The sequence below is a fragment of the Rhinoderma darwinii genome, chromosome 3 (genome assembly GCF_050947455.1).
Source record: "Rhinoderma darwinii isolate aRhiDar2 chromosome 3, aRhiDar2.hap1, whole genome shotgun sequence".
NCBI classification, from domain to species: Eukaryota; Metazoa; Chordata; class Amphibia; order Anura; family Rhinodermatidae; genus Rhinoderma; species Rhinoderma darwinii.
In genome coordinates, this window is record NC_134689.1 from 423,272,765 (window position 1) to 423,344,853 (window position 72,089).

At 41.4% G+C, this 72,089-nt stretch overlaps 3 pseudogenes; 2 read left to right on the forward strand and 1 right to left on the reverse strand.

The window, feature by feature from the left end:
* The first annotated feature begins 14,250 nt into the window (after positions 1-14,250).
* On the forward strand, positions 14,251-15,208 carry LOC142750636 (olfactory receptor 11L1-like; annotated as a pseudogene).
* Positions 15,209-21,335: 6,127 nt separating this feature from the next.
* LOC142750637 (NXPE family member 3-like) lies at positions 21,336-49,697 on the reverse strand (annotated as a pseudogene).
* A 3,162-nt stretch (positions 49,698-52,859) lies between these two features.
* Positions 52,860-58,227, forward strand: LOC142750638 (olfactory receptor 11L1-like; annotated as a pseudogene).
* The last annotated feature ends 13,862 nt before the right edge of the window (positions 58,228-72,089 follow it).

Genomic DNA, 72,089 nt, shown 5'->3' on the forward strand with positions numbered 1-72,089 from the left:
CGCCTCTCTTGACATCTGGCCCCACCTCCCTGGATGACGCTGCAGTCCATGTGACCGCTGCAGCCTGTGCTTGGCCTGTGATTGGCGGCAGCTGTCACTTGGACTGAATTGTCATCCCGGGAGGTCAGACTGGAGGAAGAAGCTAGAAGTTATCGGTAAGTCAGAACTTTTTTTTTTTAACTCGTTCATGTATATTGGGATCGGAAGTCACTGTCCAAGGTGCTGAAACAGTTTAACTCTTTCTGCACCCTGGACAGTGACTATATCCGGACGTCGCGTACCGGAAATTTTTTTGCCGGGTTCGGCCAAAACGAGTTCGGCCGAACCCGGTGAAGTTCGGTTCAGTTGTCAGGGTTCGCTCTTCTCAAAGACACTCCGTTTGGATGTTTGTAAATAGAAAAGCACGTGGTGCTTTTCTGTTTACATTCATCCTTTTGACAGCTCTTGCGCGAATCACGCAGTTCGCACGGAAGGGCTTCTGTGCGGCATGCACGGTTTTCACGCACCCATTGACTTCAATGGGTGCGTGATGCGTGCAAAACGCCCAAAGAACGGACATGTCGTGACTTTTTTTCAGCGGACTCACGCTGAGGAAAAACCACGGACATGTCTGCACGGCCCCATAGACACATATAGGTCCGTGCAACGCACGTGCAAATCACGCGCGTTGCACGAACCTTTTTCACGTTCATCTGAATAAAGCCTAAGACAATTTTAAATTACTGCATTTGTATTATTTTTTCATTGTGCATTGTCTTCAAATTTAGCAATCCCGCTGTTAAGAAACGACAACTCCCAGTATGTCTTGACAGCCTTAAGTTGGGGCTACGGCTTTTTTTTTAAATGTAAGTAGAAAAGTATTTCAAGTTATGTCATATAGGGCTCATGTAATGCCAATAAAGGTGAGTCAAATATTTTGGTAGTAGCGATAATAAGCAGAATGTTTATGAGGGAATTCTGGAAAAATATCAGCTTAAATTAGACTTGAGAATTTATGGAAACCCTGATCAGGAATAGAGTAGATTTATCAATGAAAATAAATGGAATAAAAATAATAAGGCTAATTGATGAGTATAGGCTGAGGAGAGGGCAGAGATGGAGGAGAGATTATTCATTTATATATTTATTCACTTTTTTGTTTTTTTTAGTTATATACAAAGAATAGAGAGGAAACAAGTACATTATACATAGTGTGCAGAATAAAACTGATCCATTAAGAAAAAAAGTTTGATCTATTTCCTGCATTTTTTTTTAAATGTTGATTGTTATGGTAACAGTTAATGAAAACCCAAAATATAGTGTCTATAAAATAAGCTCAATTTCAAAAATTATTTTTAATACCGAAATGTTGGAGTACTGTACCGAAATCTTGGCCTACTATATCAAATCCTGCAGCCGTCTAGCAGGACATTTTAGAGCACTTCATGCTTCCCTCTGCTGACAAGCTTTATGGAGATGCTGATTTCATCTTCCAGCAGGACTTGGCCCCTGCCCACACTGCCAAATGTACCAATACCTGGTGTAATAACCACCGTATCACTGCGCTTGATTGGCCAGCAAACTCGCCCGATCTAAACCCCATAGAGAATCTATAGGTTATTGTCAAGAGGAAGATGAGAGACACCAGACCCAACACTGCAGATGAGCTGAAGGCCGATATCAAAGCAACCTGGGCTTCCATAACAACTCAGCAGTGCCACAGACTGATCACCCCCATGCCACGCTACATTGATAACACCTCAGCAGTGCCACAGGCTGATAGCCTCTATGCCACGCCACATTGATAACACCTCAGCAGTGCCACAGGCTGATCCCCCCCATGCCACGCCGCATTGATAACACCTCAGCAGTGCCACAGGCTGATCACCTCCATGCCACACCGCATTGATGACACCTCAGCAGCGCCACAAGCTGATCGCCTCCATGCAACACTGCATTGATAACACCTCAGCAGTGCCACAGGCTGATCGCCTCCATGCCACACCGCATTGATAACACCTCAGCAATGCCACAGGCTGATCGCCTCTATGCCACGCCGCATTGATGCAGCAATTCATTCAAAAGGAGCCCTGACCAAATATTGAGGTCATATACTGGACATACTTTTCAGTAGGCCAACATTTCCGCATTAAAAATCATTTTTGAAATTGGGCTTATATAATATTCAAATTTTCTGAGACACTACATTTTGGATTTTCATTAACTGTTACCATAATCATCAACATTAAAAGAAAAAAATGCTGGAAATAGATCACTCTGTGTGTAATGAATCTATACAATATATATTTTCAATCGTGTATACACCGCATTCCAAATTATTATGCAAATGTTATTTTTTGCTGATTTTCCTAAATAGTCGATGCAAATGACAGTCAGTTGTTAGGGATCTGCCAGGTACTTCATCTAGCTACACTCCTGGGATTAATCAATCCACACCTGAGGCCAGACCTGTTCGACTGACACCTTCTCCCACCAACCAGGGTGGCAGGCTCAGGAGTGGGAGAGCCTATCGCGGCCTGGTCTCTCGGAGTTAGCTCCGCCCCCTGCCCTTTATTACCTGCCCTGTGCTCTCCCTCAGTGCTTGTAATTCTTTTGGATTCCTGGCCCCACTGCTGCTTGCTCCAGCCTGCTTCTGCCGTGCTTCTGCCTTGCTGCAGTTCTGCTTGACCTGCTTTGCTTGCCCTGGCTTGCTTCTGTCTCCGTGCCCGCTGGAGTGTACTCACTTCGTCCTGGTCCTGACTGTTCGTTCGCCGCCCCGTTTCCTCGTGGCGTTCCGTGGCTACTGCCCCTTCCCTTGCGTGTTCCCTGTTTGTCTTCCTGTGCACTTAGCCAGCGTAGGGACCGCCGCCCAGTTGTACCTCGTCGCCTAGGGCGGGTCGTTGCAAGTAGGCAGGGACAGGGCGGTGGGTAGATTAGGGCTCACTTTCCCTTCACCTCCTTCCTGCCGTTACATAATTACAAGCCCTTACCTAGTCTACCATTTCTCCTACGCTGACGCTATCATGGACCCCCTTGAGACCCTGACCCAGCAGATGCAGGGCCTCTCCCTACAGGTCCAGGCCCTGGCCCAAAGGGTCAATCAGGGTGACGCTGCTTTAGTAGTACCCCTCACCTCACCTCTAGAACCCGACCTCAAGCTACCTGACCGGTTTTCAGGGGACCGTAAGACGTTTCTCTCCTTCCGGGAGAGTTGCAGACTGTATTTCCGCCTAAAGCCCCACTCCTCAGGTTCCGAGAACCAGCGGGTGGGTATCATCATATCCCGACTCCAGGAAGGGCCCCAAGAGTGGGCCTTCTCCTTGGCTCCTGACGCCCCTGAACTTTCCTCTGTTGATCGTTTTTTCTCTGCCCTCTGACTCATTTACGACGAGACTGACAGGACTGCTTTAGCCGAGAGTCAGCTGGTGACCTTACGTCAGGGTAGAAGACCGGTTGAGGAATACTGTTCTGATTTTAGGAAGTGGTGCGTAGCTTCTCAGTGGAACGATCCGGCCCTAAGGTGCCAGTTTAGGTTAGGATTATCTGACGCCCTGAAGGATCTGCTGGTTAGCTACCCCTCGCCTGACTCCCTTGACCAGGTTATGGCCCTAGCAGTACGACTTGACCGACGTCTCAGGGAACGTCAGCTAGAACGCTTCAGTGTGCTCCCCTCTGACTTTTCTGCGATTCCCCCCGAGGTCCCGTCTCCTCGCCCCTCCACGGAGGACTCGGAGGTACCTATGCAACTCGGGGCCTCCATGTCCCCTCGACAACGTAGGGAGTTTCGCAGAATGAATGGTCTCTGCTTCTACTGTGGGGACGACAAGCATCTACTGAACACCTGTCCCAGGCGCAAGAATAAGAAGCCGGAAAACTTCCGCGCCTAAGTGATCATCGGGGAGGTCACTTGGGCGCACAGGTATTTCCCGTTAATGTGAAACGCAATAAAATTTTGCTTCCCTTTCAGGTCTCGTTTGCTGGCCGGTCTGCCACGGGCAGTGCTTTCGTGGATTCTGGCTCATCTGCTAATATCATGTCTGTGGAATTTGCTATGTCTCTAAAGATGCCTTGTATTGATTTACCTTATCCTATCCCTGTAGTAGGAATCGACTCAACACCCCTTGCTAATGGTTATTTTACTCAGCATACTCCTGTTTTTGAACTCCTGGTTGGCTCCATGCATTTGGAGCAGTGCTCTGTACTGGTGATGCAGGGATTATCGTCTGATCTGGTTTTAGGCCTTCCCTGGTTGCAGTTGCATAATCCCACATTTGATTGGAATACTGGGGATCTCACCAAATGGGGTAATGAATGTCTTATGTCATGTCTTTCTGTTAACTCTATTTCTCCCCGGGAGGAGGTAAACACACTTCCTGAGTTTGTTCAGGACTTCGCCGATGTGTTTTCTAAGGAGGCCTCCGAGGTGTTGCCCCCCCATAGAGATTACGATTGCGCTATCGATTTGGTGCCTGGTGCAAAGCTTCCTAAGGGTAGGATATTTAATCTTTCATGTCCTGAACGTGAAGCGATGAGGGTGTATATCCAAGAATGCCTGGCCAAGGGTTTCATTCGCCCCTCGACTTCTCCTGTAGGTGCTGGCTTCTTCTTCGTGGGGAAGAAGGATGGTGGTCTTAGGCCGTGCATTGATTATCGTAACCTGAATAAGGTCACCGTAAGGAACCAGTACCCACTTCCTTTGATTCCGGATCTTTTTAATCAGGTTCAGGGAGCCCAATGGTTTTCTAAGTTCGATCTACGGGGGGCATATAACCTTATCCGCATCAAAGAGGGGGATGAGTGGAAAACTGCGTTCAACACACCCGAGGGTCATTTCGAATACCTGGTCATGCCCTTTGGGTTGTGTAATGCCCCTGCTGTCTTCCAGAATTTTATTAATGAAATCCTGAGAGAGTACCTGGGTAATTTTCTTGTTGTGTACCTTGATGACATACTGGTGTTTTCCAAGGACTGGTCCTCCCACGTGGAGCATGTCAGGAAGGTGCTCCAGGTCCTTCGGGAGAATAATCTGTTTGCTAAGACTGAAAAATGTGTCTTTGGGGTACAGGAGATACCATTTTTAGGGCAAATCCTCACTCCTCATGAATTCCGCATGGACCCTGCCAAGGTTCAAGCTGTGGCGGAATGGGTCCAACCTGCCTCCCTTAAGGCGTTACAGTGTTTTTTAGGGTTCGCCAACTATTACAGGAGATTTATTGCCAACTTCTCGGTCGTCGCTAAGCCTCTTACGGACCTTACCCGCAAGGGTGCCGATGTCCTCCATTGGCCCCCTGAGGCCGTCCAGGCCTTTGAGACTCTCAAGAAGTGCTTTATCTCGGCCCCCGTGCTGATTCAGCCCAACCAAGAGGAGCCATTTATTGTGGAGGTTGACGCTTCCGAGGTGGGAGTGGGGGCCGTCCTGTCCCAGGGTACCAGCTCCCTCACCCATCTCCGCCCCTGTGCTTACTTCTCTAGGAAGTTTTCGCCCACGGAGAGTAACTATGATATTGGCAACCGCGAACTTCTAGCCATTAAATGGGCTTTTGAGGAGTGGCGGCACTTCCTGGAGGGGGCCAGACACCAGGTAACGGTCCTTACTGATCACAAGAATCTGGTTTTCCTAGAATCGGCCCGGAGGCTTAATCCTAGACAAGCTCGGTGGGCACTGTTCTTTACCAGATTTAATTTCTTGGTTACCTATAGGGCTGGGTCCAAGAATATTAAGGCTGACGCTCTGTCACGTAGTTTCATGGCCAATCCTCCTTCCGAGAAGGATCCCGCTTGTATTTTACCCCCTGGTATAATCGTCTCTGCCACGGATTCTGATTTAGCTTCTGATATCGCGGCTGATCAGGGTGCAGCTCCCGGGAACGTCCCTGGGGACAAACTGTTTGTTCCCCTGCAATACCGGCTGAGGGTACTCAGGGAAAACCATGACTCCGCTCTATCCGGTCATCCTGGCATCTTGGGCACCAAACACCTCATTACCAGAAACTATTGGTGGCCTGGGTTGCCTAAAGATGTTAGGGCTTACGTCGCCGCTTGTGAGGTTTGCGCTAGGTCCAAAACCCCTAGGTCCCGACCTGCGGGCCTACTACATTCCTTGCCCATTCCCCAGAGACCTTGGACCCATATCTCCATGGATTTTATCACCGATTTGCCTCCATCTCAGGGCAAGTCGGTGGTGTGGGTGGTAGTCGACCGCTTCAGCAAGATGTGCCACTTTGTGCCCCTTAAGAAGCTACCTAACGCCAAGACGTTAGCTTCTTTGTTTGTGAAACACATCCTGCGTCTCCATGGGGCCCCAGTCAATATCGTTTCTGACAGAGGGGTACAATTTGTTTCCTTATTTTGGAGAGCTTTTTGTAAAAAGTTGGAGATTGATCTGTCCTTCTCCTCCGCCTTCCATCCCGAAACCAATGGCCAAACGGAAAGGACCAACCAATCCCTGGAACAATATTTAAGGTGTTTCATCTCTGACTGTCAATTCGATTGGGTCTCATTCCTTCCCCTTGCTGAATTTTCCCTGAATAACCGGGTCAGTAACTCGTCAGGGGTCTCCCCGTTTTTCTGTAATTTCGGGTTTAACCCTAGGTTCTCCTCCGTCTCCCCTGGTTGTTCCAATAATCCTGAGGTAGAGGAGGTTCATCGGGAACTGTGCACTGTCTGGGCCCAGGTTCAGAAGAACCTAGAGGCGTCCCAGAGCGCACAAAAGATTCAGGCGGATAGTAGACGTTCTGCTAACCCCCGGTTTGTCGTCGGGGATTTGGTCTGGTTGTCGTCCAGGAACTTGCGCCTTAAGGTCCCGTCCAGGAAGTTTGCTCCCCGATTTATTGGACCTTATAAGATCATTGAAGTCCTCAACCCTGTATCCTTCCGTCTGGAGCTCCCCCCATCCTTTCGCATACATGACGTCTTCCATGCCTCCCTCCTTAAACGCTGCTCCCCGTCCTGGTCCCCCTCGAGGATACCTCCTGTTCCCGTTCTCACCCCTGAGGGGGTGGAATTCGAGGTGGCCAAGATTATGGACAGTAGGATGGTCCAGGGCTCCCTCCAGTACCTGGTCCATTGGAGAGGATACGGGCCGGAGGAGAGGACTTGGGTACCTGCCCGTGATGTTCACGCTGGGGTATTGATCAGGAGGTTCCACCTCCTCTTCCCCACTAAACCGGGTCCCCTTAGTAAGGGTCCGGTGGCCCCTCATAAAAGGGGGAGTACTGTTAGGGATCTGCCAGGTACTTCATCTAGCTACACTCCTGGGATTAATCAATCCACACCTGAGGCCAGACCTGTTCGACTGACACCTTCTCCCACCAACCAGGGTGGCAGGCTCAGGAGTGGGAGAGCCTATCGCGGCCTGGTCTCTCGGAGTTAGCTCCGCCCCCTGCCCTTTATTACCTGCCCTGTGCTCTCCCTCAGTGCTTGTAATTCTTTTGGATTCCTGGCCCCACTGCTGCTTGCTCCAGCCTGCTTCTGCCGTGCTTCTGCCTTGCTGCAGTTCTGCTTGACCTGCTTTGCTTGCCCTGGCTTGCTTCTGTCTCCGTGCCCGCTCGGGTGTACTCACTTCGTCCTGGTCCTGACTGTTCGTTCGCCGCCCCGTTTCCTCGTGGCGTTCCGTGGCTACTGCCCCTTCCCTTGCGTGTTCCCTGTTTGTCTTCCTGTGCACTTAGCCAGCGTAGGGACCGCCGCCCAGTTGTACCTCGTCGCCTAGGGCGGGTCGTTGCAAGTAGGCAGGGACAGGGCGGTGGGTAGATTAGGGCTCACTTTCCCTTCACCTCCTTCCTGCCGTTACAGTCAGTATAATCTTCAAGCCATCAACTATTGGAGTATAATGCAAATTTTATTGAACAAATCTCCTAATGATAACAGATTTTTTTTTAGAAGTAAAAAACTCAAAATGCACTGTTTCACATTATTCTGCACAACAGAGATCAAAACATTTTAAAGGTTGTAAAGAGAACTAAAATGGTAATTTGCTGAATTTGCAGCATCAGGAGGTCACATTTACAGAAATCAAAAGCTCTTCAATAAAAAAAAAACGTAACAAGCCAAGTTATCTGATATCTTCTTCACAATTCTTGCATCCATTGAATTTGTGAGTATTTGGACAGTTTCTGCTTGAATATCTTTGCAGGATTTCAGAATAGGCTCTCAGAGCTTCTGTTTTGATGTGAACTGCCTCCCACCCTCATAGATAGTTTGCTTGAGGATGCTCCAAAGGTTCTCAATAGGGTTGAGGTCAGGGGAACATGGGGGCCACACCATGAGTTTCTCTCCTTTTATGCCCATAGCAGCCAATGTCACAGAGGTATTCTTTGCAGCATGAGATGGTGCATTGTCATGCATGAAGATAATTTTGCTACGGAAGGCACAGTTCTTGTTTTTGTACCATGGAAGAAAGTGGTCAGTCATAAACTCTACGTACTTTGCAGAGGTCATTTTCACACTGTCATGGACCCTAAAGGGGCCTACCAGCTCTCTCCCCATGATTCCAGCCAAAAACATCACTCCACTACCTCCTTGCTTACGTCGCAGCCTTGTTGGGACATGGTGGCCATTCACCAACCATCCACTACTCCATCCATCTGGACCATCCAGGATTGCACGGCACTCATCAGTAAACAACACGGTTTGAAAATTAGTCTTCATGTATTTCTGAGCCCACTGCAACCGTTTCTGCTTGTGAGCATTGTTTATGGGTGGCTGAATAATAGCTTTATGCACACTTGCAAACTTCTGGAGGATCCTACACCTTGAGGTTTGCGGGACTCCAGAGGCACCAGCGACTTCAAATACCTGTTTGCTGCTTTGCAATGGCATTTTAGCAGCTGCTCTCCTAATCCTATTAATTTGTCTGGCAGAAACCTTCCTCATTATGCCTTTATCTGAACGAACCCGTCTGTGCTCTGAATCAGCCACAAATCTTTTCACAGTACGATGATCACGCTTAAGTTTTCTTGAAATATCCAATGTTTTCATACCTTGTCCAAGGTAATGCACTATTTCACACTTTTCGGCACCAGAGAGATCTTTTTTCTTTCACATATTGCTTGAAACCTAATGCCTGCTTAATAATGTGGAATGTCCTTCTTAAGTAGTTTTCCTTTGATTGGGCACACCTGGCAAACTAATTATCACAGGTGTCTGAGATTGATTGCAACAATCCAAAGAGCCCTAAGACACTATACCATCAATGAGTTTAATTGAAAAATGAATAATTAAATGTTTATGACACTTAAATCCAATGTGCATAATAATTTGGAGCACAGTGTGTATATATATATATATATATATATATATATATATACATACATACAGTATTGTGCAAAAGTTTAAGGCAGTTGTGGAAAAATGCTGAAAAGTAAGAATGCTTTCAAAACTAGAAATAATGATAGTTTTTTTTATCAATTAACAAAATGCAAGGTGAATAAACCGAAGATAAATATAAGTAAAATCAATATTTGGTGTAACCAACTTTTGCCTTCACATCAGCATCAATTCTCCTATGAACACTTGCACAAAATCATCGATTTTGTATGATTATAGTCAGGTATATGGTTAACTAATCGTACTAAATAGGTGATAATGATCATAATTTTTATACGTAGGTTGAAACACAGTCATTAACTGTAGCAGAAACAGCTGCGTAGGCGGCTTAAAACTGGGTGAGGAATAGCCAAACTCTGCTACAAAGGTGAGGTTGTGGAAAACATTCTCATGTTACAGGTCCACCATGGCAAGACTGAGCATAGCAATAAGACACAAGGTAGTTATAGCAGTCATCGGCAAGGAGTCTCCCAGGCAAAAACGTTAAAGCAGGCTGGGGTTTCAAGATGTGCTGTTCAAGTTCTTTTAAATAAGCACAAAGAATTGGCAACGTTGAGGACTGTAGACGCAGTGGTCAGCCAAGGAAACAGTGCAACAGATCAAAGACACAAAATTCTTACTTCAAAATTGATAAAAACAAGGGGACATATATACAAAAACACAGAAAAAGGCCATACTTACAAATGGACACAGCCATGTTTAGAAACGCTAATGAAGGAGAGTGAGCAGGTGCTTTAAATAATAATATTCACTCCCACTAGTCTTGAGGGGAGTGGTGTGTGGTCCGTGGGATGTGTAGTAAAAAATAATAAATGAATAGTTTATGTGCAAGTGTAATGATATAAGTGAAATATTGGGGGCAGTAATGAATAAAGTGCCTCAATAAAAATAAATGAATAATGGGGTGCATGTGTGTGAAACATGGAGGAATAGTGTGTAAGTCATGAGGCACAACGTGTATAGCCAGGTAGAAGCCTATTTGTGACGCCTCGATAATTCATAGAGCGGGCTACCCTGCTTGCTATACCAAACAATGACACATATATACTGATAAGATACCAACAGAAAGGATACCAACACAGAGTAATGTTCAAAAGAAGAGATATAAAGCAATGTTGCTGCACTATGTAGAATCTACTGTGTTAGATCCTGGGTAGTAACCAAGATGAACTTGGTGCATCGATCAACAATTGACACAAGATGAATCCAAAAAATATGATCGACTAAAGCACATGAAGTTTATAGAGAAATATACAAAATTGTTATTGAAATAAAAACATAAGACAATTGAACAATTAAAACTGGAACAGGGAATGAGTCACTCAATAAAAAGAGACATCAAATCGGTCAGGAACCGGATATGGAAATTACATAAGTATAATCAATATATATGTTTTGACGCAGTAAAAGAGAATTGTGTGTGTTCTCATGCAAGGCTGTATCTAATGGAGCCAAAGTAGGTCATGACATAGAGGTATCCAATGAAATCCAGCAGATACATGCATACCAACACACCTATGTAAAGGTGTATGAAAACAAATACAAATAGGCGTATAGGCGTGGTAGTTATCTGGGTGAACATAGAGGGTTAGCAAGAGTAGCAACCCATAAGGTGGATGATACAAGATAAACACTGGAATATCAAAAAATGTGTAATATGCATGGGCTCACAAAACGGCAGAGAAAAGACTGGATAGACTCAAAACAACTCAATTGCAGCTATCTAGCAAGGAAGGAATGTGAGACATACCGGTAGACATAGTGGAGGCGTGGAGATGATGTCAGTACCCGACGCGCGTTTCGGCTATTGCCTTCGTCCGGGGTTAGGGTCAAACTGCCAATGTCCGCCCATATATAGTATATAGCCCAGGTGTTAACAAGATTGTAAAGTTTAGAGGAGAACGAGGAGGAGGCAGGACCGGATGCAGGGAATCGGCGTCTGATTTGGGGTACAGAGATGGCGCTGCCCCACTTCCGGTGACGCGTCATCAGAGAGGGTGTGAGGCGGCGGGAGTACACCACGCCCCCCACACATCCTACTCCGAGAATAGACAGCGGTCGGAAGGGGTCAGGGCCACTCCCCCCCGGGAGAACATCTGATCAGGATGTCTTAAACATCAGCGCACAACCCGACAACAGTATATGCCAAAGAGGAAGCCAGAAGCAGAATAATGATAAAAGTGGTTTCGGGACGATGTGTGTAACGGAGAAGAGAGCGATATTTATAATGTAGTGAAGTGGGATATCTCAGTATTTGAGTGCATGATATGTTAGACTGAAAAAAAATGGTATGATGTGAAGGACTGCTAAATGGGAGGAACGGCGTGGTGAAGAGTGTAGTGATGTGTTGTATAGTGAAGTGTGAGACAAAACAATGTTGATGTGAAAGAATCATGGAGGTGGGATGCAGTGAGTTGAAGGTGTGAATGAAATGACGAATCTAATAGGATGCGTGCACGTGATGTTGGAACAGTAGTGAAACTAATAATAAGAATAAATGAAGGGAAAGAATAAATGATTGGCGTGTGCAGAAAGAGTACATAATAAATTACTGCATATGTAAATATTGAAAGTAAAAGGACACAATAAAGAATATGTGTAATATATCAAGTGTTGAACAAAAACAAGTGAAGAAAAGATATATATATAGAGAGTTATTATGTATAGATATACATGTATAGTGGCTTGTAAATATTTATGTAAATACCAAAATATAGTGAACATACAAATATAAATATAAATTTAAAACACATATTATATTTGGACCACATACAAACGCAAAACACATTGATAGAAAATTATTGCATGCTGCAAGCAATACATATGGACAGCAAACATGTATAGATATATTACAAAATAAATAATGTTTATACCGGATATGATGAAGAACAAGAACAATACAGAGTTACATTATGTATCTATAATATCTACTGTGAAAGTGATGAGACAGCACTATGCCTTCTGTACATATAAAATTGTATAAAGTAAATTGATAAATAGATAAACAAAATAATAATGTATAGGTAAATGTAAATAAAAAAAGAATAATAAATACAAAAATAATAAAATAAAATATATATAATGACAAATACAAATATTATGCAGAACATCGGTTCTGTTTCTTATTTCCTCCTGGGAGAGATTGAAGATGGTCCAACGGATAGCCTCCTCAGGTGAACTCGATAGATAATATCATGGTTCTATGTATATAAAGATGGAAAGAAAAAGGGGCAGTTAGTACTAAAAAAGTAACAACAGAGATGTGGGGAGGATAAAAGCCAAGACCCACAATGACACACCATACTCTCCCAGCATCAAAGACCCGGCTATGTCCAAAAGAAGCAAATAAAAGTAAGAATGAAAAATACCTGGGGTATTGGTAATCATTTTGGCCAAAAGGACGCAAGCTCGCAATCCACGACAAGGATCCCCAGACTTGCGAGTTCCTAACTGGAACTAAATGTTCCTGATGCACAGACAAAACAGATAAAAACAAGGGGACATATATACAAAAACACAGAAAAAGGCCATACTTACAAATGGACACAGCCAGGTCAGAAACGCTGATGAAGGAGAGTGAGCAGGTGCTTTAAATAATAATAGCCACTCCCACTAGTCAAGTGGGAGTGACTATTATTATTTAAAGCACCTGATCACTCTCCTTCATAAGCGTTTCTGACCTGGCTGTGTCCATTTGTAAGTATGGCCTTTTTCTGTGTTTTTACTTCAAAATTGGAAGATGTTCAGCAATGCCATCAGCTAAGAAACCAGTGGGACCCAGGTACACCCATCTACTGTTCGGAGAAGTCTGGCCTTCATGGAAAAATTGCGAACAGAAAGCCATACCTTTGATGTGGAAAGAAGGCCAAGCGACTCAACTATGCATGAAAATATAGGAACTGGGGGGCAGAAAAATGGCAGCAGGTGCTCTGGACTGATGAGTCAAAATGTAAAATATTTGCTGTAGCAGAGGGAAGTTTGTTCTCCAAAGGGCTAGAGAGCGGTACAATAATGAGTGTCTGAAGGCAGTAGTGATGCATGGTGGAGGTTCCTTGCTAGTTTGGGGCTGCATTTCAGCAAATGTTTGGTCCAGATTAATGGTGTCCTCGAAGCCGAGAAATACAAGGCAGCTAGTTATACATCATGCAATACCATCAGGGAGGCGTCTGATTGGCTGCAAATTTATTCTGCAGTAGGACAACGACCCCAAACATACAGATAATGTCATTAAGGATTATCTTCAGCGTAAAGAAGAACAATGAGCCCTGGAAGTGATGTAGCCCTCACAGAGCCCTGATCTCAACATCATCCAGTCTGTCTGGGATTACATGAAGAGACAGAAGGATTTGAGAAAGTGACATCCACAGAGGATCAGGGATTAGTTCTCAAAGATGTTTGGAACAACCTCCGTGCTGAGTTCTTTCAAAAACTGTGTAAGTGTACCTTGAAGAAACAATGCTGTTTTAAATGCAAAGGGTGGTCACACCAAATATTGACTTAAATTAAGATTTATCTTTTGTTCATTCACTTTGTAATTTGTTAATTGATAAAACAAAAACCTGCTAACACTTCTAAGTTTTGAAAGCTTTGCTACTTTGAAGCATTTTTCCAGAACTGCCTAAAAATTTTGCACATTACTGTGTATACCAAGCGAGGAAAGCTTATCTCCTGGCAGAACTTGAGTGATCCTTATTTTCCCCAATATCTCCCATCTAGGGACAGTGGGGAAACCCCATACATATTAGTTTGTTGTGGGATTTGACAACATTAATCCAATGGGCCACTTTGCTTGTATTTTGCGTTGAAGGTCATAATGAAGAGGAACAGACATGAACTCAAGTTGTGAATTTATTATATAAGGAATTATGTCTTTTAGTTTATTATAAATAAAGGGATGTTATATTCTGAATATCTTGACTTAACATGAGATCTATGTTATTGCTCTAAATGTAGGAATAGAATCTGACGGAGGTGACAGAGATTTTTTTCTTAGGATTTCAAGGCAGTCAATGTTTACGATTATTTCTCTTTGGTCTTTTCATTGTTATTTACTTTTTTAAGATATGTGGGAACCTCCTTATCATCACCCTGGTGGCCATCAGCAAGAACCTCCACACTCCAATGTACTTCTTCCTCACACAACTGTCCATCAGTGACATCTTGTTGACCTCAGATATTGTCCCCGAAATGCTCCACATTCTTCTGAATAAAGAGGGGGGGGGGGGAGACCATCACTTTTACTAGTTGCATCACTCAGTTCTATTTTTTCTGTACTTCGGAAGTATTTGAGTGTTTTCTTCTCACAGTGATGTCCTATGACAGATATGTGGCCATCTGTAACCCCCTCCGTTACACCTCTATCATGACAAATGCATCATGGGAGAAACTGGTCGTCATCTGCTGGTTGTTGGGTTTTTTCTGTGCATTTGTTAATACTCTAAATATACTGACATTAACCTTTTGTGGACAAAATATCATTGACCATTTTTTCTGTGACCTTGTCCCCTTGATGGAAATTGCTTGTTTTGATACATTCATGGTCCATCTTGAAGTCTCCTTACTAGGTATACCTGCAGTCATCATGCCGACCATATTAATAATTGCATCTTATGTTAAAATTGTGTCCGTCATCTTAAGGATTCCATACAGTACCGGTAGACAGAAAGCCTTCTCCACCTGTAGCTCCCACCTCACTGTGGTCTCCATATTTTACCGTTGTCTATTTGCTGTTTATGTTGTTCCAACAAGAGGTCAATCATCGACCATCAGTAAGATCCAATCCCTGTTCTACACTGTGCTTACCCCTTTGATCAACCCCATTATATACAGTCTGAGAAATACAGACATTAAGAATGCCGTACAGGAATCATTTCATAAAAATATCATATGTAGAAATCGTCCTTAAATTAATGTGTTTAGGTTCCACTTAAAAACATAGCAGGTACAATCGCCGACTGCAAGACTATGGGTATTTATGATGAAATAACAGTTCATTATTATTTTATCCAGTAAAGAAAGACACAGAAAATATACTATAAGTTTCCTATTGTCAAAAAGTTTCATCATTATCATATAGGATGCTGCACTGTTATGGTCTCTATCGTGAATTAAAATACTCATGATGAGGCTGCATGGCCAGTACCAGCGCCGAACAAGACACACTATCCACTTTATCTGCAACATCTTGGCCTAATCCAGTGCAAGCTGCGCCTGTGAAGCAATTCAATAAAAAAAAAAAAGTACTCCCCGCATCTGTACTCACCTTGGGGAAGCAGCGAAGGTCATGTATGTTCACCGTTTGTTAATGGTCGGCATTACAACATTTCACAAGTGAGAGGCCGCTACTAAATAATCTTCTGCCACGAGAATGGGTCCTGGCAGCCATCTTCACCTTCGGACAAATATATATATTGCGTCTAAGAGGCCACAGCTGACATCCCTGAGGATGCGTTTTTTGTGAGACTGAGGAATAATTGGGCACATGGGCTGAATTTTCTGCTCATCCAAGCCCTGCATTGCCGGGCACACTTTTGGAGACTTCTGGGTCTACACAATATTGCTGCATACTGACTTGGCGTCTGAAGAGATAAAGGACATTTGTACTGTCCCTGTTGCTTTCAAACCCATAATCCACCAGTTGGAACTCTGGCAATGCATGTCAGCCATAGTGGGCACCTACATACATTGTCTTGAAAATTACCTTTAGGTACCAGTATTTTGGGAGCACTGCTCCAATTTTTCAAGACTGCCTATCCACCTGAGTCTCGTTGAACACCAGCTCACTTACAGGAATAGTCATTTAAATTCACCAACTAACAGAGAGATAATTCAGAGGGTCTGCGGTCTGAATTTTTCTTGGACTATTTCACAGTGCTCAGATACTTCTGTTATTGAGACCGAAACCCTGGTGTCCTCAATCTATGTAGTCCTCCTGCTATTATTGTTCATGATGTCCTCATACGCTCGTATTATCCTCACCATCCTTCGAATTCCTTCAACCCAAGGTAGGCAGAAGACGTTCTCCACTGGTCGTGTGCACCTACTTCTTGACTATTATTACTGTTTATAGTAATCCAAAATAATTCTCATCACACGTTAACAAAATAAGATCCTTGCCGTACATTGTAGTCACCCCGATGTTCAACTCAATGATATATGCTCTTCGGAATAAGGAGATAAAAGACGCTTTTCACAAACTTTTAAGCAACATTAGGAAGAAAACAGTTTAGATATCATTCTGGCAGTGTCAGCTTTCTTCTACCACTAACAATTCAATTGAAACTTTAGATACTGATTTCTATTAATGTCTTAATTTTTTTCAACAAAACCAAATGAGATCTTGATTTTTGCAGTACAAGTTGTAGTTTTTTATGGAACAATTGATTAGACATAAAGCCTTCTCCACCTGTAGTTCCCACCTTATTGTGGTTTCCTTATTTTATGGGACATTAAACATTGTGTATATGCTTCCAACAAGAGGACAATCCCTGATCCTGAGTAAGGTCTTGTCTCTGATGTATACTGTGGTGACCCCACTGGTTAAACCTATTATATACACTCTGAGGAACAAAGAATTTACAGAAGCTTTACATAAGTTATTTTGTAATTTAAAGTAAAACAATTAACAATTCCCTCATCGACTCATCGAGATCTTGGTGCAACAATTCGTCAAAAAGAGGTCTACTTGTTTTCTAATTAAAAATGAAATGATTGCACAGTCTTCATCCTGAGATGGTTAATTCAATGGTTGTGAATATAGACACTTAAAGAAGCACTCCACTTTTTACTTATTGCACCCTCCATTTGTACATTGGTGTTTCAGTGGGGCGCTGTGTGCAGAAATACTTACCGATCCACGCATCTTGTTGTTTTCCGGGTCCAACGCCGCTCACGTGACCTTCATTCTGACCTGGTCTCACATACAGACATACATCACCACCTTCATATCACTTCTTTTGCAATTTTTCACTAAATGTTGGTGTTTTTCACAATTAAATACTGAATGTATAGAGCAAATTTTGCCAGTAACATAAAAAAAGGTAATTATAAATAATAACCTAATAAAGTCATAGAAAACAGATGAATCAGATCTGAATTTGTTATTTTATGTCTTCTATTCTGCATTGTGATAGTTGACTACTTATACACTTTTTAAAGCTGCTGGTTAGTTTAAAGGGGCCTTGTGACACACCATGTGACTTGATAGAACCAGGGAGTGTTTTCTCAGCTTTCAGGCCCCCCTGTTTGGTACATTGTGAGGTGTTTAGTGGGTATAATTGTACCGACTAGAATAACTCTATTATACTTATGTCTGAATTTTCTAGATCTGTTACTGTGACAGGTTCCTTTAACCCCTTGTGGACCAGGCTGATTTTGGCTTTCGGGACATTAACTTTTTTTTATTATTATTATTTTGACTCTTTATACTCTATTCCTGAGGATTACCTTTTTTTAAAATGTATTTTCCTTTTTTTTTGTATTAATTTTTATAATTTTTTTTATCTCCCTATCAGTACAATATCCTGTGTACTTGTCATATTTTTTAAAATCCATTGTTAATTTAGATTTTTTTTATTTTTATCTTTATATGCCAGTACAATATCCTGTGTACTAATAGTATTTTTAAAATTCCAATCTTTTGATTTTTATCTCTATATGCTAGTACATTATATTGTGTCATTTATTATTTATTTTATGTTATAATTTTTAGCTCTAAATGCCAGTATATTATCCTGTGTACTAATAGTACATAGGCAGTTGTTAGGGCATAACTAAATATAGTGCCTAACAAGGAATATGGTCAGACAGCCTTGGGTTTCTTTACTGGACCCTGAGCTGTCTGCCCATACAAGTTATAGGCTTTAATCTTTTTAGAGGGCTTACCTGTGATTCAATAAAAAGTACTGCATCACAGCCGCTATACAGTGGTTGTAGCCTTCTGCTTCCGGCACCGACCACTGCTTCTGCCATCTGTAGGCAGACAGAACAGCTGATTGGTTCGGGTTCCGGGTTCAGACCCCCACCGATCCTATACTGATGACCTATCCTGTGGATAGGTCATCGGTATGGAAAACATTCCCCAACCTGGACAACCAATTTAATTACAGTAGGAATTATTCCCTTTGTTATTGATAATGACCAATGTCCTTATTGCGGTCAGATCAGGAAAAAATTATCTGGTCTATGGTCAGATTAATTTTATTTTTCGGTTGACATTTTTCCGATTAGAAAAAGATCTATATGACCTCAGGCAGTCCTCCGGATAATGCCTTCCCAAAATGCACTACAATTACCACAGCCACAGACAATCATGAGGGGTACAGGTGAATGGCATTACTTATGCTAGCTTAGCGTTAAAGAGATTGAATGGGATTGAATACGTCAGACACAAGTTTTTAGGGCAATCCGGGCTTTTCTGATTATACGGACTGAGACTAATTGGATGGCTGTATACCTACATGAAGAACACCATGAAAAGAATTTCCCAAGTTCAATTGTTATAGTCATATATCTGACTTAATACATAATATCTATGGGGACTCAAGCATGGTAGTAACGGTGGAACCCGCTGATTATTAGCAAAACCTAAAGTTCGGAGTCTGACACACCAAAATAGTATTAAAACAAAGTAACTTATGTTAAAAACAGAGATGATTTCCACAGTGGAGAAAGACAACCAGATTGAATATACATAATACATCCAAATGCATAAGTAATAGGCGACACAGTTTAATCACAGAAATAAATTAGCAGTATATTACAATTGTATGATGTACATATTCTAAAACATTGACCGGCAAGAGAACCCATTGTGACAGTCACCGTCTCTGTGTCAACCCCGACGCGCGTTTCGGCCCGGAAGCCTTCGTCTGGGGGTGGTGTTGGGACTAAAGATGCGGTCCCTTTAAAACAACCCTTAACCAATTACATTTTACATTAAAGAAATCCAACAGCTGTGACTCGATGTAGATAATTACAGCGAACTAGATGCAGGCAAGTACATCCGATGCACAGGACCCAGAAACACTGCAGAGTGGGATCACGTGTCCAGTGATCCGGCCCCAGGCAAGGGGTGAAACCATAGCAACAGACGCCACGCATATAAACAAAGCCTCGGACAGATCCAGGTAAGCTGCTGCATTTGAATCATACATAAGTGAAGGACCGAGGAGAGAGAACAACTCAAGAAATAAACATATCAGAAATAAACAGAATTATGAACGTAGAAGGGGCCGATCAAAGCGCTCTCCGCGGATAAACGATGATGTGAACTATGATTAATAAGCCGATATGAAGTAGCAACAAACCAAGAAACACCAAATATATGCATGAGTAAATACTATTAAATAAATAAATAAACGAATAAATACGCACCTCCAACACAAATGTTGAAATAAATAAATAAATGTAAGACTCATTTATTCATAATGTGTAAAAACATTTTAACACTTTCCCTAACCTTTCCCTATTTGTGTAAAAACAGTGAAGAATTATATACATATACAAATATATAAGACTATACACAGACATATGTAACAAAATAATAACATACAACAAGAGGTACATGGCACCAAAGTATATATTACACTAAAGATGCATACAAAGTGACAAAAATACACACAGATACAGTTATTAATATACATAATTACAAAAACACACAAGTAAAGATGTGAGAAAAATATATAATAATAAAAATAATGAAAAATATATAAAATATAATAATAATGCATGAAATAAATAATAAATGCAAAGTTATATACAGTCTAAAGAAAGAAAAATTAGAAAAAGCTTTTTGTTGTCTATTCGTTTACATATATTTAAAAATTAATTATAACATATTATTCAAATCAGTACAAAACACAATACATAAATTATACATACATATCACATATATCACAATATCGAATGTACATTCAAAATATATACATATATTAATTAATTAATTAATTAAAACAACATAGAAACACCACATTTGAAAACGATATGTGAGCATATAAACATATAAGCATAAGTACATGTAAATTGCAAGAGTATACATGAATACCTATATATGTGCCAGAGCCAATCAATTCAAATAATTTATTTCAATAGGATCATAAAAGTGTGTTTATTTATTTATTTATTTATTTATTTAGAAAGAACCAATAAATAAATATTGCACTGAATATAATGGGGTGAGGACACAAACAATCCATGTGTATGAAAAAAGATTATTCCTAAAATATGCATAAGTGTAAAATATATATATATTGTAATATAGTGAACAAAATGTAATAAATTGTGTCCATGTGTATATCTCTCTCCTTGTAACCCCATCCATCCATCTATAGGGACAGGAGACCTAACAAACCAACCAAGTGATAAATATAAATAAGTGCACACCATATAAATACACAAACAATGAAAATAAATAACTAAATAATAAATAAATAACACCGATCAGTCAAAGTACATAAACATCAAGATATAACAACAGTTAATACATACAAAAATACCAAAATCTTTTCATAGATACATAATTTAGTATATGTTTTATAATTCATGAACAAATGATCAACACATAATTGGCACAAAATTGACACATAATTGACACATAATTGACACATAATTGGATCCCTACATCTACACATATATACACACACACACACACATATATGACATTACAATAACTAAATAAATAGATCCGTCCATAATAATTTTAGCAGCAACATCCAATTGAATGCATAATACATAAAATCACAAAAGCTTAGACTCCTCCAAGGACCTGTTTAATGAACTGATTAGAAGGATGAGGAGGTAGAAGATCACATTCAAACAAACTAGGGAAGCATCAAATCGGACCCAAAACAAATTTGAACATTATAATTTTTGGAGGCATGTACCAAGTTCCGATATTATGATATGAGCATGTTGGTGCTATATTTTCAAGGGACAGTAATCAAAAGTTGTCTCATATTAGTATACAACTAAATATATCAATATACTCTCATGTAAAAGGGACTATTGTAAACATTGTGTTTCCATGATCAGTGTTACTGAGGACATGTAAAAGACAGCATCAGGTCCACCTCATTCTTTACAATAATCCGTCCTGGATAAAGATCTTCTGGTAATCGGTGGCAAGAGGTCATTTGCCAGACATCCAGTATGGTCACTGGCAGCTTGGAGTACATGGCTCTCATTACTGTGTCCAACTGATAGGACAACCAGTCATTAACCAAGACAAAATTATATCCAGTGTTGGCCCATTTAATGAGAATCTTTGTATCAGCGCTACGTTCCAAAATTTGTGTTACAGCTTCTCGAATGTGCCGTAGTCGTCGTATGTACAGTCCTACTGGATAGGTGACAAAAAGAGCCCAGCAGTTCAAGACGATGATCATTCCCTTCCGAGCTCCCAGTCTATTCAGCTCTGTAGCAATGTAATGTAGCTCTTTAATTCCCAAACGTTTCATACGCAGAGGCTTCTGGTGCGCTCTCCATTGTACCAGATAGTCATTGTCTGCATCTGTCGCTATTAACGGAACTGAGTCCTGGAGCACATGGAGACTTATCAGCTTGAGAGCTATATATATATATATTTGTTTTTTTAAAAGGAAGAGAATTTGGACATTAACTACCAGCCACAAAGTCTAAAATTAACAAGCCAGAAAAATAAATATATTTTACCAGGGGCGAAAGGAGACAGCAAAGGGCCCTTATGCAAGAACAGTATATGGTCACCTTGCTCCATAATTGCTCATCATAAAGCAGTTAGGCCCTTGGCTGCCATGGCAACCCATTGGCGGCCGGAGATCACATTCGCGGGCCATTGATTAGTGACAGAGGGAGCCCCAACCCCCTCTCAAACCATTTAAATGCCACAGTCGCTATTGACCGCGGTATTCAAGGAGTTAGATGGCCGAGATTGAAGGTTTCCCGCGGTGATAATGCAGGCAGAGCTTCTGTGCCCACACGATCACAATCACATACATGCATGGCGGAATGCGAGAATGGTTGCTCCATAATTGCTCATCATACAGCAGTTAGGCCCTTGGCTGCCATGGCAACCCATTGGCGGCCGGAGATCACATTCGCGGGCCACCGATTAGTGACAGAGGGAGCCCCAACCCCCTCTCAAACCATTTAAATGCCACAATCGCTATTGACCGCGGTATTCAAGGAGTTAGATGGCCGGGATTGAAGGTTTCCCGCGGTGATAAAGCAGGCAGAGCTTCTGTGCCCACACGATCACAATCACATACATGCATGGCGGAATGCGAGAATGGTTGCCTGTCCATGCCGTGCATGCACGTGATTAAGCGCCAAGGTGTTAATAATGTCATAACTAATTGGTCTGGTTGTTACATATTTGGAAATACCAATTATGTGTACTTTTTTATTTTTTAATATTTATTTATTATTTACACTTTATTTAAAAAACAAAAAACTTTCCCCACTGGGTGACTAGACTAGTGGGACATACATGAAAGGAAGGAATAACCATTTAATTTATTGTGAAGTAAAGAAGAAGAAGAATCATTTGATTCTATTTGATATCTTATCTACAGGGTGGGCCATTTATATGGATACACCTAAATAAAATGGGAATGGTTAGTGATATTAACTTCCTGTTTGTGGCACATTAGTATATGGGAGGGGGGAAACTTTTCAAGCTGGGTGTTGACCATGGCGGCCATTTTTAAGTCGGCCATTTTGTATCCAACGTTAGTTTTTTCAATGGGAAGAGGGTCATGTGACACATCAAACTTATCGAGAATTTCACAAGAAAAACAATGGTGTGCTTGGTTTTAACGTTACTTTATTCTTTCATGAGTTATTTACAAGTTTCTGACCACTTATAAAATGTGTTCAAAGTGCTGCCCATTGTGTTGGATTGTCAATGCAACCCTCTTCTCCCACTCTTCACACACTGATAGCAACACCGCAGAAGAAATGCTAGCACAGGCTTCCAGTATCCGTAGTTTCAGTTGCTGCACATCTCGTATCTTCACAGCATAGACAATTGCCTTCAGATGACCCCAAATATAAAAGTCTAAGGGGGTCAGATCGGGAGGCATTTCTTCTGCGGTGTTGCTATCAGTGTGTGAAGAGTGGGAGAAGAGGGTTGCATTGTCCACCTACACAACCAATTGTTTTAATTGTTCTAATTTATCTAAATTGAAAAAAAATTGTCTTAATTAAAAATGTCACAGTATTTTGTGTCTACATCTCCAAAACAGACTTACATGGTTTTATGGTAAAATACATTGTGCAGTCTGATCTTGAAGTTCTTTTGACATCCGTTGGTTACCCTAATTCTAACAACATACATTTGGTAAATAATTGGAGAAGAGAAGAAAGATTGCAGGATCAGACTACACATTTTTTGTTGTTGTCTATTACCATGGAGACACATAGTTCTTCAAAGGATTTGAACACACAAAACTAAGTATATTCTGAAATCAACCTATTTGCAAAATTGCTTCCTTTGGCCTCGTTCACATCTGCATTGGAGGCTCCATTTCGGGACTCTGTCGCAGATCCCGCCAAGATCATTGGAGACAGTAGTGCAGCATGCTGCGCTATTGTTTTCGGTAATATCATGAACACCCCGACAGAAACCGACGGAACCTATTAAAGTCAATGTGTCCATGGGGAAACTGAACCATTTCTTTCCGTTATCCCCTTGTTCTGCTCCTCTGATGGAGCAGAACAATGAAACACACTGACGCAGGTGTGAACATCGCCTTAGATGCATTGTATATGTCTAAGTTGCCATATAAATATACACAAATACCAATCTTGCATCATAACAAAACAGGAAAAATTCAGATTAATCTATAATAGGCAGGAATTATTTGTAACTAGGACATGTGAGGAGCCTACAGGACATCAATACAGATGCAGAAAATGACAGCCTTGGTCACGCGACACGCAGAAAGATCTGGAAATAGGGCTGTTTGGTTACTGTAAGTTCAGATGTGTCCACTTTTACCTTCGCTTTAATTTGGTTTGGGACTCCAACTTCTCATGAAACAAATTCAATAAAATATTCCGACGTGCTAACAAAACCCTTGACAGACTGCAATTCCCATCACAACCACTCGGTGGCCAAACCTAGACAACTATTACATAGTCGTCTCGTGACAGAATATTGTGAAATCATGTATTTTTTATTAAAGCTGGTCATCTCACGCCACATATCTTAGGATATGTTAAGGTAAGAGAAAAAGTAAAGAATGACACATCCGTACTTTGCAAAGTTGCTATTGTGGACACTTTAGGATCAATGGAAGGTCCAATTTTAATCCCAGAAGCCCCTTTAAAACCCATGTTATTGTACGTGTTTAGTGCTGGTTTGAAGCTGTTCTCCAGCTCTGTGCCTGACTGTCATTGAAGATTTGCTGAGTGTTAAAATACCCAGATCAGCTCTGCCAGTTACTGATCTTACTAGTGTGGGCTATTTTTTCTCATGGTTACCTCAATGGAAAACTGCATAAATAAATGAACAGGGTGGGACTGCCCCCCAAGAGATCTTTTTTTGGCATATTGGGGATCAAAATATGTATAAAAAAAGAAATACACAAAATAAGTAAAAAAATACAAATAAAAGAAAAAAGAAAAAAAAACATACACAGCCTGTGCAAACCCATGTATATGCCCGATCCCCCTAAACCATATTTAATACATATAAAATATATATATATTTATATTGGGGCAAATTTGCAGATTTAAAAAAATAAAGAGCTATAAATGTAATATTTTTTTTGTGGCTTTGTGCAATTTACAAATAATAAAAAAATAATATATATAAATATATGTAGATGAAAGAAATTAAAATTCGGCACTCACCCGTTTGCAATTCTTTTTAACTTTATTGTGTCACCTTGGCGAGGAAAAAAGCATTACAGGGAGGACAGCTAGTTGTAGGTTACAGCTTGTTTCGCGCTGGAGATTGCGCTTCTTCTGAGGTCTTCTTGAGGTCAGAAGAAGCGCAATCTCCAGCGCGAAACAGGCTGTAACCTACAACTAGCTGTCCTCCCTGTAATGCTTTTATCCTCGCCAAGGTGACACAATAAAGTTAAAAAGATTTGCAAACGGGTGAGTGCCGCATTTTCATTTCTTTCATCTATATTATACTACAAGACTGTCTGTTTTTATGCTGAGCACCGCCCGAAGTTTGCTTAAATGAGGAAACCCTGACTCCACTTGCATCTATCTGCCTGTTCCATGCTGTGAAGATTGAGAGTGGTGCCGACTTCCTTCTACTGTGCTTGATTTATATAAATATATGTGTGTATATATATATATATATATATATATATATATACACAGTGGAGGAAATAAGTATTTGATCCCTTGCTGATTTTGTAAGTTTGCCCACTGTCAAAGACATGAACAGTCTAGAATTTTTAGGCTAGGTTAATTTTACCAGTGAGAGATAGATTATATAAAAAAAAATAAAAAAAATCACATAGTCAAAATTATATATATTTATTTGCATTGTGCACAGAGAAATAAGTATTTGATCCCCTACCAACCATTAAGATTTCAGCCTCCTCCAGACCAGTTACACGCTCCAAATCAACTTGGTGCCTGCATTAAAGACAGCTGTCTTACATGGTCACCTGTATAAAAGACTCCTGTCCACAGACTCAATGAATCAGTCTGACTCTAACCTCTACAACATGGGCAAGACCAAAGAGCTTTCTAAGGATGTCAGGGACAAGATCATAGACCTGCACAAGGCTGGAATGGGCTACAAAACCAGAAGTAAGACGCTGGGTGAGAAGGACACAACTGTTGGTGCAATAGTAAGAAAATGGAAGACATACAAAATGACTGTCAATCGACATCGATCTGGGGCTCCATGCAAAATCTCACCTCGTGGGGTATCCTTGATCCTGAGGAAGGTGAGAGCTCAGCCGAAAACTACACAGGGGGAACTTGTTAATGATCTCAAGGCAGCTGGGACCACAGTCACCAAGAAAACCATTGGTAACACATTACGTCGTAATGGATTAAAATCCTGCAGTGCCCGCAAGGTCCCCCTGCTCAAGAAGGCACATGTACAGGCCCGTCTGAAGTTTGCAAATGAACATCTGGATGATTCTGAGAGTGATTGGGAGAAGGTGCTGTGGTCAGATGAGACTAAAATTGAGCTCTTTGGCATTAACTCAACTTGCCGTGTTTGGAGGAAGAGAAACGCTGCCTATGACACAAAGAACACCGTCCCCACTGTCAAGCATGGAGGTGGAAACATTATGTTTTGGAGGTGTTTCTCTGCTAAGGGCACAGGACTACTTCACCGCATCAATGGGAGAATGGATGGAGCCATGTACCGTCAAATTCTGAGTGACAACCTCCTTCCCTCCACCAGGACATTAAAAATGGCTCGTGGCTGGGTCTTCCAGCACGACAATGACCCGAAACATAAAGCCAAGGCAACAAAGGAGTGGCTCAAAAAGAAGCACATTAAGGTCATGGAGTGGCCTAGCCAGTCTCCAGACCTTAATCCCATCGAAAACTTATGGAGGGAGCTGAAGATCCGAGTTGCCAACCGACAGCCTCGAAATCTTAATGATTTACACATGAACTGCAAAGAGGAGTGGGCCAAAATTCCATCTAACATGTGTGCAAACCTCATCATCAACTACAAAAAACGTCTGACTGCTGTGCTTGCCAACAAGGGTATTGCCACCAAGTATTAAGTCTTGTTTGCCAAAGGGATCAAATACTTATTTTTCTGTGCACAATGCAAATAAATATATATAATTTTGACAATGTGATTTTCTTTTTTTTTTTTATGTAATCTATCTCTCACTGGTAAAATTAACCTAGCCTAAAAATTCTAGACTGTTCATGTCTTTGACAGTGGGCAAACTTACAAAATCAGCAAGGGATCAAATACTTATTTCCTTCACTATATATATATATATATATATATGAAAAAAAACAATCTATGTCTCTTACAAAATGTTATGAAAAGAAAAAAAGTGATAAATAAAAAAGTTAGCAGCATCAAACCACCATGTACAAAAGCTTACTACCAAAACACTACAGCCATTGAGGGTTAACAGTACTTTTGTGAAACCTTTGCAAATTTATTCTGACAATGAATATATATTTATAATCAGGGTTGAACTGCCCCAGCAGAGTACCAAATGATCCTCTGTTGAGCCCAGGCTTTGACATAATGATGGGCTCTACAGGTCCAACAGAAGACACCCCCATTTGAAGATAATAATTTATCACTAGGGTCTATTTCTTATGGGTTGGTTAACAATTAACCCATTAGACCTTATTCATGATGTGTCCTGTGTGTGTAATGATAACAACAAAGAAGACAACACAAATTAAAACGGACATGCACATGATAGGACCCCTTCCTGCTCTCAGAATCTTTTTCTCTGGAGGGTCCAAGCAACCCCGGTCAGACACGGATAACCATATTATTTGTCCAGTTTTTTACTATTTACTTGGTACAAACTTCACTAGATAGTCCCACCAGCCCCGGAGTGTGGAGTCTCCGAACATGTAGATTATTTTTCCAGAAAGACATTTGGCCACTTTATCGCCGTCGTTGAAATGTTGATTGGAACAGACAAGCGAGTTCCAGACGTCCTGGTAATAGAAACCTACTGGGTTTGGATTCTTAAGTCTTGGTGTGCAAGTTTTTCTAATTATATAAAAAATGGGAACATTTTTAGGATTTTTTTATCTTGATTTTCCATTAAATTTCTTTTTCTTTTCTTTTATAATTTTTTTCCACATTTCGTGGCCTTTTGTTTTTTGACTTTGGTTTGAGTCTTTGCCACCTGCATTGTCTGGTACTTTCTCCCCATTATAATTTAAATTCACAAAGTGGTAAATGTGGCTCTAATAGTTAGATTCCTTAATATCATAGTAAGATATTTTTTGAATATCCCAATCCACCATTAAAGAGAAGGTGTCACAAAATGTTTTTTTTTTTATCTAATATTGCTTTTAGTTTGTTGTTAAAAGAAATTTTATTTATTTGTGTTTTTTTGTTCTACTTTTTACTTTTTTCTGACTTTTACTTCTCTATGGGGGCTGCCATTTTTTTTAATCTCTGTATGCGCCGCTCCTACACAGACCAAAAAGAAGGTCTTCGGCAGAGCGAGATCCGGCGCCATTTTCATGTGGACCGGAAGCCGCGGCCGGATAGTAAGATGACGACTTCCGGTGGCGGCTTTTGACCACATGCGAAGGCTCAAGGAATAGAAGCGGAGGCAGCAGCGGCGGCAGGAGCAGGTAAGTTATGTTTGTGTATGTGATGTGTGTATTATGTTCGTGTTATACTGTCTGATTACAACTGTATCTAATCCTCCTACACTGTGCATTTGCTCACAAAATGGCGGCACACAGTGTAGGTGGTTTGAAGATTCAACCGCCTCCTTCTCCTGGCACTAGCCAGGATAAGGGAGGGGGGATTGTGTGAGCACACTAGAGCGAGTGTGTCTACCCAAAATTTGCAGCATAAAGCAATGAGGTTTTGGAAATTGCTCCCTCTAGTGACCAGCACATTGAAATGTTATAAATTAGAATCTAATTTTATAATTTTATAATATTTCCTGACTTGTGAAAAAATTGCAAAAATTAAAACAATGTGTAATCACTTATATACTAACTGTATAACTGAAAAAAAAAATGTTCTAGCAACACATTCCCTTTAAGGCTTTATGTACATGGAAGAGCCATGTGCAGGCGGCATGTAGGGTGGACCCCATAGTTCCTATAGAGACTACCTGTGCCGCCATATAGAGGACCTGTACAGCCCCAATATTACTGATGTTTTCTTCCCTAGAAGCAATGCTTCTACGGAAGAACATCTATGTATATGGCTTCCAATGCCACCACGTTTTTCTGTCAGAAAAACCTCCAAATGCCTCCAGATGACATTGGGGTAAATAGGGATACAGTACCATAATGCAGCCATGCGCATGTTCCTTAAGCCCTTTCTGACATATGATGTACAGTTATATCATAGCCAGGCAGGGTGAGTATGGAGTGGTTTCATGGGCTGAGCCCACTCCAAACTCAGAGGGTCTCAGCTTTATGTTATAGTCGAAATCTCACCGAAATGGCCAGGATCAGAGATAACCCCGATCCCGGCCGTTAAACCACTTAGATGCACCGGTCAATAGCGACCGTGACATCTTAACTGTTACGACGCCCCGCTCAGTCCATAGCCACCCACGATGTGATTGTCATAGAAGCATGGAGGCCTACTGAAAGCCCCCAGTTCTGCCATCTTTATTTTTCTATAGCGCCCTGGCTGGGCTTAAGCCGCATTCCTTGTTGGATAAATGTCTAAAACATTTTGTAAATGGGACATACAGCATGTGCGCTAGAGATAGACAGATAGATAGACAGACAGACAGACAGACAGATAGACAGATCGATCGACCGATCGATCGATCGATAGATAGATAGATAGATAGATAGATAGATAGATAGATAGATAGATAGATAGATAGATAGATATATAGATAGATAGATAGATAGATAGATAGATAGATGATAGATAGATAGATAGATAGATAGATAGATAGATAGATAGATAGATAGATAGATAGATAGATAGATAGATAGATGATAGATAGATAGATAGATAGATAGATAGATAGATAGATAGATAGATAGATAGATAGATAGATAGATAGATAGATAGATAGATAGAGATAGATAGATAGATAGATAGATCGATCGATCGATCGATAGAGAGATAGATAGATAGATAGATAGATAGATAGATAGATAGATAGATAGATAGATAGATAGATAGATAGATATAGATTACCTTTAATTACATCTTTTTGGGGAAGAACACAAAAAGTTTTTATACTTGAAAGTTCTTGGTCAATGAGAGCCCTTAAAGAAAATGAGAAGTAACACATTGGATGAAGTAATAATAATAATAATGATAATAATAATAATGATAATATAATAATATAATGATAGTAATAATAATAATAATAATAATAATAATAATAATAATAATGATAATGATATAATAAGATTGGTGTGTAAACATGTGGGACATTGTGTCTTGGCAGCAGTGGAGACATTTTTTCCTTCACAAGGACCTGGGAAATCAAATTGTAGGAAAGTTATTACCCAAATACATGGGAAAACAGTTCAGCGAGCATCCAGGACACAGCAGTCCTGTCCTCTTGACAACAATTTGTGGACAACACTTGACAATCTGTAATGTTTAAAGAGTTTTTTCCCAAAAACATAAATTATCCACAAGATAGGTGATAATTATTTGATCGCTGGGTTTCCCACCGATCATGAGAATGAGCGTCCGAACCCCCACATCTCACTGTTCGACCTATCTTCCCAATATATCACTTATGACTTTGTGAATACCACTTTAAATAAAGTCTAAATAGCGTGACTTCCAAAATAGAAACGTCATTTTGGCTATATGACGATTGGGGATCATCAAGTGCTGGATGTTGATTGGACAATTTTTCTAATGTTACATGTGTGGGGATACCCTTTTTACTTGTACTCGATAAAGAAAAAAAAACAACAACAACAGCAGCAGCAGCAACAGCAGTAGTCCTCTGATGTTTATGAAAATGACCATTTGGGGCATAACTCTAAACTGAGGATCATGATTCATGAACTTTTGGAAAAGTACAACTCCCAGCATGGCCTGATCATTGATTATCTAACAACAATGGGAGTTGTAGTTTCAAATAATAGGTATCACAAATCTTTAAAATGCAGGATGGGGGCATGGGAGGCTTCAAACTTCAGACTAAACCCCCAAATTGATCAGACCTCAAACCAGACCCCTTAACTTAATTTACACCCCAGGCCAGAACTTCAGACCTTCTGACTGCTCATATTTGACAAAAATAAGACGGCACACATTAAAGGGTAGCTAAATGTTTGACAAACTTCTGACAAGTCAAAGTGACATGTCAGAAGTTTGGATTGGTGGGGGTCTGAGACCCCCGCCAATCGCTAGAACGAAGCAGCTAAAGCGCTCAGCTGCTTTGTGTCTGTTAGAATTTTTTCGGAAAGCCGCTGTATCAGAGTACCGGCTCATAGACTTTCTATTCAGTCTGTACACCGATACATTTATTTCCGGAAAAAGCAGAAGAGACATGAAGTGACTGAGCGCTCACGCCAGCGCTTCAGCTGCTTTGCTTTGTACTAGCGATTGGTGGGGGTCTCAGTGCTGAGACCCCCACCAGTCCAAACTTCTGACATGTCACTATGACATTTCGGAAGTTTGTCAAACGTTTAGATACCCTTTAAGGAATGTGTCCCCCCCTGGCTTTTGGGTCCGGTTGCAACTGTGACCCCTATGGCTATGCTGTTTCTATTATTGTAACCCATCATACTGCACTATGTAAGCTGTGATACTATGGTTGCCTATCAAATAATTGTCTGCATGACCACAAATTCAGATTGTTTATCAACCCTTTCATGACCGGAGGGATTTTGGGCCTTGATGCCGAGAACAAAAATTCACCTATTGGAATGCTGCATTCTAAAGGTAGTCTATTTTAAAAAAATATGTGTTCCAAATTATTATGCACATTGGATTTAAGTGTCATAAACATTAAATTATTCGTTTTTCAATGAAACTCATGGATGGTATTGTGTCTTAGGGCTCTTTGGATCATTGTAATCAATCTCAGACACCTGTGATAATTAGTTTGCCAGGTGTGCCCAATCAAAGGAAAACTACTTAAGAAGGACAATCCACATTATTAAGCAGGCCACAGGTTTCAAGCAATATGGGAAAGAAAAAGGATCTCTCTGCTGCTGAAAAGCGTGAAATAGTGCTATAACTTGGACAAGGTATGAAAACATTGGATATTTCAATAAAACTTAGGCGTGATCATCATACTGTGAAAAGATTTGTGGCTGATTCAGAGCACAGACGGGTTCGTTCAGATAAAGGCATAATGAGGAAGGTTTCTGCCAGACAAATTAATAGGATTAGGAGAGCAGCTGCTAAAATGCCATTGCAAAGCAGCAAACAGGTATTTGAAGCCTCTGGTGCCTCTGGAGTCCCGCGAACCTCAAGGTGTAGGATCCTCCACAGGTTTGCAAGTGTGCATAAAGCTATTATTCGGCCACCCCTAAACAATGCTCACAAGAAGAAATGGTTGCAGTGGGCTCAGAAGTACATGAAGACTAATTTTCAAACTGTGTTGTTTACTGATGAGTGCCGTGCAACCCTGGATGGTCCAGATGGATGGAGTAGTGGATGGTTGGTGAATGGCCACCATGTCCCAATAAGGCTGCAACGTCAGCAAGGAGGTGGCGGAGTCATGTTTTGGGCTGGAATAATGGGGAGAGAGCTGGTAGGCCCCTTTAGGGTCCCTGACGTTGTGAAAATGACCTCTGCAAAGTACGTAGAGTTTATGACTGACCACTTTCTTCTGTGGTACAAAAAGAAGAACCGTGCCTTCCGTAGTAAAATTATCTTCATGCATGACAATCCATCATCTCATGCTGCAAAGAATACCTCTGTGTCATTGGCTGCTATGGGCATAAAAAGAGAGAAACTCATGGTGTGGCCCCCATGTTCCCCTGACCTCAACCCTATTGAGAACCTTTGGAGCATCCTCAAGCAAATATCTATGAGGGTGGGAGGCAGTTCACATCAAAACAGAAGCTATGGGAGGTTATTCTGACATCCTGCAAAGATTTTCAAGCAGAAACTGTCCAAATACTCACAAATGCAATGGATGCAAGAATTGTGAAGGTGATATCAGAGAAGGGATCCTATGTTAACATGTAACTTGGCCTGCTAAGTTTTTTTTGATTGAAAGAGCTTTTGATTTCTGTAAATATGACCTCCTGATGCTGCAAATTCAACAAATTACCATTTTAGTTCTCTTTACAACCTTTAAAATGTTTTGATCTCTGTTGTGCATAAATAATGTGAAACAGTGCATTTTGAGTTTTTTACTTCTAAAAAAAAATCTGTTATCATTAGGAGTTTTGGTCAATAAAATTTGCATTATACGCCAACGGTTGATGGCTTGAAGATTATACTGACTGTCATTTGCATTGACTATTTAGGAAAATCAGCAAAAAAAATAACATTTGCATAATAATTTGGAATGCTGTGTATATACAGTATATATATAAAATTTATTTTTTATCCTCACTTTTTCATGTTCTATTTTATTTACCCCCAAATATGTGTACACTCAGTTTAGATTTTCATCTCCACCTTAGTTTTAAACGGAGCCTCTGGACATTGGGTATAATCATCCAAGTACAGAAATTTTGTAGCAAAGGCTCAATATCAAATAGGGCCGAGAAAGATCAGAAAAAATAGTGGTGGGGTTAATTATTGTACGTTTCGTCTAACACACATTCTACGGGACAGTAACATAACAATGTCTGAGTACCTTGACGTCCATGCAAAATGCGTTTGACATGCGTTTAAAATATGCCGATCACTTAACGCTGATTGGTCTAAATACAGGTGGGGATTAATCCGCCCACTCTCCACTGATTGACAGATGTTTCCCTATTACAGTGCATAGTGAGACATCTGTCAATCAGTGGAGAGTGGGCAGAGCTAGCAAAAAAAAGGGCGGAGCCAGCGGAAGCTCATGAATACGCTGGACTGCTGTCTGTCACTAGATAATGCTGCCCAATGAGGGCAACATGATGTCACCTACAGCATCCCATTAACCCCTTAACGTCCGCTGTATTGTGTTTTTACGGCGCCAGTTCAGGCTAGTTCTTCTGAAGTGCCGGCTTTTCACGTCAATACTTCAGAAGAAGTTTTCCTGCATCGTGCGGGGTGCTGCTGAAGCCTGTGCTGTTGTTTACAGGTTTGGGCTTCAGGGCAACGATTGGAGACTACTAGCAGTGGTCTCCGATCATATTTAACCCCTCAGATGCATCGCTCAATATGACCGCCGCATCTGAGTGGTTTAGAGGGAGGGGGCTCCCTCTCTCATCTCACTGGCACCCCACAAAGTAATTGCGGCGTGTCAATGGTTTCTATGACAGCCTGGGAGCCTAACAAAGGCCCTCAGACCTGCCTCTAATGAATGACTAACAGATACCTGTCAGTTTTACAATGACAGGCATAATACACTGAAATACAGAAGTATTACAGTGCATTATAAAAGTGATCAAAAGATCGCACAGTGAAGTCCACTAATTGGACTAAAAAAAAGTTCAAAAGTTTAATACATTTTGAAAAAAATTAATAAATAAATATTATTAAAAATAATACTTTTTCCCATTACAAAATACTTTGTTATGAAAAAAAGTAAATAGTTACACATATTCGCAATCGCTGCGTCCGTAATGACCCAACTATAAAACAATTACATTATTTAACCTGCATGGTGAACGCTGTAAAACATTAAAAATAAAACAATTCCAGAATAGCTGTTTTCTGTTCATCCTGCCTTCAAAAAATCGACAAAAAGTGATCAAAACGTCGCATCTACTCCAAAATGGTACCAATAAAAATGACAAGTCGTCTTGTAAAAAAAAAAAGCCCTTATACAGCTGCACAGGCGTAAAAATAAAAAAGTTATTTGCTCCTAAAATATGGCCACAAAAAACAAATAATTTTGACAAAAAAAAGTGTTTTTACGGTGTAAAAGTAGTAAAACATAAAAAATCTATAAAGAAAGTGTTAAATATATTTGTATGTTAGTTTTTGTTGTAGGTGCGCTCCCCCATTACATTTATACATTTTTAATTAGCATATTTATTAATTCATTACGTTTTGTCCCTTTTGGGGCTCAGATGAGCAGGGTCCACAAGATCTGTTAGTTCCCTGTTTTCCCGATATACCGATCACTGATTACACAGGTAGCAGCTCACTAGTTCAATATTACCAATAATCTGTATACAGGGACAAGCAGAGAAGATGCGGATCCTTAGGATAGTCTATCAATAGCTGATCGGTGGGGGCCCCCCTTCATTGTTTATTCAAGCACAGCACCATACATTTGTTTGTGGCTGTGCCTGGTACTGCAGCTGAAAGCAATTTCAAGTGAAAGGCACAGAGTTGCAGTACCAGGCACAGCCACAACTAAATGTATGGCGCTGTGCCTGAGAAAACAATGGAGGAGGCCTCTACATGCAGCTGATCGGTGGGACTGCCAAGAGTTCGACTGTCACCGATTAGATATTTATTACAGTCCTAGTAAATCCCTTTACATTTGACATCATGAAATAGCCTGGTATCTAATAATAAGTAATTACTTGGATAAGAAGCCTTGTTCTTCTTTTCTTAGGTAATTACGGATTCCTCCTGATGAATGGTCCCGATAAGCATCACAGGGTAGTGTTTTTGGTCTCTGACACACCTATCTTTCTTCAAGACATTCATCGTTATATTCACAAACGTCTTGCCCAGGAAGGTCAATGTTGCATTCCACCACTTCTTCTGTCCCATTTTTCACAAAATATCCCTTGAAGAAAATCTGCACCAGAGAAAGTCACAAAACAAGCCTCAATAGACCAAGCACAGGGTAGAGAATGGCAACATAAATGGATATAGCTATGAAAACCCTGATTCCTTCCCTCCCTGTTCAGTGTTTGGCCCAATGGGGTCACACGCCTGATAGCGTGATTGTTGGGATGCCAGAGATAGGGCTATGCTTGGTCTAGTTAGACCTTCCAACCCCAAAATAATAGTCACCAGTCCGGTGCCCATAGCGGGACAGAAAGAACTTCACATGCAGTCCCAAGGTAAATATCTAGATATCAAGCGGAAGCAACTGATGCTAGGACCTCTCCCCATAGGAAAGCATGGGATCAGTTCTGGCATCAGTTTCCCTCCGGCATTTCTGTACAATGCCTGAGGGAAACTACGCCGCATCGCCAGACATATCGGTCCGAGGTGCCCCCATGCCGAACCCGTTTTCACGTATCCCCATAGAGTTGAGCCTATGGAGGGATCAGTGAAAACGGAACAAAATAGGACAGATTCTATTTTTCAATGGACCCTTCACATGGTCCATTGAAACAACGGCCGAGTGAACGGCCTCATTGAAAAACATGCGTCCGTGTAACGGCCATCACACGGACGTATTCAATGTTCGTGTGAATTAGGCCTTATTCACACGAATGTTGAATACTTGTTCAGTATATCCGTGTGACAGCTGTTAAATCAACGGCCGTCACATGGACCTTTGCAATACAATGGGGCCATTCACGCAGTGTGTTTCCGTTGAGTGAAACTCACTGCATGTCCTATTCTTGTGCGTTTTTTTGCGGATCAGACACCCATGGAAGTCAATGGGTGTGTGAAAATCACGGACAGCATGCGGACGCACGTCCATGTGCTGTCCGTGATTCACGCACCAGTTCTTTGAAATGCAGAGAAATAAAAATAAAGAAATGTCTGACATCAACAACTGATGGCACCCAGAATAAGGCCTTACAGGGTTGATATTCACTGTACCTGGTGCATAAGGAAAAAGTAAAAAAGTAAAAAATAATTAATAATAATAAAGTCAAAAATAAAATAAATGTTACGGCCAATCCAAACTTTAACTCTAGCCCCACCAATCACCGAAAACTCGGCATGTCAGACATCAAAATGGTATGAGAATCTTAAGTAAAATTGTGATATGCCAACTTTCAAAAAATATAGCTGTTAAAAAATTCAAAATTTTGCCTGATCATTAACCTTTTAAGTAGGCGGCCTAGTTTGGGCCATCAGAACTCAGCAATTTTGTTTTATTTTTTAAAGCCGTAACTTTTCCGTTGATGGAGCCATGTAAGGGCTTGTTTTGTTGTGTTTTGAATGTTGTTTTTACAGCTTTTACCATGCGATATAAATAACATGATGACTTTTTTTCCTCGGTTCGTTACGAATACAGTGATACCAAATTGATATTGTTTTTTTTTTATATTTCCCTAGTTCTGTACCACAAAAGTGAAAATACTTTCTAAATAATAATTTTTTGTGCATTCTTGCTGCATCTGAGTCATAACTAATTTTTATCATTTACGGAGCTTATTTTTGCCAAATGAGTTTTGAGAAGTTGACGACTTTTTGATTACTTTTCATAGCTTTTTTTGGAAGGCGAGAGGACCAAAAAATATAAATTCTGCCATTGTTTTTTAGTTATTTTTACAGTGTTCACCATACGGAATAAAGAAGGGGTCAAAGCTGATGCGGCAATAGCAATTATGTGTAAGTTCAAAATAAAAAAAAAACATTTCCCGAAAAGTTTTCTCTTTTACTTTTTTTTTTTTGGGGGGGGGAGGGTTTAAACTTTCCTATTAACTTTAGGCTGGATTCACACAAGCGTGGCATTTTTGCGCACGCAAAAACGCGGCATTTTGCGTGCGCAAAAGCCACTTAACAGCTCCGTGTGTCAGCCCTGTATGATGCGCGGCTGCATGCTTTTCGCGCAGCCGCCATCATTATGACACTCCATTTTGATGTTTGTAAACAGAAAAGCAGGTGGTGCTTTTCTGCTTACATTCATCCTTTTGACAGCTGTTGCGCGAATCACGCAGTTCGCACGGAAGTGCTTCCATGCGGCATGCGTGGTTTCACGCAAAACTCCCAAAGAACGGACATGTCGTGACTTTTTTTCAGTGGACTCACGCTGAGCAAAAATCGCACACATGTCCGCACGGCCCCATAGACTAATATAGGTCCGTGCGACGTAATTCCTGTTCGTCTGAATAAAGCCTCATTGAACTTTTTAACTTAAGTTTTTTTAGTTCCTCTGTGGGACTTGAATTTTTGATCTGATTGCTTCTATAATTCATTGCAATATTTCAGTATTGCAAAGTACAGTGTTACACTGGCAGGGCCTGATAGTCTTACAGTATGTGCATGGCAGACCTTTGGGCCATTAGGCATCGTGGGTGTGCGAATGGGCTTACAGAGGGAGCCCTTTGCCTCTGTAAAACAACTTAGGTGCTGCAGTCGCTATTGGCCGGCATCTAGTGGGTCTCCGATCCCAGCCGTTAAAGGGAATGTCAGCTGTATGATAGATCCCACATCCACAAGTGTCGATTACTTGGGCACAGCTCCTGTGCCTGCACCATCACTGCAAAGCACTATTACGGCAGTTCGCATTAACTACATTGCTGCCGTGACATAACAGTATGTCACAGGGCGGCAAGGGGTTAAAAGGTTGTCTCATCTACACAATCTATATCCATATGCCCTATTAGGCACCCACTTGGCACCCGCCCCCATAGGCTAGAGTGGACAGCTGCTACAAACAGTATCTCTCTCTCTCTCCGGTGGTCCTGGACTCAAATGCGTTACATGGATTGACATTTATTGGTATGGACGAGATATAATACAAGCGTTCCCGATGCAGCAGCTAGAGCAGGAGAAATGTATGAAGTATTGTAAAGATACAACCCCTTTAAGGCTGAAAACACCCGGCATATTTATGCATCAGAACAAGTGACTTTGATGGTGGCTCTATATGTTTTTTTGTTGTTTTATGTTGTTTCTGTATGCTAGACATATAGAAACATTGTGTTTTTACGTTTTTGTTTTTTTTTTGTCTTTTAGAAATAAGGTTTAGTCTTGGCTGATGTTTGCACACACATCATGTCTTCTGCTCTCTTCTGGGGACCTTTCTAAGCAGATGTAATGTTGAGGACTAGAAGAGTTTGCTCTACGTGTTGCAAGAGGAGATCTCAGGGTGGATTCACACGCGGTAGATTTTGTTGCAAACATTTCTGCGACTAAAAATCAGTTCCATTTCTCTGAATGGGGATGTTTCGCAATGTCCTCAAGTTCCATTCAGATAAAATTTCTGCAACAAAATCTAGGGTGTGAGAATCCACCCTTAGTAGAAATTGGTCAGACAGCGGTGAGAAGATTTTACTATCATATATTCAACCCTTCCAAAGAACGAGCATCATTTTAAAGTGGGGAGACTGGTGAAAAAAGGGTATTGGCAAAATTAATGTGAGTGAGGAGACTTGTAGAAATAGCGACCGGTGACCGGGCTGCTCCACTATACCTGTAACGAAAGGCTGGGCTTTGAAGGGTAGAACTTTACAAAGGTAATGTAAGTTACATAAGGCTCTAAGAGTACAGTGAGGATTTTATTTCATTTTATTTTGATCTTAAGGTAGAATTTTCCTTTAAGCATTTCTTATGTTGCGTATTTGTGACAGTAGCAAATGTCTGTAATGACCTGTTCCCCAGCATAAAATAGTTTATTATTTATCTGCATTATTTACCTTATCTGGTCATGTGGTTCTTTTCTCATGCAAAATTGCAACAGCTTCACTGGAATGCATAAGTTTTATTGAGACCATGGTCTCGCCTGGCCACTGAAGAATGAAGGAAGCTGTGTAGGAACCATTGTAGTTGTCCGTAACCAATCCACTTACACCACCTTTCAGGCTTGGGGAATGAAGCTTTACATTGAAATAATCTCCACCGTAGCTCTTAATTCGGCCTTTATGGTCCTTGGCTATGATGAGAACCTCCAACTTTTCTCCCACAACATAAGTAGAGCGGGGATGGAGTAAGAAAAATACTGAAGTGTGCGGGTGGGTAGAAAATTCCAAACTTGTGCTGGTCGGGAGCAATGGCCATTCAACCAACTTCAAAAGAGAGGGAAGTTCTTCATCTTATTTTAGAACTCTGCATTGTACCGTTCCTCTGTTATTCTTCCTAGAAATTGACACCTGGGTTTTACCATTTCCCTTGATAAAGGGGCGTGTCTCTACACAGTCTCATTCTGTCAGCACTGATTGGACAGTATCAGTCTGTGTAGGGACACACCCCCAACTGGAAACACCCAATTGTCAATTTATTCATAAATTTCTAGGGGGAATAACAGAGGAACGGCACAACGCAGAGCTCTAAGAAAAGATGTTCCAGAATTGTTATTTCATTGGGATTACAAGGATTTTCTAAAATAGACATGTCAGTAGAGATAACAGGCTCTGTAAGCATTTATCGCTTATATAGTGAATATCTCTAATCTCATGCCAGCCGCGGCGCAGCTGATCTCAACGCGCCTGTACTCTACCCCCCCCACCTTTGCGGAAGCATCTAATTGCAAAGGCAAGTGGTGCTTCCTACTGACATCACCTGGGTGGCTTACCTGCCTTGTCTCCTTTCCCAAAGATGTAGGTTTGACCTTGCTATGGCCTGGCTATAGTCCTCATCATTGTTATTGACTCCTGTTCCTGATATTATTGTCCTTGACTTCTGATCTTGACTCTGACCTAGACATTGACCTTGTTCCTGGATTACTCTCTTTTCTCACCATTTGAATTTTTCGCATTGGTGCCTGTGGTTCTTCTCCTGATATCAACTCTAGACCTGACTCCAGACCTGACTCCTGACCTGACTCCAGACCTGACTCCAGACCTGACTCCTGACCTGACTCCAGACCTGAATCCTGACCTGACTCCTGACCTGACTCCTGACCTGACTCCACACCTGACTCCAGACCTGACTCCAGACCTGACTCCAGACCTGACTCCAGACCTGACACCAGACCTGACTCCTGACCTAACTCCTGACCACGGTTTTGTCCAATTCTCCAGCTTGCTCCCACTTAATCACTAATCCGTTGAGGAATTGGTGACTATTCTGAGGAAAACAAACTTGGAATCTGATTGGTAAATTTCATACTTTCTTGCGTAACTTAACCCCTTAAAGACGCAGCCTTGTTTTGGCCTAAAGGCTCAGAGCCCATTTTTCAAATCTGACGTATTTCACTTTATGTGGTAATAACGTCGCAATGCTTAAACCTATCCAAGTGATTCTGAGATTGTTTTCTCATGACACATTGGGCTTCATGTTTGTGGTAAAATTTGGTCGATATATTCAGTGTTTATTGGTGAAAAATTGCAAAATTTAGAGAAAATTTATAAAAAATAGCATTTTTCAGAATTTAAATGAATCTGCTTGTAAAACAGACGGTTATAACCCCCAAAATAGTTACTAGTTCACATTTCCCATATGTCTACTTTAGATTGGCATCATTTTTTTGAACATTCTTTTCTTTTTCTTGGACGTTACAAGGCTTAGAACATAAACAGCAATTTCTCATATTTTTAAGAAAATTTCAAAAGCCTTTTTTTTAAGGTACCTGTTCAGTTCCGAAGTGGCTTTGAGGGGCCTATATATTAGAAACCCCCATAAAACACCCCATTTTGAAAACTAGACCCCTCAAAGTATTCAAAACAGCATTTAGAAAGTTTATTTAACCCTTCAGGCATTTCACAGAAATTAAAGCAAAGTAGAGGTGAAATTTGCAAATTTAATTTTTCTTGCTGAATTTCAATTGTATTCAATTTTTTTCTGTAACACAGAAGGTTTTACCAGAGAAACACTACTAAATATGTATTGTCCAGATTCTGCAGTTTTTAGAAATGTCCTTCATGTGTCTCTAGTGCGCTCGTGGACTAAAACACAAGCCCTAGAAGCAAAGAAGCACCTAGTGCATTTTGAGGCCTCTTTTTTTATTAGAATATATTTTAGACAGCATGCCAGGTTTGAAGAGGTGTTGAGGTGTCAAAACAGTAGGAATCCCACAAAAGTGACCCCATTTCGGAAACTACACCCCTCAAGGAATTAATTTATGGTTGTTGTTACCATTTTGACCCCACAGTTTTTTCACAGCACCTATTTGAATTGGGCTGTGAAATTAAAATTTTCCAATAAGATGTCATTTTTGATAGAAAATTCTTATTTTCACAGGGAACAAAATACCCCATTTTGTTGCCCAATTCCTCCTGAGTGCAGCAATACCCCATTTATGGCGATAAACTGCCGTTTGGGCCCATGGGTGGCCTCAGAAGGGAAGGAGCGCTGTGTGTTCTTTTGGAGTGCAGATTTTGCTGGTTTGGTTTTCGGGTGCCATGTCGCATTTGCAGAGCCCCAGAGGTATCAAAGCAATGGAAAACCACCAGAAGTGACCCCATTTTGGAAACTACACCCCTCAAGGAATTAATTTATGGGTAATGTGACAATTTAGACACCATAGTTTTTTCACAGAACTTCTTTGAATTGGGCTGGGAATTCAAACAAAATTAATTTTTTCCAATAATATGTAGTTTTATTGCCCAATTTGTCCTGAGTGCGGCAATGCTCAATTTGTGGTGATAAACTGACGTTTGGGCCCATGGGAGGGCTCAGAAGGAAAGGACGACCATTTGGCCTACTGGGGATTTTCTAGTGCGAAGTCATGTATGCAGAATCCCCTGAGGTACCAGTACACTTGAAACTCACAAGAAGTGACCCCGTTTTAAAAACTACACCCCTTAAGGCATTCATCTAGAGGTGTAGTGAGCATTGTGACCGGAGACATACACCCCATAAACTGTAATGTGGGTTCTCCCGGGTATGGCAATACCCTCCATGTGGCTGTTATCAGCTGCCTGGGCACACAGCAGGGACCAGAGGGGAAAGATGAGGGTGATAAGCTGTGCGGAGTGCATCAGTATATGTAAAACTGGGGTAGATTAAAAATGAAGGGACGTATGATACATTTTGAAGCACTCTTTTATACAGAGCCTTAGTTTTTCAGGACACGTGTCACATTGATATATTGTGTCCTCCCTTATCCCCCTCTTATAGCAGGACTTTGTACCTCTTTTGACTTTTTCCTTTCTTGCCAGTTTGGGGAACTTCTCCTGGAAAGTGTTGCCCTGGTGCGATGCGTGTGGCCCCGCTTCCAGAAGTACTGGGTGCCCCCCCTTCTTGGACCCTAAAAATGAGTTTCTTGATAACCACCTCTTGAAATTTCAGGAAAGTTCCCCTCTGGCCTGTACATCGACGTAGCACGTACACATTGTAGAATGCCATCTGTATGATGTGCACGGCCAGCTTCTTATACCACACCGCATGGCGCTGTAGGGCTTCAGGACTTGATCTGACCAGTCCACCCCTCCCATGTACCTATTGTAGTCCAGGATGCAGTCTGGTTTGGGGGTCTCTGTACTGGTACCTCGTACAGGTACATGGGTACTGGTGTGGCATCTCTCTTGTCCTTGTACTTGACACACAATATGTTGCTGCTAGAATGTGCCCTGCTCTCACCCCTTCTGAGTGTTTGCCCAAGCAGAGTCTTAGGGAGGCCTCTCAGATTTCTTCTTGCAGTGCCGTATGCCGCAGGACTTCTGGAAGCGAGGCACTTGAAGAGTGGGACGCTGGTATAAAAATTATCCAGGTAGAGGTGGTAACCCTGGTCCAGCAGCACCAAATCCCACACAATTTTTGCATTAACTCCCAGTAAGGGGGGGCATTCTGGTGGCTGAATACTGGTGTCCTTCCCTTCATATATCCTAAATTTGTAGGTATACCCTGATGCACTCTCACACAGCTTATACATCTGCACGCCATACCTTGCCCTCTTACCCGGCAGGTACTCGCGGAATTGAAGCTTCCCTTTAAAATGTACCAAGGAATCATCAATAGAAATACACGTCTCAGTGGTGTATGCTTGGGAAAACAGGGCACTGAAACGGTCTTTTATGGGTCTCCGTTTATACAAACGGTCAAAACTGGGGTCGTCTTGGAGTAGACAATGCTCATTAGGAGAAGCAAAGTATTGCCTCATATTTATTTTTTTTTTAGATTCCAGTTCAGTTCTGAAGTTGCTTTGTGGGGCCTATATATTAGAGACCCCTATCAAACACCCCATTTTAAAAACTAGACCCCTCAAAGTATTCAGAACAGCATTTAGAAAGTTTATGAACTCTTTAGGTGTTTCACAGGAATTTAGAGCAAAGAAGAGGTGAAATTGACATATTTATTTTTGTCAGAAAATCCTTTTCATACCATTTTTTTCTATAACACAAAAGGTTTTACCAGAGAAACGCAACTTAATACTTATTGCCCAGATTCTGCAGTTTTGAGAAATATCCCACATGTGGCCCTAGTGCGGTAATGGACTGAAGCACCTGCCTCCGAAGCAAAGGACCACCTAGAGGATTTTGAGACCTCTTTTTTATTAGACACCATGTCCGGCTTGAAGAGGTCTTGTGGTGCCAAGACAGTGGAATTCCCCAAAAGTGACCCTATTTTGGAAACTAGACCCTTTGAGGAATTCATTGTAGTTTTCTTGGGGTGCATGCAGCTTTTTGATCAGTTTTTATTCTATTTTTAGGTGGCGTGGTGACTAAAAAAACAGCAATTCTACTATTGTTTTTTAATTCTATTTTATTCTATTTTTTTACAGCGTTCACCGTGCGCTATAAATTATACATTGACTTTATTCTGCGGGGCGATACGATTACGGCGATACCAGATGTTTAGATTTTTTTTTATGTCTTATGGCGTTTGCACAATAAAATATGTTTTGTAAAAAATCATTTACTTTTTTATGTTACCTTATTCTAAGCGCCAGAACTTTTTTATTTTTCCATCAATAAAGCCGTGCAAGGACTTATTTTTTGTGTAACGAACTGTAGTCTCGATCAGCACCCTTTTTAGGTACATGCGACTTTTTGATCTCTTTTTATTAAATTTTTTGGGAGGTGAAGTGACCAAACAATTGTGATTCTGGTATGGTTTATTATTATTTTCTTTTACGGCGTTCACCGTGCGGGATAAATAATGAAATTATTTTGTAGATCAGGCCGTTACGGACGCGGCAATACCAATTATGTATAGTTTATTTGTTTACTTATCTATTTTTATTAATAATAAATGACTGATAAGGGAAAAAGGGGGATTTTTACTTTTATTACTTTTAAAACTTTTATTTTCTTATTTTTACACGTCTTTTTTTACTTTATTACTTTGTCCCACTAGGGGACTTGAGGGCAGGAGGCCCTGATCGCTAATCTAATGCACTGCACTACATGCGTAGTGCAGTGTATTAGAGCTGTCAGCTACTCACTGACAGCAAGCATAGTGGGTTCTGACTTTGTCAGGACCCACTAGGCTTCCGTCGATGGCATAGCCGGACGCCATTGTTTGGTGTCCGGCTGCCTTAGTCACCATTGCCGGCCGCTATCATGTAGCAGGCCGGCGATGGCAGCTTAACCCCTAAAAAGCCGCGATCTCTATTGAACACGGCTTTTAAGGGGTTAATCAGCGGGGACAGCAGACAGCAGCTATCACAGCTCCTGTGTGTGTCGGGAAGACGGCCGAAACGGCCGTTACTCCTGTGACGTACTATTAGGTCATGGAGCGCGAAAATATACAGTTACCATGACCTAATAGTACGTCTAGGAGCGGGTATGGGTTAAGGATGAAGAACGAGGAGATTCCTTAGAGCAGTCAAACCAATGCCCTACCGATTGTGGCTTAGAAGATCCAACTATCTAGTCAGAAACATAACAGCCCCCATAACGGTATCAGCCCAGTTTCCCCATAACAGGGACGTCCACAGTGCTCCCAGTGACAGTATTTCCTTAACAATGACACTCACAGTTCTACCCCTGTGTGCCCTCATAAGAGTGAGAGGCAAAGTGCCCCCGTACCAATGACAGCCACAGGGATCATAATAAAAGTAACAGACATCACACCCCCAGAACTAGTACCCCCAGCAACTACATATCTCTTCCATGCCTTGCTTATGCTCTTCTCCACTTGTGTAAAGCATCTGTATGCTCAGAGACAGTGTCAGTAATGCTTCCAGCCCCAAGTTGACATAGTTGATCATTACTGGTACAAATGATTTCTTTCATATTCTGAGATGACGGGCCAAGATGACCAGCTTTGAAAAAATACATCATTTTGCGATACTCTGTCACGAGATGTCTATGCGATATGTGTATATGTGTGGCCATCCAGTGGTTGTGATGTGAATTGCAGCCTGCCAAGGGTTTTTCTAGCATGTTGCGATATTGTATTGAAACGGTTTCATGAGTAATTGGCGTCCTTAACCAAATTTATGCTAAGGTAAGGGTGGACACATCTGTATGTCCCAGTCAATGGCTGATCATCATTAGGGCCCAAAGTACAATGCAGTTTTGTCGCACTTTTGCCGTGATTTTGCTGCGAATCGGTGAATCGTTACATTTTGTATTTCCTGCAAATGGACCTGCAGACATAACGGTCACATGACCTTATGTCTGCAGTTCTTGTTAATGTTTAGAGACATGCTGGTTAAATGACCGTTAGTCCAAGAACAGCAGCAAGAGAGAAGACCTGAGGTGAGCTGCTGGGTAAGTATAAGGGGATGGATTTGTTTAAGGGGTCTGGGGGTCTGTATTTAGGGGCTCTGGGGTCTCTATTAGTTTAAGGGGTCTGGAGTCTGTATTTAGGGGGTCTGGTCTGGGGTCTGTATTAGTTTGGAGGTCTAGTCTGGGGTCTGTAGTAGTTTAGGGGTCTGGGTCTATATTAGTTTAGGGGTCTGGTGTCTGTATTAGTTTAGGGGAGTTTATATAGGGGGACTGTATTTAGAGGTCTGGGTTCTGTATTAGTTTAGGGGGTCTGGTCTGGGGTCTGTATTAGTTTAGGGAGTCAGGACAGGGGTCATTATTAGGTTAGGGGGTCAGGTCTGGGGTCTGTACTTATTTAGGGTGCTTGTTCTGGCATCTGTATTTGTTTGGGAGTCTGGTATGGGGACTGCAATAGTTTAGAAGGCCTGGGGTCTGTAAGCATTCTAGTTTATTAATCTGAGTAAAAGGGGTTGTCCGGGCACATGGATAGATCATCAATATGAAAAACCGTCTGTGCCCGGACAATGTATGGCCCTGGGTCTTGGTGTCTGAATTTTTGTGTTTCTATAAAGGCTGGAAATGGCTGAAGAAGCGAGGGGCAAAGATGTCTCATCAGGAGAAGTCGCCATACCGGTCTGTGTCAGATGGAGAAGAAAAGAGAACGTCTCCCATCAGGAGAAGTCGCCACACCGGTCTGTGTCAGATGGAGAAGAAAAGAGAACGTCTCCCATCAGGAAAAGTCGCCATACCGGTCTGGTCAGATGGAGAAGAAAAGATAATGACTCACATCAGGAGGAGTCGCCATACCTGTCTGTGTCAGATGGAGAAGAAAAGAGAACGACTCCCATCAGGAGAAGTCGCTATACCGGTCGGGTCAGATGGAGAGGAAAAGAGAACGACTCTGATCAGGAGAAGTTACCATACCAGTCTGTGTCAGATGGAGATGAAAAGAGAACGACTCACATCAGGAGAAGTCGCCACACCGGTCTGTGTCAGATGGAGAAGAAAAGATAATGACTCCCATCAGGAGAAATCGCCACACCGGTCTGTGTCAGATGGAGAAGAAAAGAGAACGACTCCCATCAGGAGAAGTCGCCATACTGGTCGGGTCAGATGGAGAGGAAAAGAGAACAACTCCGATCAGGAGAAGTCACCATACCGGTTGGGTCAGATGAAGAAGAAAAGGAATCGTAATACCTATTTGTCAATGCTAGTACAGAAAGGTGGTGTTCACTATAGAGACGGCAGAGCTGCGGTAGAAAAGGGGGGCCCAAGTTTGTGGAACTGAAAAATTGTATAAGAGACCTTAATAGCTGGTGAGCACAAAACTAGAATACCGCAAAGAGAATTGCCAAAGTCAATAGGAGCCCATTTTTTTTCCAAACTACTTATGACTGATACAACTAGTTTAAAAATGGAAGATAACTTTATTGCTTAACAAAGGACATACAACATCAATTTTCAAATTATAATGTGTGCTGGCAAGTAAGGTGAGTGCACTGACCATCCCCCCTATCCGGTCATCAGTATATTATAGATGGGGGTCCGACACTATGATTAAATTAGAAGTGGAAACAAGGACTATGATTAACCCCTTAGTGACCAGCCCATTTTAGGCCCTAATGACCAAGCTATTTTATTCGTTTTTCTATAGTCGCATTCAAAGAGCTATAACGTTCTTATTTTTTCTTCTACATAGCTGTATGAGGACTTGTTTTTTGCGGGATTAGTTGTGCTTTTTAATGGCACCATTTTTGGGTACATATAATTTTTATATTAACTTTTATTAACCTTTTTGGGGGGGATTATAAAAAAAACTGAAATTCCGCCATTGTTCTATGTGTTTTTAAATTGACGCCGTTCACTGTGCGACATAAATAACATGTTACCTTTATTCTATGGGTCGGTACGATTACGGCGATACCACATATGTGGAGGTTTTTTTTTTTTTTACGACTTTTGCACAATAAAAACACTTTTGAACTAAAATTATTTGTTTTTGCATCGTCGCTTTCCAAGATCCGTAATTTTTTTATTTTTCCATCAATGTAGTGATTTTTTGGGCTTGTTTTCTGCGGGACAAGACGTAGTTTTGAATGGTACTGTTTTGGGGTGCATGGGACTTATTGATTCATTTTTATTATGACTTTTTTGGGGGGCAATGGAAAAAAATTGCAATTTCGCCATGGTTTTTTGCGTTTTTTTTTTACGGTGTTCACTTTGCGGTTAAATTACATATTAACTTTATTAATGGAGTCATTACGGTCGCGGCGATACCACATATGTGTACTTTTTTTTTTTTTACACTTTTACTAAATAAAACCACTTTTTATGGAAAAAAATGGTTTTATTTTTTACTGTACTTTTTATTATTAATATTTATTTCACTTTGATGACTTATTTTATTAGTCCCACTAGGGGACTTTACTGTGCGATCATCCGATCGCTGCTATAATGCTCTGGTATACTTCGTATACCAGAGCATTATTGCCTGTCAGTGTAAATCTGACAGGCAATCTGTTAGGACGTGCCTCCGGCGCGTCCTAACAGGAATATGTCCAGGGCAGACCTGGGGGCTTTTATCAAGCCCCCGGCTGCCATGACACCCCATCGGAGACCCGCGATTGCATTCGCGGGCCGCCGATGGGTGACAGAGGGAGCGCACTCCCTCTGTAAACAAAGTTAAATGCCGCGGTCGCTATTGACGGCGGCATTTAACGGGTTAAACGGCCGCGATCGAAGTAAACTTCGATCGCGGGCGTTGGTGCAGGAGCTCAGCTGTCATCAGACAGCAGAGCCCCGGCTCCTGCCTGCACGGGAGACCTGTGCAGGACTTAGACTAGGCTGACGTGAAAAGGCGTCAGCCTAGCCTAAAGCCCATTAGTGAATCACGTAAAAAGGCGTATTAGTGGTCACTAAGGGGTTAAATTAGAAGTGGACACAAGGACTGTGATTAAATTAGAAGTGGACACAAGGACTATGATTAAATTAGAAGTGGACACAAGGACTATGATTAAATTAGAAGTGGACACAAGGACTATGATTAAATTAGAAGTGGACACAAGGACTATGATTAAATTAGAAGTGGACATGTACATGTTGTATATAGATGGAGGGTGGCAGTTAGAATCATCTCCTCTGCTGGGCGCAAGGAGCCCCAGTCCGACCCAATTGTATGCACCCTAGATAATCACCTATGAGATAAAGAGCAGAATGGCCGCCATAAGTCTCTTGAGTCTTACCATTGTGATGAGAGAGAATAGACACGGAGCAGCGAGGATGAGCAGCAGCCTCTTCATTGTCCCTCATATGAGTGTCTTCTCCAGTTACCCTCCAGCCTGCAGTCATCACTGAGGACGCCGTACTTTGTTCTTGGCAAACAAAGTAATAATGGATATGAGTCTTCCGGTTGTAACAAATTAGCCATAATCAGATATACTACACTGAGTATGTATTTAAAAACAAACTTTTCTCTCCTTGTCAAAGTGTGTACAATGTTCCAATGATGTTAAGTGTATGTCATATGCTTATTACACGGTAACATCTTTTAAAGTCACTTAGTTGAATATAAGTTTATTTATTTAATTTCTGTCACTCCAACATTTCCTTTTATTTTCATTCATTTTCAATTTAGAGTTGTTGTTTTTATTACAATTTTTTACCATGCATAAATTACACCTAGCAGCTGACTACCAAGCACAAGAGGGTTAAATGTCTCTCGTAGATTTCATCCATTCAGAATATATGTTGTGCTAGATCCTGGTCCGCGCAGCGGTCCAATTCTCATGTAAACACATATATGTATAACCTATTTATATAGGATTAACTAATTATCTTGGCGCTAATACAATAAAGTTCGTTCTATACACTTAGTTAGCAATCAATAAACAGGTCCTATACTTACGATCGATCGGTGTCGTTCCTGTCAGGTTTCCAACGCTGGAGGGGACACTTCCGGTATTGCGGTCCACCGTTACCATGCACTATGGTACGCAAGCATAAAAAATAAAAAAAGAATGACATATCAAACCGGAAGTGCCTGAATACAGTGATCAATGAACATGACCACAGCAGAATAAATTATCATTGAACTTAGGCTCTAACATAGATACTTTTAATAAGCCTGTACTATATCTGATCCTCCTTTAAAACATATTATAAATTATACAAACATATTCTGTTAATTATAGAAACAGACGGAAAGTGTGTAAACACACGTAGACACCAATTAGCGCCACTTACCAACACCGGTGTAACACAGTATATATGGCGCACATCCCTCTGAGTCAGCTAGCTTCAGCCATGATTAAGGACGCTCGAAGCGTCTGAAACGCGTAGGCTGCCTATCAACCATTATCAACCATTTTTCCCTACACTATCAGGATGGCACGCTGTGCTCTTCACCCCTGTTTTTACTAGCCAAAATTTTTGGCCCATTAAACTTGGAAAAACTCCCTCCATTTTACTGAATCGTCTGTGCTGGATCCAAACTCCTTTTTCTCTGGTCTTGTCTACTGTGTGCCCACACAATAGATCCGTGCACGTCTATCTCTAGAACTACATCAGCAACAAAGGTGAGCTGGAGGTGTCTCTTTTTTACCTACTTTTGGCCGCCATAAGTCTCTTGAGTCTTAAAGAGGCTCTGTCACCAGATTTTGCAACCCCTATCTGCTATAGGCGTTGCAATGTAGATTACAGTAAGGTTTTTATTTTTAAAAAACGAGCATTTTTGGCCAAGTTATGACCATTTTTGTATTTATGCAAATGAGGCTTGCAAAAGTCCAAGTGGGCGTGTTTAAAGTAAAAGTCCAAGTGGGCGTGTATTATGTGCGTACATCGGGGCGTTTTTAATACTTTTACTAGCTGGGCGTTCTGACGAGAAGTATCATCCACTTCTCTTCAGAACACCCAGCTTCTGGCAGTGCAGACACAGCCGTGTTCTCGAGAGATCACGCTGTGACGTCACTCACTTCCTGCCCAAGGTCCTGCATCGTGTCGGCCACATCGGCACCAGAGGGTACAGTTGATTCTACAGCAGCATCAGCGTTTGCAGGTAAGTAGCTACATCGACTTACCTGCAAACGCCGATGCTGCTGCAGAATCAACTGTAGCTTCTGGTGCCGATGTGTCCTCGCTTGTCCGACACGATGCAGGACCTGTGAGTGATGTCACAGCGTGATCTCTCGAGAACACGCTCTGTGTCTGCACTGCCAGAAGCTGGGCGTTCTGAAGAGAAGTGGATGATACTTCTCGTCAGAACGCCCAGCTAGTAAAAGTAGTAAAAACGCCCCGATGTACGCACATAATACACGCCCAGTTGTACTTTTACTTTAAACACGTCCACTTGGACTTTTGCAAGCCTCATTTGCATAAATACAAAAATGGTCATAACTTGGCCAAAAATGCTTGTTTTTTAAAATAAAAACTTTACTGTAATCTACATTGCAGCGCCTATCTGCTGCAATAGCAGATAGGGGTTGCAAAATCTGGTGACAGAGCCTCTTTAACATTGTGATGAGAGAGAATAGACACAGAGCAGCGAGTGTTTTTGGACTTAGATTTGCGCACGCTGCTATTCTATGTCAGCTTTATTTCTGATTCTATAGGCCTAGGAACAGAATCTGGATGAGATTATTCCATTACTGGTGGAACTACAGAACCCAGCTGACCGCCATCTAGAAAAATACCTAAACTGCTATTTTCTTTCTCACCTGGTGTGAAGCGGAGTAGTATCTCCTACATGCAGGACTGGTTTGTGAACTTTTGGCCATCTGAGGGGATAAAAGTAAAGGTTTGAATTTTTTACTACAAAATAAATAAACAAATTACCTTGAACCTCTTGACATTGAGCCTGCAATCAAAGACAATTTAAAGCAATATCCCAAGAAAATAATTAAAGTAATATAGGCTTACTAATACTAGACATCTAAGTAGATTAATGGTCATCATGGTTCTATTCCTGAAAACAGATTAGATATAGACACACACATACATAGATACATACATACATACATACATATATACATACATACATACATACATACATACATACATACATACATACATACATACATACATACAGTATATACAATCACAGATAAAAAAAACAAAAAAAAACATAAAACATTCTGTATACAATTTGGCCAAAAAGTAACCATTTCCATAGGGGAAAAAAAATGCTAGGAGCCACATTATTCCTGAAATATTTACCCACTCTCCAGATCACATAGAGGGTCTGATCAGGGTCTACTTTATACTTTTCTGTCCATGTGTGAGTGGTTAGCTAATGTTTCCCAGAGAGCACAGCCTCTCTTTTTGTATATCTCGATACTATCTGCAGTGCCTATCGGAGCCACCAAGATGTAGCCTGGTGGCGATATAGGTAGTTCAGGAGAAGACTGGATTTGCAACCTTATATCGGATGGGACACTAAGGATACCGATGTATGGTTGCAGTTGATGATGTCAAAGCGGCCCTTTCCTGTCTCCTTACCTGCTGACTCTGCCTACCCCTTCACTGTTAGTGTTGGTTCAGTCACTTGTACAGATACCTGCTGGCTCTTTAATGAAGAGCACTGCCGGATTGATGCATTCTGTAAACTCCGGCATGAGTGTTCCACCTGCGGGGGCACCCATTCCGCTCTCTGCTGCCAGAGGGACACTCTCACTCTGACCCGTTCTCAAAGCCACGGTAAGCAAGTAGAAACCAATGTGCATCCCAGGGATGCTGCGATGGCTCAACCTATATTACAAGAAAGGGGAACCCACCATTCTTTCTGCTTTGGGTTCTTCACCACCTTTGTTCCTTGTTCCAGGAGGAGGTGAGGGAAAAGGGCTTCAAGGAGGTGGAATTGGGCCACATAGTGGGCCCCTTTGATTCCCTGCCTTTTCCTAACTTGAACATCTTCCCATTGGTGTTGTTCCCAAGGATACAGGAAAATTCAGTCTCATACCTCAGCGCTCCTATCCCAAGGTTCTGTGAATAATGGCATCAATAAAAATTTGGCCGCTATTTTTTGGGTTGCCTTTGACAGGGTGGTCACTTTGGTCCACGCAGCGGGCCTGGGAGCACCCTTGGCAAAGTCCAACACAGAATTGGCTTTTGGTTTTTGGCCTGTACATGAGGACTACTTTCTCCTCCTTGGTTCTCAGACAGTTCCTTTTTTTATGACATACTGTATGTTTACCCATGTGGTGTTCAAATTCTTGTTACTATTTCAAAGTTTTTGGTTTCTTTCTAGAATGGGCGGTTCGTTATGAAACTGGTTGTTCTGCAGCTATCCAATATCTAGAGGATTTTGTCTTTGTTGGCCCGGCTGAGACTTTGGTATTTGGTCCGTTTGGCCTTCCTTTATCTGCTATTAAGACCTTAGGCCCTGTACAGGTTATTTCCTTTTTAAGTCTGGAAATCAATTTGTGGACTATGGTATTTCATCTTCCAGCTTAAAAGCCTGATGGACTACGTGAGACAATTGCCTTGTTCCTCTACACTCTGACAAGTACACTTTCTACATAGTTAAGTTGTTTTGACGGCAAGAAGTTTGAGTATTTTTGATCAGTGTATTTACTTTAGTTATAGTGAATCAATGTGGGGGAGGGGATTTTACATAGTCGAGTACCATTATTATGACCACCAGCTAATATCCAAAGTGACCGCCGTGTGCAGCATGGACAACAGTAGACGGCTGTGAGTGATCAATAAGGTGCTGGTCAGTTGTCTCAGGTATCTGGCCCCATGCTGACTGCAGAAAATGCTACATTTGCTGGAGGGTGCGTGGGGGAGGATCCATAGAGCGAACAAGATGATCAATTGGGTTAAAATTTGGCTAAATAGGGGCCCAGGCAAGTATTTGGAAGTCTTGGTCGTGCTCTTCCAACCACTGTTGGACATTTCTAGCCGCGGGACCTGTCGCATTGTCTTGCGGGAGCATTACATTTTCCCCAGGGAAGACAATCAGCATGTATGGGTGGACGTGACCTGCAACGATGGATTCATACCCAAATCGCCTCAGAATGTCATCCAGTTGGATGAGTGGCCCAGAGAAAGCCATGAAAAAATTCCTCAGATCATAACGCTGCCACCACCGGCTTGTGTTCTTCCAGCAATGCTTGCAGGGTTTTTGTTCTCTGATGTTTCTCACCTGACATGCCAACGTCCATCCGTTCCATGAAGCAAAAAACATGACTCATCAGAGAAAACAAACCTTTGCCAATCATCGGTGGTTCAAATCCGATACTGCCGTGCAAATTGAGGCCTTTTTTCAGCTTCACCTTTGTTACATAGGAGCAGTGACCATCCGTCTGCTTCAGAGCCCCAAACGCAGTAGGTTCCTTGAACTGTTGTTTTAGACAAACATCTGGTAGTCCCCTGGTTGATTTTCACGGTGAGCTGCTCCACTGTAGCGTGCCGTTTGGCTCTCGCGCAACTTCGTAGCCGACGTTCACCTCTCACATCAATGGCATGTCGTGCTCTGCAGTTTCCACGTCGGTTATTCCCAATGCTGACATTTGACCACTCACGATACACTTTCACCACAGCAGCACCCGAACTGTTTACAAACTGCTCTGTGTGAGAAATACCGCCACCCTGGGCCAGAAAGCCAATAATCAGCCCTTATTACAACGCTGATAAATCGCCCCTTTTACCCATAGCAACAATGAGTGATATGTGATGAGACCGCCTATAGCACACCGTATATACCCACCAAGCCAGACCACCACACATCACTTCCTTCATGTGCTACGCGCTGCCAATGTCGAAAGTAGGAGGTGGTTAGAATAATGGGACTCGACTGTGTATATTAATAGGAAATTATAAGACAAACTTGGAAACTTTTTTCCATTCAGTTTTACAATTTCTATTCTATAATTATAAAAATCCAGTTTTAAGAATATGACTGTTCCCTCCAGAGATCATTAGTGGAATCTCCCCCAGCTTCGTTACGCCACTTGTGTAATATTTCCTCTATAAAAATGACACCAAGTAATAACCTCACGTCTTATATATTCCACACACAAGAAGAAAGAATTCTGCTTCGTTCCATACAGAAGAATCAAGATCTTTATCCGCAGACTCACTCAATGATGCAATGTACAGTATATTATGTGTTTCCACAATTATGTAAATAGGAGATTTATGCTAATAATTTTTTTTTGTTTTTAACCAATTCAGGACCATTTTGAGCACCCTTTAGTTAAACGGCTTTAACTTTTTTATTTGTTGGCTAGCGACGTGATTTTTGCAATGTTTTTTTATGATCAATGCAGATTTCTTTATCATTTTTATACAGATAATTTTTGTTTTTTTAGCAATTTTAGGCTTATCAGTTAACAATAACACCTAATTTTTTATTGTGATAATATAGTGTTACTCTACAAAAAATACATTTTATTTGTGATCGTCTTTGTCTATCGTAAATTTTGCAATGATACACCTCTATTTTAAAACTATTGTGTTAGGGCTATCGTTACGACAATGATTGGCGGGGGAGCATTTTTCGAGGTTTCTTTTATGTGTATTTTTTTTCTTTTTTATGAGTACAGAGGCGACAAAAGTGGTGAAAACTGCTCCTGCCTTCTTTCCAGGGTCCCAGCCAGTGTTTGACTGACGGGCACTCAACATTCAGCTGCCCAATCGCTCAGGCAGCAAGCTTAAACCTGTGCCATATTTATATAGGGGACGGTTTCTAATTAAACCCATAAAATATAACTTCAACTTTATAACGTATGTATAAAGATATATTTATACAATGTATATAAGGTCCCAAAGTTACCAATTCCATTATTTTCATAATTTTTTCATGACTCATTTGTTAAAAATGCAGTGGACGGTGGAAGAAGTAGATGGTTCTGACCACTGTATAGCGGGCGTGCATCAGTATGGCAACTGTGCTCCTATTTACTTGAATAGGAGTAGAGCTGCAGTACTGAAGCCCTGCCGCTATACTATGACTGGAGCCAAATGTTTCCGAGAAGGAAATCCGTTGTTCAGAGGCAGCCAAAACAGTTGATCCGTGCTGGGTCCGGGAGTCGGACCCCAACTGATCATATACTGATGACTTATCTTGTGGATAGGTCATCAGCATAAAAAACCTCTCCGCGATCGGACAACCCCTTTGAGTATAGAATTTTAAAAGAATGAAAATAAAAGTAGTAGTTGTAATAATAATAATAATGATAATAATAATAATAACAACAATTATGTAAAAGGTAAAACATATTTTTCTCTAGAGCTTATGAAAAATCACCCCGTGCCCAGACATCCTGTTTAAGATCTCTCATAATCTCTCTCTCTTATTTTATTTTCTAAAAGACTTTTGTCTTTCAGTAGAATAAATCAATAAAATACCCAGGTTATAAAAACCTCATCATCCAAATAAATTATTTATGGCTGTTCCCGTCTACTGCCTACAGAAGAGAAATCCAGACAATGTGTTGGGAAACAATTAGTTTATTACATTTCGTTTTATTCCGTTTTCTTTGAGAAGTTCATCTTTCTGAATATGCAGCACAGTAATTCCAGCACGGTGACTGAAATTGTCCTCTTGGGATTTCAGAATTTACAAAATTTTCATCTTTGTTTCTCTCTTCTTCTTCTGATCATCTTCTGTGTGACTGTATGTAGAAACCTCCTCATCATTCTAGTGGTGTCCTACAGCCAGCCGCTCCACTCTCCCATGTACTTCTTCCTCACACAACTCTCCTTAATTGATCTTTTACTCTCCACCGCCATAGTGCCCAACATGCTCCATATTGTGTTGTATGAAGGAAGTTCTGTGTCTTTTATCGGGTGTTTGATACAATTTAATGTTTTTTCAGCCTCAGAAACATTGGAATGTCTTCTCCTGGCCGTGATGTCCTATGACAGGTATCAGGCAATCTGTAACCCTCTACATTACACCTCCGTCATGGACCTGACATTTTGTCTAAGGGTATGTTCACACGCACTAATTACGGACGTAATTCGGGCGTTTTTGCCCCGAATTACGTCTGAAAATAGCGCCTCAATAGCGCTGACAAACATCTGCCCATTGAAAGCAATGGACAGACGTTTTGTCTGTTCACACGAGGCGTAATTTACGCGCCGCTGTCAAATGACGGCGCGTAAATAGACGCCCGCGTCAAAGAAGTGACCTGTCACTTCTTTGGCCGTGATTGGAGCCGTTATTCATTGACTCCAATGAATAGCAGCGCCAATTACGTCTGTAATTGACGCGGCGTTCAAGCGCCTGCACATGCCGGTACGGCTGAAATTACGGGGATGTTTTCAGGCTGAAACATCCCCGTAATTTCAGCCGTTACGGACGCCCTCGTGTGAACATACCCTCAGAGCTGTTCTCTTGTGTTGGGTGATGATCTCTCTTCTGTTTACAGTGTCAGGGACAATGAGCTGTTTACAGTTCTGTGGACCTAACATCATTGAACATTTCTTCTGTGATTTAGATCCTTTACTTGAACTTTCCTGTTCAGACACTTTTATAGTGAAAATATCAGATATGATACTCGCTGGACCGTTTGGACTTTGTCCATTTTTTGTGATTTTAATCTCATATGTGTATATTATCGTCACCATACTGAAGATCCCATCTGTGACTGGGAGGCAGAAGACCTTCTTCACCTGTAGCTCTCACCTGGCTGTGGTGTCCATGTTTTATGGGTCAATTATTTGCATCTATTTATTTCCAAATACCGGCAATGTAAAAAAAAACTCTCCCTGTTCTACACGGTTATAACTCCACTTTTTAACCCTATGATCTACAGTCTAAATAACAGAGATATTAAGCAGGCTCTTAGAAAGCTAATGAGAAACAATTTCACTTCCTTCAAATGAGCTGATTTATTTGTTCTTCTTCGTTGTCTGTCAAGTACTAATAGCTCTTTGTTAAGCAGGTTAGGAACTGCGGGGTGTAAAATACAACACAGCATATGGTAAATGCTTATGTCCAGTAGGTGCAGAGGCATTATCTACATACACTGTATGGACAAAGTATGGGGACACATCTCAATCATTGAATTCCGGTGTTTCCTTCAGTCCATTCCCCCAGGTGTATAACATCCAGCACTCGCCATGCAGTCACTTTACAGACATTTGTGATATAATGGGTCATTGTAAAGAGATCACTGAACTCCAGCGCGGTCCTGTAATAGGACGCCACCATTGTAACAAGTCATTTTCGGAAATTTCTTCCCCCTTAGATATTCCACCATGAACTGTGAGTGATATTATTGTAAGGTGGAAGGAACCACAACAACTCAGCCACAAAGTTCAGACCACGTAACATTACAGAGAGGGGGGGGAGTGCTGTGGAGCAAGTGCAGAGTAGTCACTACTGCTCTGCTGACTAAATAACTGAAGAGTACAGAACTCCTCTGGTATTAACATCTGCACAAAAACTGTGTCGGGAGCTTCATGGCATGGGGGCCGAGCAGCTGCATGCCGGACTTACATGACCAAGCACAATGCCAAGCGTCAGATGGAGGTGTCTAAATCCACCACCATTGGACACTGGAACAGCGCAAACAAATTCTGTGGAGTGACGCTTCTCTATCTGGCATGTTCTGTGGAGGGATACTTCTCTATCGGAATGAGTCTGATGGACGAGTCTGGGTTTAGAGAATCCCAGGAAAACTTTACCTGCCTGACTGTATTGTGCCAGCTGTAAAGTTTGGTGGAGGAGGGGTAATGCAAGTGCTTTCCAGGGGTCGGCCCCTTAGTTCCAGTGAAGGGAAATCATAATCCTTCAGCACACCAAGTCATTTTGGACAATTGTAGCTTTATACTTTGTGGGAAAAGTTTGTTGTTCAACCCATTTCTGTTCCAGTATAACTGCACCCCTGTGCACAAGGTCAATGGTTGGGAGGAGTTTGGTGTGGAAGAACTTGAATGGCTGCACAAACCCCATCCAAAACCTTATGATAAACGAGAACGGAGATTGCGAGCCAGGCCACCTCCTCCAACATCAGTGTCTGACCTCACAAATGTTCTTCTGGATGAAAGGGCAAAAATTCCCACAGACATTCCAAAACCTTGTAGTAAGCCCCCAGAAGAGAGGAAGCTGTTTTACTGCAAAGAGGATTAACTCCATATTAATATCTATGGATTATGAATGGGACGGTATAAGTAAAAATGTGGAGGTGTCCCAATACTTTTATCTGTATAGTGTATGTATAGTGTATGTTCTCTAAAAATGTTCCCGATGGTTGCTCTTCATTATCAGGATTGTGTTCACAAATTTCTTTCTACTCCTAATCAATGGTGGATGTTTGTGGTCCTGATTTTCTTAAATGTAGGAAAGTAGATGAAGTATGTTGCTCTTGGTGGAAATACCCTATAAACCCTTCAATAAAACAAAAGTATATAAAAAATATAAACTACAGCATAAAGATAATATTTTGATCCTTTAATGACCAGGCCATTTTTTTTTTCATTTTCGTTTTTCCCTTTTCACCTTTTAAGAAAGATATATATTTTTTTCTCTATTGACATAGCCATATAAGGGCTTTTTTTGTGGGACGAGCTGTAGTTTTTAATGTTAAGCTTTAATGTTCCATATAATGTACTGGGAAACTTTGAAACATATTTTTGCAAAATGAAATGGGGAAAAAAAAGCAATTTTACCATTGTTTTTTTGGGTTTCATTTTTATGGCTGGCAGTAAAAATGATATTTTAACTTTATTCTGTGGATCAATAAAATTACGGCGATACCAAATTTAAATAGTTATTTGACGTTTTACTACTTCTACAAAGTAGAAACATTTTGCTAAAAATAAAATTTGTTTTGTATCGCCATATTCTGAGAACCATAACTTTTTTATTTTTCTCTCGATTGAGCGGTGTGAGGGCTTATTTTTTGCAGGATGAGCTGTAGTTTTTAATGATACAATTTTGGCATACATAAGCCTTTTTGATGAATTTTTATTCCATCCTGTGGGGGAGACAATAGCGTTAATTTTATTGTAACTTTTTTTTCTACTGCATTCACCGTGCGGTTTAAATAATATTATACTTTAATAGTTCAGTCTTTTAAGGACGCTGTAATACCAGTTATGTTATTTATTTATTTTTTTACATGGCTTTTGGGTTAAAGGGGGAATTTTTTTACTTTTTTTATGTATATAAAAACTTTATCCAACTGGGCAAAATTTAAGGGATCACTTAAAGAGGGGATGCCAGATGAGGAGGCCCCTACAACATCCAATAAATTACTCCATTAATCAAGTGGGTATATCTACAGCCACTGGGGGGGACCAATGAGACTAATCCCACATTCAACCCAGTCTCCACACAACTATCCCAATTGTCTACATACGAGGATGCTATTTCCCTTTCCTATAAGACTTCTGGCTGTCCCCTCATGACTACTGACCAATATACCACCACTAATTCTATGTCCACTGAAATCGCTGACTCCGCTTTCAGTTTGCATTATGTTTATGTTTCAAATGGTTTCTGTTTGTCTCCATTCCGTAAGGTCTCCGTTTTCTTGGGGGAAACCATAGCACAGTCGACTGCGCTATTGATTATGCAAAAAATCCTGAAACCTTACGGAACGGAGACAAACGGAAACCGTTTTCACTATTTATTTGGTACATAAATAAAATACGTTTTGGAAATGTTTTTGAATATTTGAAAAACTGCTGCTAAATAATAAGCCTTTTAACGTCCTAGAAAAATAAAATCATTTTTAAAAAACTGCCAACATGAAGTAGACATATGGTAAATTTTTATTTGTAAATATTTTGTGTGATATTACTAGTTGTTTTACAACAGAGAAAAAGTGTTTACAAGCAGATAAAACCAAATTTAAAAAATGCTAATTTTTCTAAATTTTCTCTGAATGTATTGAATATATTGACCACTAAAAATTTAAATTTTACCACTAACATAAAATACAATGTGTCACGAGAAAACAATCTCAGAATCGCTTGTATAAGTAAAAGCTTTCCGACGTTATTACCACATAAAGTTATATGTTAGATTAGAAAAATTAGGCTGTCAGGAAGGTCAAAACTGACTTTGGCAGCAAGGGGTTAATAACGATAAAAATAACATATAACTTACTGTTTCCACCTTTTTATTCTATTACATTAAAGATATGTTCACAGGAGGCGTTTACAGTTTTTTTTCTTTTTATGCACTATTGAAAAGCGGCAAGAGCTGCCCGAAACGTCAAAATTGTTGTGATTTTTGGTGGTTTGCGACTTTGACACCAGGAATATTGTTGATTGTCCCCCTGTGCGTGAACATAATCTCAGGGCTGCTGGCTCCCAGTCTGTTCTCTACTATTAGGCAAAATTGGCCCACAGTATAAAATGGGTTATCCACAACTAAATGGAACAATATTTCTTGACACCGAACTTATTGCGGTTTTGGCTGCAAAATCAGTGACGAAAAACCACAACAGATAGATCAAAAATTTTGCAGTACTCCTAAAATCCACGGTGTATTTTTAAGGCCTCATTTACACGAACGTAATATACGCGCGTGCGACGCGCGTGCTTTGCACGCATGTCGTACGCACCTATATTAGTCAATGGGGCAGTTTACACGATGCGTGAATTGCGCTCAGCGCGTGTGCGCAGAAAAAAACTCACGACATGTTCTATAATCGTGCGTTTTTCGCGCACTCACGCACCCATTGAAGTCAATGGGTGCGTGAAAACCACGCATGCCGCACGGAAGCACTTCCGTGCGAACTGCGTGATTCGCGCAAGAGCTGTCAAACTCCTGAATGTAAACAGAAAAGCACCACGTGCTTTTCTGTTTACAAACATCCAAACGGAGTGTCAAATTCGAGATGAGCGCACCGAACTTCACCGGGTTCGGCCTAACTCGTTTTGACCGAAACCGGTAAAAAATGTTCGGGTACGCGACGTCAGGAGACAGTCACTGTCCACGGTGCTGAAAGCGTTAAACTGGTTCAGCACCATGGACAGTGACTTCCGCTCCGAAAATCCATGAACCTGTAAAAAAAAAAAAGACGTTCTGACTTACCGATAACTCCGGTCCGACCTCCCGGGATGACAGTTCAGTCCAAATGACAGCTGCAGCCAATCACAGGCCAAGCACAGGCTGCAGCCAATCACAGGCTGCAGCGGTCTCATGGACTGCGGCGTCATCCTGGGAGGTGGGGCCGGATGACAAGAGAGGGACGCGTCACCAAGGCAACGGCCGGGAGCCCGGACTGGGGGAAGCAGGAAGTTCTTGGTAAGTATGAAAGTCTTTTTTTATTCACAGGTTGGTGTATATTGTGTTCGGCATTCACTGTCGAGGGTGCTGAAAGAGTTACTGCAGATCAGTTAGCTCTTTCAGCACCTTGGACAGTGACGGGCGTCGACTAGTCTCATCTCTATGATGGCGGCTGCGCGAAAATCACGCAGCCGCGCATAATACACGGATGACACACGGAGCTGCCAAGTGCCTTTTGCGCGCGCAAAACGCAGCGTTTTTTGCGCGCGCAAAACGCACACGCTCGTGTAAATGAGGCCTAACTCTGCAAATAGGGTAACCCCTGCCCACCGTAAACCAATTTTAGTTTATTTGCTTTCAAGTTTTTATCCGCACTCTTTAACCCCTTAGTGACCAAGCTTGTTTGGACCTTAATGACCAAGCCAAATTTGTCAAATCTGGTATGTGTGACTTTATCAGAGAATAACTCTGTGAAAGTTTTGAATATCCAAGTAATTCTGACATTGTTTTTTCGTCACATGTTGTACTTTATTTTAGTGGTAAAAGTAGACTGATACGATTTGCGGAAATAACTTAAAAAATAGAAAAATTGAAGAAATTTTGTAAAAATTATCATTTTTCCCTATTTTTAACTGCAATATGTCACATATGTACACACATACTGTACAATTTTTTTATTAAATATATATTTCCATCTCTTTACTCTATTTTGGCAGCACTTTTGAATTTTTTTTTTTATTTTTGAGCAATTTAGAAGACTTACAAGTTAAGTAATAATTTTATAAATTTTGTAGTACATTTTGTTTTCCTGCACCAAGCCAGGTTTTCATAGGCTCATAGGTGTCAGAATGGTGGAAACCCCAACAAGTGACCCCATTTTGAAAACTAGACCCCTTAAGGTATTTATTAAGGGGTGTTGTAAGTATTTTGACCCCACAGTTTTTTTGTAAGAATTCATGCAAAGCAGGCATAAAAAAATATAATTTAACTTTTTTCATAAAAGTATCACTTTGAAGACCGATTTCTTTGTAAAGCGACCATGAGAATGAAGAAACACACCCAAAAATCTATCACCCTGTTTCTCCTGTTTTCAAAAATGCCCCCATTGTGACCCTAATGCGTTGCCTGGACACACGACAGGGCCCGAAAGGGAGGGAGCACCCGGAGGCTTTCAGGACTCATATTTTGCTTGAAAATGTTTTAGGCCCCACTGTACATTTGGAGGGGTTTTGAACTACCAGAACGATAGAAACTCCCCATAAACGACCCCATTTAGAAAACTAGACCCCTTAAGGTATTTATCTAGGGGTGTAGTGAGTATTTTGAGCCCACAGTTTTTTGCTAAATTTAATGCATAGCAGGTGAAAAAAAATAAAAAAATCACTTTTTTCATAAAAGTATCACTTTGAAGACCGATTTCTGTGTAAAGCGACCATAAGAATGAGGAAACACACCCAAAAATCTATCACCCTGTTTCTCCTGTTTTCAAAAATGCCCCCATTGTGACCCTAATGCGTTGCCTGGACACACTACAGGGCCCGAAATGGAGGGAGCACCCGGAGGCTTTCAGGACTCATATTTTGCTTGAAAATGTTTTAGGCCCCACTGTACATTTGGAGGGGTTTTGAACTACCAGAACGATAGAAACTCCCCATAAACGACCCCATTTAGAAAACTAGACCCCTTAAGGTATTTATCTAGGGGTGTAGTGAGTATTTTGACCCCACAGTTTTTTGCTAAATTTAATGCATAGCAGGTGAAAAAAAATAAAAAATCACTTTTTTCATAAAAGTATCACTTTGAAGACCGATTTCTGTATAAAGCGACCATAAGAATGAGGAAACACACTGCAAAATCTATCACCCTGTTTCTCCTGTTTTCAAAAATGCCCCCATTGTGACTCTAATGCATTGCCTGGACACACAGCAGGGCTTGAAAGGAAGGGAGCACCCAGAGGCTTTCAGGACTCATATTTTGCTTGAAAATGTTTTAGGCCCCACTGTATATTTGGAGAGGTTTTGAACTACCAGAACGATAGAAACTCCCCATAAACGACCCCATTTAGAAAACTAGACCCCTTAAGGTATTTATCTAGGGGTGTAGTGAGTATTTTGACCCCACAGTTTTTTGCTAAATTTAATGCATAGCAGGTGAAAAAAAATAAAAAATCACTTTTTTCTTAAAAGTATCACTTTGAAGACCGATTTCTGTGTAAAGCGACCATAAGAATGAGGAAACACACCCAAAAATCTATCACCCTGTTTCTCCTGTTTTCAAAAATGCCCCGATTGTGACCCTAATGCGTTGCCTGGACACACTACAGGGCCCGAAATGGAGGGAGCACCCGGAGGCTTTCAGGACTCATATTTTGCTTGAAAATGTTTTAGGCCCCACTGTACATTTGAGGGGTTTTGAACTACCAGAACGATAGAAACTCCCCATAAACGACCCCATTTAGAAAACTAGACCCCTTAAGGTATTTATCTAGGGGTGTAGTGAGTATTTTGACCCCACAGTTTTTTGCTAAATGTAATGCATAGCAGGTGAAAAAAAATAAAAAACAACTTTTTTCATAAAAGTATCACTTTGAAGACCGATTTCTGTGTAAAGCGACCATAAGAATGAGGAAACACACCGCAAAATCTATCACCCTGTTTCTCCTGTTTTCAAAAATGCCCCCATTGTGACCTTAATGTGTTGCCTGGACACACAGCAGGGCCTGAAAGAAAGGGAGCACCCGGAGGCTTTCAGGACTCCTATTTTGCTTGAAAATGTTTTAGGCCCCACTGTACATTTGGAGAGGTTTTGAACTACCAGAACGATAGAAACTCCCCATAAACGACCCCATTTAGAAAACTAGACCCCTTAAGGTATTTATCTAGGGGTGTAGTGAGTATTTTGACCCCACAGTTTTTTGCTAAATTTAATGCATAGCTGGTGAAATTTAAAAAAAAAAACACTTTTTATATAAAAGTATCACTTTGAAGACCGATTTCTTTGTAAAGCAAACATGAAAATGAAGAAACACACCCCAAAATCTATCACCCCGTTTCTCCTGTTTTCAAAAATACTCTCATTGTTGCCCCAATCTGCTTATTAGACGTGTGGCTGGGCCAAAAAGAGAGGGAGCACCCTTTGGCTTTCAGGGCACAATTGAATAAATTCTAGGCCCCATATCATGCATTTAGAGGCATTGAGCTGCCTGAACAAAAAAAAAACCACGCAGAAATGACCCCATTTTAAAAACTAAACCCCTAAAGGTATTCATCTAGTGGTGTAGTCGGCATGCGGACCAAAAATTTCTTCAAGCTTTTATTACGTTTCCACATGAAATAGAGGAGACGTGGTAGAAGGTTATTTTGTTAGAAATATGCCACATTAATAAATTTGTGCAGCACAGAATAGAAGTGAAGCCGTGTATTCATAATGGATACATGTTGCTATAGACGTATTTGCCTGTACTTATGACTATGTCTTGCTGAAGAAGCAGTTGGTGCCATTATGATGTCATTGTGGACAGAATTCTGTCCTAATATAAAATCAGTCAGAGAGGAAAAAATAAACTGTACTGGAGTGACGGGCAATATCTTCAAACAAATGGAGGAAAATGTATCCAACTATGTTGCAAACTCGAGTCTGTTCACTAGATAGAAAAACACCTGCAGGGCTGTCATGACAAGGTTTTTTTTTTTCAGTGACTGGTTGTACAACGTCTCTTTAGCTCCATCAATCCTTATGAGGGACGAATGTGCCAAGTGACGCGGTACACCATAACAGACCCCTGCCCGGCAAGGTAGGAACCGCTATGTGCACAAAACAACCAATCACCTACAGAATATATAAAAGGACAGTGTCCAAAACCATCTATAGGAACAGTAAAGGATCACTAATCCCCAAAATGATGTCAGTATTTCCAGAAGAACCGTAACAAAGCCCATGGTGTATTGATAAGGAACAGCTCGATTATTAGAGATCCTCCAAAAAAAAAATATCATGCCCATATCACGGTACAGAATTAGGAATGTAACAGCTGTATGTGGCAGGACATAGTCATAAGAACAGTCAAAATAAAAAAAATTGTGTATGTGGGATTTTGTACTGGACAATTAATTCCAGCACTTGATCACCCACAAATAAATAAAAAAAATCATAAGGGGTAAAATTAGTTTCACGGTCTGAAAAAAATGTGCTCTACAACCTCTCCCACAAGAAATAATCCCTACTTGGAAAGCCCACGAACTAAAAAGAAAATATAAAGAAATTGACTTCCTAAAAAGGCCCCCAACCCATTATTTTTTTTTGTGTTAAATTCTAGTAATTTGCAACCCTGTGAAAGGTTTCGAAACAGGGGTAGTTACAAAGGGCTGGTTTTGATGGACACATGGGGCAATAAAAGCGGGTATCCCTCCTCCTGCCATGCTTGCTACATACCCGACACCTTTTTTGGGGATATTTTTGGGTCTCAGTGGAGGGAATAGGGTGTAAAAAGTGGCGCTCTGAATGCCTGCGCACATCCTCAGATTCGCAGGATTCTGCAGGTATAGTGGACTCAAAAAGGAGATGCTCAATGACCTTCTCCTGAAATTGAAGGAAAGTGAGCGTTCCTTGGGCTTTTTTGAAAATAACAAAACTGTTATAGGTAGCAACCTGGATGAGGTAGATTGCTACCTTTTTGTACCAGGCCTTATTTTTGCGCTTCACCAGGTAAGGCTGAAGCACCTGGTCGGAAAGGTCTACACCCCCCATAAATTTGTTGTAGTCTGTTACACAGACAGGTTTCTGCTTTGCAGTGGTAGCCCCCCTCTCCGTAATTGCCACAGTGGTGTCCGTGTGTACGGTGGACAGCATGTAGACATCCTTCTTGTCGGCCCACTTCACTGCAAGCAATTCCTGACTTGCAAGGGCCATGAATGTTCCTTTTCCCAAACGCCTGGACACCAACTGTTGTGGGAGTCCCCCTCTGTTCTTCCGTACTGTCCCACAGGCCCCTGTATTTGCAGCATGGAGGGCTTTATAAAGGGCAACGCTGGTATAAAAATTGTCTGTATAGACGTGGTACCCCTTGTGCAGAAATGGCTCCATTAGGTTCCACACAATTTTGCCAGAGGTGCCAATAGTTTCTGGGCAGCCTGGGGTATAAATTTGGCAGTCCCTGCCTTCATAGATTTTGAAACCGCAGGTGTAACCCGTTGTGCTCTCGCACACTTTGTACAATTTCACCCCATATCTGGCTCGTTTGGAAGGGATGAATTGACGAAAGGAAAGACGCCCTTTGAAGCTCATGAGCGAAATAAATCACTTAGAAGGGTGATTAATGGCCTTAATTTATTAAGCCGATCATAAGCTGGGTCACTTCTTGGGGGGGACTTGGGAATTATCAGTAAAATGCATGAATCGCATTAGGGCCTCATAGCGGTTTCTGGACATCACTGCTGCAAATACAGGGGTAGCGTGGACAGCATTACAAGTCCAGTAGGACCGGACAGAGGGTTTTTTAACCAAACCCATATTGAGGGTAATGCCTAAATTTTTTTTTATTTCTGGGACACTTGTGGGGCTCCACATTCTGGAGTACATAGACGCAGGCTTTTGTAGAACAAACTGCCTAGCATACAGATTAGTCTGCTGGACTATCAAGTCTAGGACCGTATCACATATAAATAAATTAAAAAAATTATAGGGGGTAAAATTTTGGACGTCGACACTAATTCCTGGGGTCGCTTCAAATTGGGGTACTTGGGGGGAAAATGATAGTGCAGGATCCCACATCACGGGAGGGACTGCAACACTCGGCCCTGCACTTGACACCTGACACCCTACAGCGACTGACGTATCCACCACCATAGGACTATGGGGTTCAGCGGTGGAATTAGAATCGTCACTGTCACTGTCTGGAACAAATTCTGAAGCGGTGTCTGTTTCGCTTTCAGAAGTGTCGGAACATAGCAAGGCGTAGGCTTGCTCCGCGCTGTACATACGCTGAGACATATTTATAGATGTGTATGTATATATATATATATATATATATAAATGCCCTATAAGTCCTAACCCTAAAGTAAACCTAAAATCCTAAAAACGACACAAATTTTATTTTTATTTTTTTATATATATATTTTTTTTATATTTTTTTTTTCATATAACAGACGTAAAATTAATTCTAAACGGCCCTAAACACGAACGCTAAACTAGCCCTAACCCTAAAGTAACGCTAAACTAACGCTAAACTAGCACTAACGCTAAACTAGAACTAACGCTAAACTAGCACTAACGCTAAACTAGCGCTGACGCTAATCTAGCGCTGACGCTAATATAGATTTTATATATTATATATATATATGTGTATAAGAACGATGATTTTTTTTTCACTTTTTTTCTTCACAGCACAGGACTTAGACTGATTTCTCTCTCCTCTCAGAACAACTACAATGGGAGGAGAGAGAAACACAGCCCATGTCCTGGCTGTGTTTTGAAAATAACTGTCAGTGATCTCTGTGATAGGTTTTATCACAGAGATCACCTGATCAGGGACCAGTCACAACGGTCCCTGATTGTTGCTGTGCCAGATGACGACACAGGTAAGACATGCAAAGCGCACTCGGGCGCCATTTTGGGGGGGGGAATCGGACCGTGGGGGGGGTATCGGACCGGGGGGGGGGAATCGGACATGAAGGGGAATCGGACGGGGGGGGGATCGGACGTGGGAGGGGGGGGACACACTATTTACCCGTTCTCTCTCCTCTCTAAGGAGTTATTCCATGAGAGGAGAGAGAAATGGCGATTATCTGCCGGTTTAGCGTGAACGCCGTGAAATAGCGATTCAAGGCGATCACGTGACCAGAGACCACTCGTTATGGTCTCTGGTCGTTGCCCCGAACTCTCAGCTACCTCCGGTAGCTGAGAGAACGGAGCCCCGATCTTTAATTTCGACGCTACTTTAGGCTAATGCGATCACGTTAAAAGGCGTCGCATTAGCCTAAAGCCCATTAGTGAGGAACGTAAAAAGGCGTACTGTTGGTCACTAAGGGGTTAAGAGACATAACTATTTACATTTTTCTGTCAACATAGCTATACGAGGACTATTTCTTTTTTTTTTGCAGGATGAGTTGTAAGTTCTAATGGCCCATTAATATACCATATAATTTACTGGAAAAATGTGAAAAAAATTCTGCCATTGTTTTTTTGGTGTTTTGATTTTACGGCGTTCACCGTGCAGTAAAAATACATGTTAAAGGGGTTTTTCACCTTCTGACAACTGATGACCTATTCACTGGATAGGTCATCAGTACATGATCTGTGGGGGTCTGACACGCAGACCTGAACAGATTAGCAGGCCCGGTTCCCCCCGTGCACCGGACGTACATGCCTGAATGAGTTCCAGCTCTGTACATATTATTATGAGCAATAACATCCAGCGCCCGTAGTCCATCGGAGCAGCCTAACGGTGCGGGGTCAGGGTGTCAGACCCGCACAGATCATATACTGATGATCTATTATGATTACAGCAATACCAAGTTTTTTTTTATGTTTTGCAACTTTCACAAAGTAAAAACACTTTTTTTTTTTAAGTTGTAATCTGACCTGCACCCTCTATCCATTTCTTCACTCATCTTCGTATTCTAACCTAGAAGGAACCTTTGACGAAATGACTTTCGTTTCTGCTGTCCAACTTTAAGTCCAGGATCACACACGCAGTATTGATGCAGTTTTTGTGGCAGTTTTTGGTTGATTTTTTAGCTAAACATAGAAATAGACACAAGAGAAAGGAGATGCATCAGTCTTTTCTTTATACCTTTCCTTCCTGTTGGATGCACTTCTGGCTTTGGCTCAAAAAACTGAGCAAAAATACACACCAAATACGGCAAAAAAACTGTGTGTGTGATCCTGACCTTATGCTCATCTCATTTAAAATTACATGTTAAAGGGGTTTGTCTATTTGCCTATTAATTGTATTTGTACATGTAACTAATCAGCTTTTATGTCATGTGTTACAATGTTACTTTAGATGACAGCACATCAAATAGTTGCAAAATAATAATAATAATAATAATAATAATAATAATAATAATAATAATAATAATATAAAATAATAACCCACCCATAGACATGGACCCCCAAAATGAACAGTTGTGCTTTTGCTGCGGTCAAACTAATCTGTCCATTCCAGATAGCAAACACCTCTGTTCCCTACACACACCATTGTCCTCTCCGTACTCCTGTGTCACCTCCAGATACCCCTGTTACCTCCAGACACCCCTGTTACCTCCAGACACCTCTGTTACCTCCAGACACCGTTGTTTACACCAGACACCCCTTTTAACTCCAGAAATCCCTGTTACCTCCAGACACCACTGTTACCTCCAGACACCCCTGTTACCTCCAGACACCTCTGTTTACACCAGAGACTCCTGTTACCTCCAGACACCTCTGTTACATACACACACCATTGTCCTCTCCCTACACCTGTGTCACCTCCAGACACCCCTTTCACCTCCATACACCCCTGTCACCTCTAGACACCCCTGTCACCTCCAGATACCCCTGTTACCTCCAGATACCCCTGTTACCTCCAGGCACCTCTGTCACCTCCAGACACCTCTGTTACCTCCAGACACCTCTGTTTACACCAGACACCCTGTTACCTCCAGACACCTTTGTTTACGCCAGACACCCCTGTTACCTCCAGACACCCCTGTTACCTCCAGACACCACTTTTACCTCCAGACACACCTGTTACCTCCAGACACCTTTATTTACACCAGACACCTCTGTTACCTCCAGACACCCCTGTTACCTCCAGACACCTCTTTTACCTCCAGACACCTCTATTTACACCAGACACCTACTCTATGTACCCTCCACACTCCTCTGTTTAGACTTGTCTGTCCCCTTCATACTCCTATGTCCCCCCCAGACCCTTTTTTTGTCTGTCACCTCTGTCTACCTCCAGACTACTCTGTTCCTACAATACCCCCTTGTCCACTCCAGATTTATATGACCCCCTCTAGACTCCTCATTCTTCTCTAGACTCCTCTGTACCCTCTAGACACCCCTGACCCCTCCAGACATCCCTTTTTCCTCCAGTCTCCTGGAAACAGCAGAATACAGGTGAACTGAAAAACTTATTTAACCCCTTATCGCACCAGGACGCACCGGTATGTCCTGTGTTGCCGTGCTTTAAGGCACTGGGAAGTACCGGTGCGCCCTGGCTAAAAACTGTCACCCTGTCAAAGGACAGGATGACAGAACTATGCCATCAACTGTTTATGACAGTTGATCAGCACAGTAAGACAGCAGGGAACCAATCACAGCGGTCCCCGGCCGGCGATCACTGTGATTGGTCAGTCACAGCAGACTGACCAATCACAGCTCCTCTAGAACATGTATGTGATGGAGCTGGCTCAGAAGCTGAGCCAGCGCCATCACCGCCGGGTATCGGCTGTCCGACACCCCGCTGTAACGGCCAGGACCAGAGCTATGCTCCGATCCGGCCGATTAACCCCTT